We start from the raw sequence: 72,089 nt of genomic DNA, 5'->3' as shown, positions 1-72,089 counted from the left end.
TTCACCTGCTTGAATTTAACATGTGACTTTTAAGTGGTCCAGTAAAATAGACTTGACTTGCTTATAATTAGAGTGCACGATCATTGGTAGACATCTCCCTACAGAAAGCTCAACAGGGCCATGACATTTGAGACAAGACATTTCAAGAAATTGAAAAGTAAAATATTCATCAGTTGTGTTTAAGTTCCTGGGAATCTATCCATATGAAATTGCAAAGACTTGCCTTGCAGTCAAACCGGCAGCCTCTCACATTCGCTCAACCTCTTTTACTCCACATACTTGATATTGCTTTGTTCAGCACAAGCCTTTTGACTTCCTTGTAATTGCATCCACCGGCTATTTCATCATATTTTTAGCCAGAAGCCAGGAAAGCCCATGCACAGGCACGCTGAGCGATTAGGATGCCTCGAGGTGTCACCGACAGAATCACCGAAACAGCATGACCATTCTGTGAACACTTCTCCCTGAGTTGCAGCCCCTGACTGTGGTGAACAATACTGTAAATGCCTCTCAACATGAACATGACTAAAATATGTATTTAGCATGAATCAGGCAGAAAGATTGACAGGTTTTCATCAGATTGTTTTGTTACAGAGTTAATACTTCTGGGATCTCTGCTGACTATCCTCTTGATCGACGGAGTAATAAAGTATACAGACTGAATGCAGATACAACAATCATGATGCTGTTGCAGAGCATGTCCTGGCACAGAGGATTGCTGTTGAGGTTCTGGACTGCTTTGAATGGAGAGGGCAGTAAGAGATGTTGGTTGGTCACGAAGGACTGGTGGTAATATTAATGTTCTTTAAGAATGTTCATGCCTAAATGTAGCTTATAATGAAGCTTATGACTTATAATGAAGCTTATAACTTCCTACAGCAGAGCCCGTGGGGCTCTGCTGTAGGAAGTTATAAGCTTTTCTCTATTTCAGATACAATAATGGCAAACTTCGTCTACTTCATGACATTTTTTGCAATCTTTCATCATCACTACATATTGCTTTGTAATGTGTGTAACCTTGTCTTTCTGCCTGAAGCTGCTCGCCCGTTTCTGCTTCGTGGGGCACAGCAGAACTGGCCTTACCGCACTTTTGGCTCTGGACCGACAAACCATGTGTGTATTGTGTGCACGCGTTTAACCTGAACTTTCCGGTCGTGAGGTGGGCCTGATGGCTAGGGCCCCTATAAGCATCCCATCGGTTGATTTGAATGGTGCAAGGGTGTACACTTCGTGCTAGCTAGCTAAGATGTTGAAAAGTATTATTCCTTTTAGTTCTTGTAAAGTTTTTAACTCTCACAGCACTTGAAATTTTAAAAAAATATAACAAGGTGGGTGGCCAGTAATAACCACAGACAACTGACTGGATATTAAAACAGTAAACCTCCAAAGCGTCATGAATTGCCTTCTGTTAAAAAGTAGGTTCAGGACAAAGTTATTACAATTTCCAGTAGAAAGATTGTGGAGGGTTTCTTTTTCTAGATATCTTTTCTATCTTCATTTTTTTCAAAAACTGTTGAATGACAGTAGTTCTGAGGAGCTGCGTTAGCTGCAGCACCCAAAACGACTGGTCCATTCAGGTGTAGGACAGTTGTGACACTTCCTATTAGAGTGTCCAGGATTCAGGACATGAATGAAATAAGCCCTCAGATCAAATGTATTCATCCAGAAAAGGGCTGTTCAGCAGGAACCTGCCCCCATCTCCCCTCCATTTGGAGGCTCGTCTGTCTCAGGTCTACTTATCCAACCGCAGCCATGAATTCTGGTTAAGGGCTGAAGTAGTGTCTTTGTAGCTTTTGTCTCTTTCCCTCTTTCTTATCTTTCTGACACAAAACCAAACAGGATGCAGGGTAAAAATGCTGTTGTGACAGAATAAGTGCTGATACTGTAGATGTGAAAGGTCAGCAGTAAGGAGACGCAGAGGAGGGTCGATCGGAGGATTTCAAAGCTGTCTGCCTGTCAAAGTGATTTCCTTTGACATGGGATCTTGTTCTTTTGGGAGACAAAGACAGACGTATGGGCAGACATGCAAACAGAGCACAAGACAGGCAGGAAACCACCAAGACAGTATGCAGGATGATGGAAAGACAGACCAACAAAATAGAGACATACGTGTAAAAACAAAGACAGACAGCAGCAAGAGAGAAACTGATACGCAAGCAGACCATCAAATTGGCTCATTCATCAAAAAGACAGTGAAACTCTGGACAGCTTTTTGGATGACGTTGACAATATTTCCCTCTACCTGTGCCTTTGTGCAGGAGGTAACAGATTATGATGAATGGACCATTACTTTGAGGAAAGAGAAGTCTCTAATATAAAAAATCCAGAAACATAGGTCCGTACTTTCTATTGTTTTAATGCAGTGTCTAATCAATTTGAACATGTTTAATGATTGTCCTCTCCAAGGAAACAGCAGCATTGGATGTGTGTTTTAATTAGCATGTTGTTTTACTGCCATGCAAGTCCTATCTGGGTGTGACATGATGTAGCACGACTCCGGCACTGTTCCAAAGTCCACTAAAAGTGTTTTAGTTCTATTTTGTGTTTAACAAGTAAAACAAGTTTTGAAAAAAAACCCACTTTGCTTTGCTTTACTTGTTTTAATTAGTGTACACATCCTGTCTTATCTTTCCTGAATATCAGCAGGAGGAAAACCAAGTCGTTCCTTATCCTGGATCACTGACTTCAGAGAAGATTAATAAAATCAAACAAGAAAACTAGTTTTATGTAAGTACATATAGATAAAGTCAATAATTACTCATTAAATAGCAAATTCATATGCAGGTGAGTGTAATGCTTTAGAGATGCAAGCTGCTCCAGCGAAAATAGACCACGATGTACATGTAAGCCCTGATTGAGGCCCTTGCTTCACCAGCTGTGGTGGCAGTGGATCATCTTCAGCAGGTGCGAAGGAGACAAAAGTTCACACTCCATGTCCTTCCAACACTCATAGTTGTTTTCCTCAGGCTTTTCTCACACGGCGTTCACAGCTAAATCTACGTGAATAAAGATGCTGTAATTTGTAGATATCTAACGAAATCAATTCATATGTAATATACACCGCAAAACTCCCTCAGGGCGGGTGGGACGCGAGGCAGATAGGTCAAACAAAAACCGGCCTCTCGTTCGTGCCCTGTGGGAAACAAGAAGTCAATGGTGACTTTTCCTAAACCCAACGAAGTACTTTTGTTGACTAAACCTGACTCATTCGTTTCCTATGAAGAGTGGAGTTTCTTTTAAAAAGACTGTATGGTTGTTACGAATGGAAATTGCCTCGTGTTGCTGGACTTTCGTAAGAAAATGCATGAAAAACAAGGAGTTGTTTTTAGTTCTGTCATATGGGTAGTTTTGGATGCAGAGCACGTTAAAGGCGTTTCATTTACCACACAGTCACGGCAAAAGATCCCACTGTTGCTATGTCAGCCCTCCTTGCAGAGGCCCACGACGATGTCAGGATGGGAAGGATCACATGTTGCTGCCCTTAAGGTTTGCTCCCCTCCTCACCCCAGAGCCCCAGCTCTTTGTGCCTCCAACTGATAAGACTAGACTAATACCTGCTAAACCCACTGCCTGCGTGGGAAACAATAAACTCCCTTTATTCTTACCTTTACTTGGTGCAATGGAAAATGGAATCTAGCCACGAGTCCATTGTTATTCTGAAAAGAAAACCCATTGAAGGTAAGGCTGTGTAATAGCAGAGCAATACTGTAGCTGTGTGATCTATAGGTATCTGACATGGAGGGAAAGCTGCAGAATGAAAGAGCAAAATAATACACAGAACCTTGGAAGGAAACTCACTTCTGTCTGATGCATCGTTCGGCCATTCCTCATACTGTAATTACACAGATCTTTGGATTCCCAGCCGATCTGGAATCAGACCGCAGCTTGCAGGAACATGAATAATGGAAGTCCTAAAGAAGTCTCAATTATGTTTTTATATTGGGGGAAATGAATGATTCACATCTTAATATCTTCAGTGCTAAAGAGGCTTTTGGAGATCTCTGACAGATATTATGCTGTATTAGTATTCAGTTATTTCCACCCATTCAGGTGCAGCAGCTCAGCCCTCAACCAATGAGGATTCACTGTAGGAGACAAAGTCAGAGAGGCATGTTATTGTAATCCCACCACATCCATTTATGTTTCATGAGACAGCTTCATAATATACAGTGCAGGCCAATGATGGATGGGGGGATATGAAGAGCATCAATAATAAACGAGCAGACATTGATTGTCAGATACATGTGTGTGTGTGTGTGTGTGTGTGTGTGTGTGTGTGTGTGTGTGTGTGTGTGTGTGTGTGTGTGTGTGTGTGTGTGTGTGTGTGTGTGTGTGTGTGTGTGTGTGTGGTCTCTAGCCACCCCAGGCAAACCTGGTTCTTGCGATCAGCTTTGCATGATGATTACATCCTCTACAGTGATTTACGTGCCGCTCACCATCGTGTCCTGCTCTTAACCCAGTGGGAAATGCCAATAGCCAGATGTGTTGAATGTGTTGACATGCAGGTAAGTCCACCAGGTGGGTTCATTATGGAGACAAGCACGGAACAGACAGGCGTTAAGTTATTGCCAGCTGTGGCTTACCTTCAAACATCACAGCGCTTCCTCCTCATGTCAACAGGGCTGCTTTTAGATGTACAGTGCAGCGTAGATGTTGGAGAGGGCTTTTTGTTGTTGTTGTTGTTGTTGTTAGCTACTGTCTACTGTAAGTCAGGCCAACAAGCCGAGTCTGGGTGTGTATGGTAATGAAAAGGTGCATATTGAAGGCTAAACAAGTTACAATAAAGTTAGTCTCAATCCAGATTGAACCATTAGGTATGCTTACATGCTCAAAAGAAACAGATTATGCAGGAAATTGGATGACAAGGCACTGCTGTATGCACAGGTTGTATTTTTGAGTGTCTTAATTTGACCAACAGTGAAAATGTATAAACTACTTATAAACTGACTTATTTAGACATCTAGAGGTATTTTTGAGGTTTTTCAGTTGTGTTCGGACTTCGAATTAAAATAAATAAAACACAACTGAGCATACATGAAAACTTTGCTTTCATCTTGCCAAACATTTTCAGTCTGAAGAGAAAACTATAAATCTGGTTTGTCTACTCTCTCAGACCGATTATGGGAACTGGGTCTCTTACAGTACATGACATCACATTACTAGAAACCACTCATGGATTTTTCGTAGGCTCAGAATAATACAAGGTAACATTTATAACGAATTATTCTACGGATTACTCTGAATACCTGTATGTTTTGTGTTTTATTATATTAAGTGTTCAGAATGTTGCTATTTGCTTTGCATTAAAAGTTGAATCACAGAATTGAGAGTGTATTCAAGCACAAGCGGAGATCTCTATTAAGATACTGCAGTTTGGAGTCACTGCAGCTCATAATGCTGAGCTACCGATCTCTGATGATTATGGGAACCATTTAAAACAGCCAGAAACAACGATGAGCACCGCATATTAATAAACCTCCAAAGGAAATTTAAAAAAATGCTCAGAGTGCTGTTTTGTGATCTAAAGAATTTGTACAATCAGACAACTGGATTAAACACGAGTTTGACTTGTTCATGTACTCTGCTTCCAACTGTGATTTTCATTACCCTAAATGCAGCTCTAAATATCTGTTGAGTATTGCTGTGCTGCATCTGATCTATGCTACTGCACAGGGCGTTTAACTCTAAATCCAAACATGAATGTTGTAAACATGTTAAAATCAGCTGCACCATTATGTAAAAACTGCATTTTACATAATATGTGACAGGATCTGTTTGTTCTAACCATCGTTTGATTGACTCAATTTGTAGATGTGAATCAAATCAAACTGAATAAACTGCAGAAGGATCAGACTCTGAGGTAGTCTGGATTTTAAAACATAAACTCTGCTCGCTGTTTACCGAATTCAGCAAGATCGATACAAATTGTCACTGCGGAGTGGCCACACAAATCTGTATGTTTTCAACTTGCTGGGCCACTGTTCTGTGGAAAAAACTGTTTGCTTTAATGTAACCAATGCTGAAGCAAACTGCTTTATACAATCAAGATGGATGAAGTGGAGAAACTTGACGCTTTCTAACTTTTCTGCTTTATGTTCCTCTCATTTTTAAACCCTTTCTTTGGATATAAAGAATGTGTTGAAGTAGCGAATGTTTTTCATGCACTTTGAAACTGCCTCATACATGAAGTGTGAATAATGTGGGTATAATACACATCAAATAAAATACAATTCATATTTGTTTACATTTTTCAGACACACTAGCATTATATCACCACTGGTGTGAGACAGAGGAGTGATGTGATGTGATCTGATGTGGTGTGAGACTGGTGTGACACTATCTTCACAACGTTTTTTTTTTTTTAGAGTAATTATGCCTGGATATCACCATCAATTTGACAGGGATCTTTTGATCCTGAAAATGCTAGAACTGCCTCCAATTAAAGAAGATGATCTGCTTAAAAAACAATCACCACTTATGCTGTGTTTTTTAAATGAAGAAAGTGTTCAGCCTCGGGGATTGAGCATGCACGGCGACGGGAACAAGGAGTGAATGTTAAACTCCTGCTCCACCTTTGTGTCTGGTCTATGAATGTTTGATCACACCATTTAAATTCTCTCTGCATCGGGACGGGGCAAAGGTGCCAATTTTCTCTGATATTCCGGCATGGTGAGTGACAGCGAATGGGTGTCTCACTGAGTTAATGAGAGCGATCCAGAAAGTCCATTTTACTGATCGACAATGAAACTACTGACATGTTTTCACATTCGGCTCGAACATTGACAGCTAAAAACAGTGAGACGCTGGCATTAACGTCAGCACTTGATATGTTACCACAATTTCTTCACGAGCTATGCTTCGTGTGCATGTGCGTGTGCAACCAATTCACACTCCCAACTCGTCAAATAGCAGTTGGTCAGTGCCCATTGCCGTCTGAAACAGACACACCGTGCTTTCAACTAACTCCAATGTAAACCCACCCCCGTCATGATTAGATGGGCAGAGCAACTCACTTAGTATGAAGAGCAAGAGAGTCCACAAACACAGGACTTTCATCTAGGAGACCCATGTTTGTGTCCTGTATGAAACTAAAAGTAAACATTGACATTTTGTCACTTTGTCGTTAGTCACGCAACTAATTTGTCACGTGACTCACGAGAGTCATTAGTCATTTTGGCAGGTCCCATTTTTGTTCTCTAAGACAAAAAAAGATGAAAAGCATATACAGAGATTTGTAGATTAAATTAACTTCTCTATTAATCACCACAATCCTCTAGTATAGATTTTCTTGAGTCAAGGACAACCCAAAAAAGCGACAATAGCTTTTTAATCAAAGAAGAGCCTTGAGGGATGAACCAAGGACACAAGGAGAAGGCTGTGATTTCCAAAGGAGTGCTTTCTTTCAGGCTTTTAAACCACAAATCATCGCGGAAAGTTACAGAGTTTCAAGTTGTTTTCGGGAAATACAAGCCTGTTGTCATATGTAATGTTTACAGGGTTCAACACTGTAGTTCAAACGTGACAAGCGATGGTTTCAGCATAAATGGTCTGTGTCTTCGTTGGAGTTCGGTGAGGACTATTTAATCCGAAATAAAAGTAGGTCAATTCAATCACAAGATTTAGTTGTTTTTTGCTTCTGATAAACCTTTGAATTTACCTTCAGAAGGCTTGAAAGCTTCAGCAGAGTGAAGCAACCGTAGTACGGTAAGTATTTCTCTGTATTGTGTCTCACCACCACCTCAGCTGCAAAATGATTTAAATGTCAAATTAATTAATTAATAAAAAAGACAAGGTGATAAATGAAAACAACCATTTAGTATCAAATATCTCTGCTTGGCTGCTCTATTTGGGCTAAAAAACTATTTTAAAACAGATTCACCAACCTGATGTAGAGACGAAATATCTTCTTAAAACCCACAAAGACTGACATTCACCAACGTTTCTTATTTGGGATTTGATCTTCGGTGACAACAGAATCAGCGCACACTTGCGTACATTTGAGTGCTGACACGTTTGTGCAAAATGTTGCACTTTCTATAATTCTGCACTTAAATAAGATATAAATTGCAATCATATTTTCATCAGTTATAATATTTGTAGACTTTATTTACATCTTTGGTGGTGGAGTACAGTCAACATGTGGTTAATGGAAACCTCTCGGAGTATCTAGCTCATGGTGGTGATGGGGAGGTCCAATAGTAACAGAATCTAAATGATATTCAAAGAGGGGCATGTGTGGGAAAGTTGCATTACATGTCACCATTCACCCATTTGCAGGCATTCATACACTGATGACAGGGGATACCCTGCAAGATGCCACCTGCCCATCAGAAGTAACTAACATTAATACCCACACAGAGCAATTTGGGGATAAGTGTCTTGCCCAAGGACACATTGACATGGACTAGCGGAGCCGGGGATCGAACCACCGATCCTCTGATTGAAGGACGTCCCTGCTCTGCCACTGAGCCACGTTTTAGCTTGAGAACTAACACTGCAGGGACTCTCTGACAAATTGAGGCTGATATAATGTCTTCATTAGGTGGTTAAATTAGGTGGTTGAGGGTCAGTGTGTTACTCGCAGACACACGGATGTTGATGGACATGCAATCTATGGGTGAAATCAGTTATGAGGCAGTTTTTCTATCCGACGGGCCGCTCTCCCACCCACACAGTCTGTACCTCGAGTCTGACCAAATCAGCTCTATAGACATTTCCTCAGTTCAATGTTCTTTCAATCCTTTTTAATCACTGGATTAAATAGTTTCCATTCAGTTTGATCAGGCTTAGTGCGGAGGACAGAAATGATTTATGACTTTGTGACTAAGCAGCTCACAACAATGAGTTTATACTTTTAAGGTGGGCTGAAAGGTTATCTGAAACAAAGGGGCCGTTCCTTGAGAAACTGTCCGATTCTGATGGGGAGTAGAGTGGATATAAGGTGATGCTTATGCCAAGCACAGCCTATATTAAAAATGGCCTATTAAACATGCACTTAGTCAAAATTGATGGCTGCTAATGAAGCCGGTGCATTTAAAATTGGCTGAACAATATACAACATGTAGCCTTTTAGAGGAAAGACGAAAGACAGACGGAACATCTGACAGCAGTAGATGTTGATGTCCTCCGGGGAGTTTTAATCTGCTGCTGCTGAATGTTGCTGAACAACTTGAGTCTTAAGAAGCAAAGTCCCCAGATTCCCCAGTATATTGTTTCAGAGTTTGACAGCGACAAACAAACCCAAGGTCACTCAATCACACAGGTGTTTTTCTCAGTTTTTCTGTTACCAGGAGAGTTGACTACAGGCAATAGAAGCTTCAGAGCTTATAGATGTCCTTGTGCTAAACTCCACTCGAACGGTCTTATTTTAGACAAGATGACCAGCTGGCACTTAAAAAAGAAGAAAGGGAAAAAACAAGCTTTAGAATTCCAGCTGGATTTAAAATTCCCCCGACTGTCACTTTTCCTTGAGTGTTTTGGGTAACAACACGATTGAATTCTAACAGGGAGACCGCTTCAATCAATATTTGGAGCACTTTTAAGATGTCGTCTCATGGTAATGACATGGCACTAACTATTGTAAAAGTAAAACTCATCTCTCCACTGTATGTGCAGATATTTGTTGCTATTAGTTTTGCTCTTGTCTTTATCTATAAGGAAATCTTTTAATTACACTGGTTTGAATACATCTGCACTAATCTGCTTCACAGTCATGGTGTGTGGCTAACAGAGAGAGGAATTACTCTCATATATGACCTGTAATCATCTTTCAGTTATCAAAGCACTCTGTGTGAACAGAAATGTAGAAAGTATGTGGACATTTGAGCAAGGTAAGTCCCAAACATTACATCAATAGGTGATTAGGATCCTAAAAATAATAACTAATAATAACTAATTTGAACCAGGAAATACATCTTGAAAGAAACATAATGCCTATTTTATTACATTTTGGCAACTAAGGCATGATTCATGTTTGAATGAAGCTTAGCAGGAGTTCAGTCAGGGAGACTCTGAGTCATTCACAAATCTCTCTGTCTCTCACTCTCCGGTTTCTTTTCTGTCTGCTGAATATCGGCTCTAGTTAAATCAACCAGATGTTCCTGAAGCCAATCATATCATTGCCGTAAAACTTTAGATAAAAGACTGTTCTCTTCTCTGCTGTCAGTTGTCATTGAAGTGCGAACGGACGCAACCCTCCTCCACCTCGTTCACCAACAGTCTTCATCACGTCAGGAGCCAAAGTTCCTTCCACTGAGCTCATCAGAAGTCCTGCTCCACGTCCCATCATCCAGATGTTCAGTTAACTCTCCTTACCTCTTCATCACCAAATGGGTATTGAACAAACTCAAAGTTGCTTATAGTTAGGCCATGTGTTCTGTGCTTTTTTAACTCTCAACAAATACCTCCGACAACAACTGTGCAGAGCTCATCCTCCTGCTGCTGCTGCTATGGTGTATGGATTGACTCGTGGACTTCCCAAACTTATACCTGGCCGATACTATTTATTTTGCTGACAGGTGGCTGTTTGGTGTTTTTCAACAAAGCAAGGCAGTAATGTGTTGTGTTTCACAGGGTTTATATATTCAGCGTGAGAGCCACGGGGATCACATATGCTGTCCCCTGACACCCGACCTGCTCTGTTTCCATAGAAACAAGTGCATGAATATGTTTCCTCCAGCCTGGCCGGAGGAAACAGCATCTTTTATTCTTCCGTGGTGCAAAATGGCAAGAACAATTTTGTTTTTTGGGTAGGTTTTGTTTGAAGCAGGAAGGCTATTCAGAAGTGAATCATCGTCATGATTGTCACCAGCATCACGATGGGTTTCTCACTTGGTCTCTGACACTGAAACTGTAAAATTTGGGGGTGTTTTGTTTGAAGTTTTGAAGTTTAGTAGTGCACCTATACTGCGCATACTGTAATATGTTGGTGATTTATCTTCTCCATCTTCTGATTTTAACTTGTTTATGTTTTTTACTATTTTAACTTCAAAGATTCTTAAAATTTAAGAGGTTTACAATTTTATATATTTCTCTATAACACACATATTCAACACTATATCAGCAAAAGACGGGTGCTCCCAGAACAGCAGAACAGAGCCATACTGCCAGATGTACTGAACATGGAAATAAAGTGATCCTGACTGAACTCTGATTGGTGCACAGAAATTTGGAATTCACGCTGGTCTCCATGCTCCTTTTAACACCTCTGCAGTTATCAAATCATTAATTAAGCTGATGTCGAATCTGCCCAGAGAGCCTGGTGTGGGAGAGAGATACGACTGCAGGCACCACCGGCCATCTGCTTCCAACACGCTGATGTCGCAGGGTATCAGTCCTAATACACACCCAAGTAGTTGTTTCAGCAGCACTTGAACAGGGCTTCTTCAGGTCCTTATACCGGCAGGCTGCATCAGAAATCATCCCACTATAAAAGACCTTCTAGCGACACCTCCATGAAATGTAACTACACACACAAAAACAGAAGCACAGATGACATGCACTTGCACAGATGTACCATAGCATAATGAGCCCTCATGGAAGCTGATTGCATACATTTAATCCACAATAAAGGTAAAAGCTTCTCATAGTTTATGATGCTGTTTGTACTGATTAAGCCTGAACTAAAGGTCGTAACTCGGGTTGAATGCATTGGTTTAAGCACATTACAGTGCCCACATCCCGCTTTCCCATTGAGAGCTAGTCAGCTTCACTTATTGGCTGCTTGAAGCTGCACTTTTATAATACGATCTAATATGTGTGGAACAACTCAAGGGGGTCATGTGTGAAGATTGGAGCAGTACCTATATTTTGCCAATCAAACGGATCACTGATGAATTGATCACATGGATATATGTTTTGTATATTAGGTGGCCCTGAGAGCTCAGTGCACAGCTGCCTCCAAGAAAAAAATATCCAAATAAACCAAACACAAGTAAATTAAGAAAGAAAACATAGATAACATAATAAAGTATGGTAAATGTAGAAAACAACAACAATGAGAATACAGAAACCTTAAAAGGTCAATTTGGGAACCGCTGCTAAAGGTACAATCCAGAACTGACTAAATGTTTGTATATTGTTGAAGTAAAATGGGAGTTACAAATGTAACGATGGTTCAATGAATTCTGGATGACCCTCGAGTCGTCACGCATTCTGTTCCTTCAGAATCTTCTTGCCCAGATTCTGAGTGACAGACAACTCTGGCGGTCAACCAGAATTCATGGACCCATAGTTACATTCAGAACTCTTGTTCTATTTAATTCTTCCTAAAACAAATGCACTGGATGACTGATACCACTAGTGTGATGGGAGAACAATTTCGGGTTTAACCAGCACTTCTGGAGCTCTTTAATACAGGGCTTAGAAGGAGGGACTGAGAAGGCATAAGGCTGTGGCGTCTGCCTGAAAGAAGCACTCAAAGGAGCCGCTCCTACAGGAGCTTCATCCAGCCCCAGCCATGCTAAAGCCATCCTAATAGCTGGCTTCCTTGTGGCATGGCCAGCCTCTGATCCATATAAAGACCCACCATCAGACCCCTGAGAAAAAGCATCAGATGCCCTGTATCTCAATTATCGCTCTGCCCATCATCACACAAACTGCAGGAGGCTGCAGTTGACAGTACATCATCCTCTAAACAAGGCGAGTCCCTTGTGGCGGAGTCACTAAGAGGAGCTGGCCTCCCTATTATAAGGCTGGAGATTGAGGAGGAGCTCTTTAATCTGAGCAAACTCTGATGAAAGATTACCAACATTGAGAGCCAAAGCTTCAACCTTTCTTACTTTTTTTGGTGGACCATGTGAGACCGCCTTGAGCCTCTTTGATGTTGTTGGGTCTGCAGACACACGAGCAGGCAGCAGCCCAAAATCCTCACCTATCTCTGCAAGTCTTGCCATTTTTACTGACAGTGGCATGAAACTACAGTTCATACAAGGGTCGTCAGATACGCCCGGCCTGAGGTTACATGAGTTATAGACATGCAAGTTCAACATGTCCTGAAGTGGGTCAGTCCCAAAAAATAAACACTGACTAGATGAGTGAAACAAATACATTACACAGCCAATACTAAGCAGTTACTTTTAAGAAACTACGTTCGGAACACAAATTCACAAATGTCTACACATGTCTTTACACATCCGGCCCCAGATACAGGATAACTGTAACATCTTGTTTACTTTGCTTTCTAAATGTTTTTTGACATTTCAAGGTCCACTTTCTTTCATGAACACTTGCACATGAACTCCCTGTCCTCTCTACCAGCAGTGTTGACAATCTTGACATGCGATTAGAGGGGTGAAGGAAGCCATGGATTTTTCCTATTTTGTGATTTGTTATTTATTTTTCCTGTGAGCCCGAGCAAGACCAACTCTGGCTTGAATATGGTGTTCCTGAGTTATTGTACAGTTAATTGAAAATCGGATCTTTATGTAACTTGACTGCTTAAATTGTTTGTCTTTTCTCACCCGCCTAAAGTTAGTTTGCATCAGGTATTTAAAGCTGCCTTTAGATTCATGCACCTGTTTTGCCTGTAGGACAGTGCAGTCTGTGTGTTTGTGAACATATGTTACCATTGCTACCGTAAAGAGGTTAAACCTGTTTTATTTGGGTAACAACATTTGTCTGAAAGTCACAGCCTCGCATGTTGCTATAGCATTACTTTCATACTTATTATTTTGTTCTTTTCAAATCTGAATTGCAGCTTTAAATTGTCTCCTTCAGCAGGCTTAAACAGCAACATATTATGGCTCGGGTAAAGTCACCATAGCTGAGTGAGAGCGAGTATCAGGCAAAGTTTTACCAGCTGAATATGACAGAACTGTTTGGCACATCATTGAGATGCAGTACAGGTTTAGATCAGAGCTGGCATTATTGGCCACATTTCATGGTCTGAATCTTTTAAATTCCATTTCCTAGTCAGCTAATGGAGCACTGCAGGTGGCTGCTAAGACACTGATCTGCTCTCAGTTCAGTGAGTGTGTGAGCGTCTACGTGTTTGGTATGTGTGTGTGTTTGGTGATGATAGCTGATCCTCACAATATCAGATCCCTTTGAACAATGAAAAAGGGGAAAAGTCAGAATAAAGTGGCTCCTCACAAGCCTATCAAACTGCATATTTATTTGAATATATTTGAGGCTTTTATCTGAGTCTGGGACATGCTAAAATGATTCATAGCATCTTCTATTTTGGGATTAACTTCCAGGATTCTAAACTGCCTTGTCGAGCACTTTCATTGTGACACTAGACTCCAGGAATCATAGACACCGCTCACAGGATTTGCAGGACACGTGGCACACAGATGTGTATGAGAGATTGGAGCCATTCAATTTCTCATCAGTACTTGCGGACTAACTGCTCCTAATGGATCCCCTCTCAAAGGTTCCTCTGTGGGACACTGACAAGGTCAAAGGCTTATAGTTGCATCATCTTGAAAAGTCAGAGGTGGATCCAAATTTCCTAGTTCGCAGTGACATCAGCTGGATGAAAAGAGGAACTGTCAGTTGCTTTTCTAAATTGCTTCCTTAGTTTCATCTAAACATATTGGTCAAGTCAAGCCGAGCATGTGTTACTCCTGCATCCCTCCAGTGCACTTAAAGTGTTATTGTGTATAATGTTTGTAGAAAGTCAGATGATCACACTGCATCAAAAAGACATAGCCCAGCAGTTACAGACAGACACATGCATCAGCGACATCTGAGCTGCTTCACACTGGTCTGTAGCTGTAGAGATGCAGCCTTGCAGGTCGTAGACTGCTGATGTTGCTAAATATGCATTAAAGTGATATTACTGCAATCCACTGGTGGATCAGACTGAACCCTTGCTTGTGTCAAAGTATGAACAACTTGATATCCTGATTGCAGGTTTCCGGTGGCTTTCATGTACATGCTTGTGAAACCTAACCGTACATCATTAGGCTAACATTTGTTTCAGTCCTAAGTTTTCTCTTTTACCCCTCCAAGCATGAGACCTCTAGAGAACATGTACTGCATGCTTTTTCAGTAAATGTTGTTCAGCCTACTAGGGGTTTTGAGTTATAATGTTGGAATGAAAGAAAATCTAAATTTTTTATTTTTACAAATACTATTTTGATGCTATTATTACAAAGAATCCCACGACAACATAACTAGCCTATTAAATAGGCCGTATTTGCTGGGTTGCCAATCACCCTAATAATGAACAGCGTCAGTTACTCCCATCTTAAATTCATTAGGGAAAGTTGGAAAGACTATTCAGGTATTTAGGGAATAACCTACAACATAATATTAAAACATAAAAATGTTTTTTTAAGTGCTCTGAAAGACATAAAGCTGAGCAGTTTGTGTGTGAGTGTATGAACACAATGATTGGTTGCGATGCAATGGGCACCAGCTAAAATCATGCGCAAGGCAACACTACATCCCTACCTCACAGTAATCACTCAAAAGGTTATTCCAAAGGATACATGTTTCCCCTGCTGATGTGTTATGTGAGTTACATCGCTGAAGACAACAATGTTCACTTGTGTTACAAATGATTTTAGTTTCCGCACACAGTGCAACTCTACGGCTACAGTGCCCCCTGCTGCCCGACTGCTGTCATTACATGCCACACATAACAGTTATATAGAACTGTTCATTCATTTTACATTTTTCTTTATTTTTTTCAGTATTCTTACAGGCTTCAGTGTCATTTGGGAAAATATCAAAGCAGATAGACAATTTTAAAAATGCACATTTTATTATTTATGAATTGTGATGTCTATTCTGAGATGTAATTATCTGCACAAGTAACCGTTCACATTAAGATGAGTTTATGAAGAGCGTTTAATGAATTGGGTCCTGAAATAAAATGTCAGCTCATCTCGGCTGTCTTCTATCCTTTTTTCTCAACTGTTCAGCCAAAGATTCCCTTCTTCTTTGCTGTTGACGAGAAACAAACATGTCACTCTTTGCACAGCATACTCATTATCTCGCATTTCTCCAAGCCTGAATTCATGTCCCTGCCCAATTAGTGTTCTTACCTTTCTCAGTAACAGTATACATCGCCTCCATGCCACCTTTAATGTGGTCAATGACGTGACAGTGGAGCAGCCAGGAACCAGGATACTCAGGACGCATCTTTACAGTCTGAACAGGGAGAGGATGGAAACGTCAAGTGAGTCACAAGTTTCATTTTTATTCATGTTTGACAACACTGAACCTACAGAATCCAGTTTTCCTGCAACTAACTGATGCAAAATGTTCTAACATTTTAAGTTCTATATATATATATATATATATATATATATATATATATATATATATATATATATATATATATATATATATATATTTGCTGTTAAAGATGGTAGGATTGGCAAAGGAACACTTATATCATATATGCAGCAGCACAATTAAAACAATACTTTTACCTGATTTCCTTTTTTAAAAGTGAGCAAAAAATATTTTAAGTTAATCTGTATTCCTTATTTGGTGTGTCTATATGAATTTTGTAACCTGTTTTAAGAGAAGATATTTTAATATATTTTACAATCCAATGGATGATGAACAATAACCTTTTACGACACTGATCCCTTGAAGTTGTGCATATAATAAGACAAATTAAATCAGTTGATGCCACGTCAGGATGTTTTGAGGTTTTACCTGAAAGGTTGCTGGAAACAGCTCATACACATCCGTACGATGAGGACCTCCACCCAGCTGGAGAGAAAGAGCAAAAAATAGTTGGAATTTGTGTGTATTAGTTTGCGTAATGTGTGATTGTGTAGGCATGTCTTGCAAGTTTGTTTGTCTTGTATACCTTATATTCCACACTGTGCCCATGCCAGTGTGCGGTGTGTATGTCCACATCATTGCCCATTCCCATCAGGTACCAGTACACCTTATCACCCACCTCCATGTTTAGACCATTCAGATTTCCATACATATAACCATTGATGGCTGCATATACAGAAAAGCACACAAACAAACATATTGGAAAGACATGAAGAATATTTCGATCGACATCGAAAGTAAAAAAAAATACCATCGGTCAAAATGATGCCGTTTATTTTGATAAAGATTATCTTTATCTCACCATGCATCTTGTTGCTCTCTATAAAGGTTTCATCATCCTTCAAGTTTGTGCGAGGGTTCCTGATGTAGGTCCTGATATTTTCATCCAGATACCTGGAATAATAATAATAATAATAATAATAATAATAATAATAATAATAATAATAATAATAAAAGGATATGAGGTGGGACCCGATAAAATTGCATATAAACTTCACTGTTGAACCATCTACTGATGAAATTCTCTAAACGGAAAATGTTGACATTATTAAAGTGTGTGGATTATCCTGATTATCTGTGAGAGGGTTTACAGAAAGTAAGTATTTCAAATTGACAGTGTTAATTACCATAATTAAAATTCCAATCAATTCCATTGTATGGTGGTGGCGGCATACATTTCAGACAATTTCAAAACCTCAGAATACAAAACCAAAAGAACATTTTTTTAGATACCATGAAGTAAAGGGACAAAATCTGTTTTGCATTGAAATTAGACACCTTAACTACTAAAGGTCTAAACAGTTCATAGTTAGTTTTAAGGTTAGACTCCACTTACCAACTTTCATTCTCATCAAAAACCAGGAAAAGCAGCGCGAACTCTTCCACTTGCTTTTTCATACCAAGACTCCTGAAAGAAACACAGTTTATAAAGCTGTAAATTAGCACTCTATAAAATACTTTATAATATTGTTTTGTGATACAGAACAAAAATTCATTCCTGCCTCATCATACCTTGAAAACACACACGCACACAGTACATGCTGCATGAAATGATGCAGAGACACTCACCTGCCCCAGCTACGGCGACAGATCACCAACGGACCAATCAGACCGCTGTACAGGTCCTGTTAGGCAGGGAGACGAGGTAAGTGTGTGTGTGTGTGTGTGTGTGTGTGTGTGTGTGTGTGTGTGTGTGTGTGTGTGTGTGTGTGTGTGTGTGTGTGTGTGTGCGCGTGTGTGCGTGTGTGTGGCGTACCTTGGTAACATCAGCAGTGGAGTAGTATGCTGACACAAAGCACTCCTCCTGCTCTGTGGTTGGTCCTGTATTCTTTGTAACGTACCACTGGTAGGAGTAAGTCTCACCTAGTGTTGTGAAAATAAAGCTATCTTTCACACTTAGAGCAGGTTTAAGAATGAAACAGAAGCTCTCAGAGGCGTATAGTAATATCAAAGCAATAGATTTATTTATCAACAGAGTTATTCAGCCAACACAATTAAACATGCATGGGCTCTAATGATTTCCCTCTCAGAGGTCCACCATAAGACACGCTTCAACATAGCAGCGTAATCATTTATATAGGGTCCCTCCTCTAGAGGCCCATTGGTTCAAGTCAAAGTTGCAGGCTGAGCATGTTTTTACATGTATTCAACCTGGTTGGGACCTGAGCATATCCGCCCACACTGGCCCGTCCCAGAAGGTGTAGTCATCTGTCAGTGTGTATGAGATGTTGTCGGCTGTGGGGGCAAGGAGAATGGGCACTGCTAGGGCGCTGTCTCTTTCCTGTCTCACTCCTCTATTATTCTACCTTATCTAAAAATGGCAGCCTATCCCTTTGTGACGCAGTTAAAGTTATCAATCTCCCACTGGCTTCTCCCTTGCCCTAGCGTGTACTGTGTGTATTGCGTGAGTGATTATTAAATCTGCATAAACTAATGATTATTAAATCTGCATAAACTAATGATTATTAAATCTGCATAACCTAATGATTATTAAATCTGCATAACCTAGTGGCTATTTAAACTGCAAATAAGCTAATTTTCTCAACAAATCCCTCTCTTGACGTCTGAAAGACGTCACTTTCTTTACCTTCCTACCCTGTTACACGCCTGTGTCTGGCTCTGCCTCATCTGACCCTAACAGGCTGGTCTGCTCCTCCCATACTGGGTAAGCTCCATAAGGAGGGGGTGGTGGGGGTTCCTTGGAGAGGGCAGTTGTGATGAGACGGCTAACCTAAGAACGAATACAGGGTATTATACAACATCCACATGACACCAGTATTGCAATGAACACTCCCGCTGACACTGCTATTGACAAGATCAGGTTCTTCCATTTTCCAAACATGTTTTCCATCCAATCGCCAAATGGATTGTTTACACCTGATGCTTCCTGCATTTCTTTTGACAGTGCCCTCAGACTATTCAGTGCTTTTATGACTGAACCGTCCGGCGCAGTGTTGTTGGGGATGACAGTGCAACACAGATCTCCAAACATTGAGCAAACACCCCCTTTTTCAGCAAGCAACATGTCTACAGCATTCTGTTCTGCATAGAAATCAAAGAAGTTGGGGCCAGCTGCTCAGCCAGGCCCTCTATTGCATCCCTAGTATGATTAGCCAAGCGAAGAACATTGTAATGCACATTATTAATACGATCAACATTTTTATTTACTGTTATCCATGGAATGATACATACGATACTCTCAAAACCTGCTGGTCTACCAATTTGTATTCATTAGGCACTCCTCTGGGCACTCCGATTTCATCCATGTAGGTTGGACCTTTGTCCAGACTGAACTCAGTTCCAGCTGCTCTTTTTGCTAAGATATGTCTGCGTCTGCATTGGGTCAGGCTTTGTAAGCTTTGAAATATCCTACTGCAGTTGCGTTATCAATTGGTGGAAATATGGATGCCAGAGTTGTGCAATTTGGTGGAGTAGCTATTTTAGTCATATTTGTCATGCACGCGTATCCTGTTGGGTCAGATTCAGGATATAGTGGTGCTGGTTCAGTGAACATAGCTGCTCTTGCTGCAGCACAAGCTACACAGCCACCCATTTTGTTTATAGCATTATCAACTATCCAATTTAACCAAACATTGTTGCTTCCATGTCCTGTAGCTAATTGGATCACCTGTTGGGGAGTCCATTTAGAAAAGTCTTCTGACAAGACAATTGGTGGGTCCGGTGGTGGTGGTGGTCTGTACAGAATTATGTTTATCTGAATTCCTACTCTCGGGTCTTTGCCGGGGACGTCCACTAATAGGGCGAACCATATTATGTTTTTCCCTGTGCTGCTTTTGGTGACGTTGTTTAGAGACAGAGATAAGGGATTGGTTGTTGGCGAAAAGTCTCGTTGGAATTCTATTTTGTCCCATAAGGTCTTTCTCGTCTGTGGCTTCCACCGCCCTGTGTATTTTGTTACCGCGCCCCAGGAATAACAAAACGCCTTGGACGCGACGTTCACGTAATTCTCACATCTCTTGACTACGGAATGGTCAGCACACAAATACACAGCATAACCTCTCCATGCTTTTGGTCTTCCTCCACAGTTAATCACATCACACAAATCAAAAGTAAAAACGGTCTTGCTCCCCTTGGTGTAGTTTAAGGTCAGATATGCACGACACGCTTTTGGTGGTCGCTTGTATGCCGGTTCTGAGGCATCTCTTTTTTGCCTACTCTTCCCTCTCTCGAGGTTGTTTTGAGTTTTGTTCACATCCTTGCCGCTTGTTGTCAGATTGCAGCTTGGATGACTCTCAAACCCTGTCAGATTTTGCACTGCTTCTGGCAGACAGCCATAGTTTCCGCTGGTTGGTTTGTTTACTTTTTCGTACCTCACCTCCAATCCCCAAGTCAAAAGTATCACAAATGCCACACCCACACCCATTAGGATCCATCTGGTTCTTTTACCTATACCCATATCTTTCCAGGTAACTGAGGGATGAATCCCCAGTGACTGGATGTCCGTTCTTCCCAACAAATTACAATTACACTCCATTTTGCGCCAGATCACCTCTGACCTCTGCTAAGGGTCTGGAACGCTCAGGTGCTGGGGCACAATGTGACAGGTGGTGCCAAGGTGCTCCTGATTTACCTATGACCTGGACCGAGTGTGAAGTAACCTCCTTCACTTCGTACGGCCCTATCCACCTGGGGTCAGTCCACTTTCTCTTATGAACTTTGACCCTGACCCAGTCACCCACTCGGATGAGATTTTTTACCTCTTCCTGGTCAGCTGCACTGGTTCGCTGGACCTGTTTGGAGAGAGCCTCCGTGAGAATGATTAATGCAGTCATATACACCTTCATGTCTACCTGCTGCACCTCTAGGGCAGGAATATGACTATTAACTCATGTGGTGAAAGACGCGTCTCATTTCCTTGTGCCACTGAAAATTGCCATTAGAGCTAGTGGTAAAGCTTCAACCCCTGTCAGCTTTGATGCTGCACATGTTTTTGCTATTTTTCGATTTTAGCGTCTGATTTGCCCTCTCTACCAGTCCTTGTGACTGTGGATGATACACTGATCCATACCTATGTCTGATTCCTAGTCTGGCTTCCACTTCCTGCAAATCATGATATCATTCAACATATTGTAAAAAAGGCTGAACCACTTGGTAAGTGTAAATCAACCAGATTGTTTCACAAGGCTTTGTGAAATACACCAGGGCTTTTGGGTGGCAAAAGTCTGTCCTCTCTGGGGATTAATAAAGTTGTCCTAATCTAATCTAATCTAAATAACCCTAAGGACACCTGGGTCCATTATTATATAGCCTTCAATAAAAACTCAAAAACAGGTGTAATACTTTCAATAGCCTCTCATTTGAGACAGCTCAGCCATGTTGACGGATGTGTGTGTGTGTTTTATCAAACATAAGTTGAATGACTCTTTTTACTGATACAATTGATTTGTGTAAGTCACCTGTTGTGGAATATTTCTATGAAAAGTCGGGAGAAGAGTGTCAAAGTGTTATCAAATCAATGTCAAATGAAACAGAGTCTGGATGAACGATCAAGGTTGTAATAGTCAATTTATTTGCTTGCAAGCAAAGAGAACACTGTCCCACAGACACATCACGTCATCTGCAGGAGGTGCTCTGAATAACACAGTCAGATGCATGTCTTGCAAGCAAAGAGAGCACAGTCTCACAGACACATCGCCGTCATCTGTTAGAGGTGCTCTGAATAACACAGTCAGATGCATGTCTTGCAAGCAAAGAGAGCACAGTCTCACAGACACATCGCCGTCATCTGTTAGAGGTGCTCTGACAACATAGTCAGATACATGGACCTTTATACTGCTTCCTTTGATTGGGTCACTGTGACCCAATCAAAGAGTTCAGTCACAAGAAATACAGAGTCTGAATAAGCCTGTTTTACCATCACATATCACATATACATACAGAGGGTCATGCTCTTCAGCTGATGCTCATCAGGAAGTACCGTAATCTAAACCTCTGTGTGTCGCTGTCTTTGAAGACAGAAACAATGCACAGGAGAACAGATAACAAGATAACAGATAACAAAACACCTGGATGCAAAACTGATAGAATCATCTACTCAAATAGGTTTTGTGCCTGCACTTTTAAAGACTTACATTCTTCAATCCTAAAGCATAAGACCATGACATATTTTCCCATAACATTCCACTCTTTGATTACATAGTAATCACACAATATAGTAAAAATATGTTATAAGGACATTTCAATAACAACAGAAGTATTACCCAAAAGTATGATTTGAAAATACATCACTTGAAATATCTGAAGAAAAACAGTTCTTGTGAGATAAAAGATCCCATAAATGTAGCAGGCAATATAATTCAATTAACACAAAAGAATAAAAAGACAGAAATCTGTCTTTTAGACCTGCACATCAAAATCATCAAAGGAATCAGTGTCGCTGTCAAAGTCGTCCGCATAGTCAGTAATAGGAAACAGGTCAAGTTGTTGGTCGTTAGTTGCCACATGACAATACATAGTCAGCTGTTTGGTGAATAGCTGAGAGATCATGTTTCAAGTTTTTTTTTTTTTTTTTTTTTTTTTTTTTTTTTTTTTTTTTTTTTTTTTGCGGTGCGTCTGGTACAGTTATGCGTCGTTGAGTTGTCATTGTCTGAGTCAAAAGTCGTGTTGTTGCGCTGGTCGTGGTTGCTCTTCATCTTTGTTGTGCGTTCTCCTTTTCTTGTGTTTGTTGGCATAAACACGTGTCGAGAGGGGCTCTTCATCTTTGTTACTGTACATTACCAGGATCCTCTATATTGCTGAAGTCAGTGAATTGAGTCTGACTTGCTGCCAGTCAGACATGTCCTTCACACCATTCCTGGGCTTGTACTTTGTTTCTGTACATTACCAGGATCCTCTATATTGCTGAAGTCAGTGAATTGAGTCTGACTTGCTGCCAGTCAGACATGTCCTTCACACCAGTCCTGGGCTTGTACCATGTGGAAACATGTGGAAACATGTGGAATCCTCCCCCTTTACAAACTCAGATTGTGTGGGACACAGAGAAACAGACAGCAGCAGTACTTTTTTGTCCAACAAACTGTTATTATACCATTATATAATTTCCACCTCTCTAAATCATACTTCCTCTAACCTTGCATCTCGTTCACGTAACCCATGTGCTGTGCAGTGAAGTGAATCAGCCTGCATGTGACAGTCTAAACATTTTCTCTTTTTAGTTAACGTGACTTGCTGTGACTTTCTAAATCCTTCAATCTCATTCGAATACATATGTGGGTGTGAGTGGTGTTTGTCTAGTTCCTAATGTGTGTATTAAATATACAAGTTTGTCATCTAAAGAATCTGAAGTTAACTCACCCTCGGTGTTGTATTTGTGTGCGCGTCGTTGGTCCAGCTCTGGTCTCACTCCGGTCCCTGCTGCACCCCCCTTTGATGGCTGATTGTCGAGCCCTCCCACCACTCCTTGTTCATGGAGCGTGAGCATCTGTTCCTCAATGTTCAAGCTGCCACATGTATGGCACACAAAGTCTTCAGTTGGTGTGTGTCAAAGTCTCAAAGTGTCTTTCAGCTTCCTCTCATGCCCTGATACATTATCAGCTGGGCATGCTTGCATCTGTGCTGACGAAACTTCTCTGTTGTCCGTTGTTGAACTGATCCTCATGTTCAGCATGCTGCATGTCACACAACTCTCTTGTGTGATGTTCTCCAGGCTTATGGATGGCAGAAAGCCTTCTTACAAAGTTCAGTCAGGGCTGTCACCGCATGTTTATACGGCCAGTTTTCACCATTGTCGTATGCAACTCACTGCAGGTTTGAATGCCGCAGATATTTTCTGTAGCATTGACATGGTACCTGTAGATTTTGACGAGTCTCATTCGTCTTCTTCATCCTCAACGTGTTGAGTGGTGGGTGTCGTTCAAGTTGTTTGTGGCTGGGGAGCATACAGCAGGAAGCGGAATCCCCAGATCAGGACCAAGGACTAAAAATCAACAAAACAAACAAAACAAAACAGCTGCCAAAAGTTCAGCAGCAAATGTTAGACATGTAGAGATACAATTCTTAGATCCCTGTGTTTCTGTGTGTGCGTGCCTCTGTGTGTGTGTGTGTGTGTGTGTGTGTGTGTCTCACCCCTGCATTCCTCTCTCTCTCTCTGCTCACATGCCTCTCTGTCTATTTTAAACAGTTACACCTATTTTCGTTTCCTCTTGGACATCAACTTATTTGTATCTGCTTCACCCTTTTCTCTGCTCCCAGCACGTTCTGAGTTAATCAAATTTTAATCATAGGCTAAAACTGCCTCTTTCAGGGAATCCCAATTTTGTTTACTTTTTACTTTTACTTCACTACATTTTGCAAAGAAAACTGATACTTTTACTCCGATACATTTCCCCTGAAACCTTCGTTACTCGCTACAAAATCAAATCTATCTTTAGAAACAAAATGAATCATGAGACCAGCGTCGGGGACTGTGGTGGAACACAGACTGCCAGCTTATCTCCAACCTTGGCCTTGCTATGTTTTCGCTCCTAACTTTGTTTAGTCTCCCAGTAAACTGAAGTATTAACCCTTAGCACACATACCAAATTAAAACCATTAAAACCATTAAAACCAACCCCTCTGAAATATGCACAAATCACGTATCGATCTATTCTAATGTTTTATGTTTGTGTTTGATAGCAACGGGTGTGTCTCATATGCGTTTCCACTGTCCCTCAAACTTTGAAAGTCACACACACACATTTGCAGCAGCCGCAGCCCTCAGCTTTTTCTCTCATATGCACGCTCCAAACACTCCTTTAAACAAAATTGAAACCAAGCACACTGCCGTCTTTGGAATGCGCACAAATCACAAATACGGTAAAGGAATATCTTTACAAATACAGTCAAACAAATAAACAAAAGTTAAAACGCAAATAGTCACACGCATTCATACCAAATAATCAAAATCACACACGCTCCCGTCTCTGAACACTCGGATTAACTGAACAGTTAATCCACTTTCTCACCCTCAGCAAACCGACTGTGTATCGATGACCTCTTGATCACGATACAAATGACAAACTGCTTTTTCAGCAAACAAATACAGTCAAATCATAAAAATTCTTTCCCTAACCAACACACAAAACAAACAACGTTACTTTAATGCATCACAGCGGCCGCTGCGTATCATATACACAAGTATAATATCTGCTTTGGCTGGGGTTCGAACACGGCCCTACCGTCGGACTTCTGTATGAGTTCGTTACCTTACAACGTAACGTAATCTGGAGCCGTTAACGGTTCATATCGGTTAATTCATGTCCGACTTTGATGCGTTTTTGTGACCAAAAGTATCACAAGTTAACACGAACGTGCATTCAAATAAAATGAGTTCGCGTTTACTACGCATGTCAGTGAACATAGAGGCTGAGCAGCGGCCGGTTGAGGTTGTGGTGAACGTAAGATATACTCTGTTACTTTACGGACACGGAACAAAAGAACAACAAGCTGTGACCGGACCCGGTGGTTCATGTGAATCACGTTAACGTTAAATAAACATGCACGGCTCTGTTGTATCACGTCACGTATCGTCATTAATGCATGTAGTTCATAGTTATGTACATTAACTGCTCCACGTGTGTTTGACAGCATTAGTTACTAACGTTAGTTACTTGGCAGATTCAGGATATCAGACAAAATATACTCAACTAATAAATTATGTGTTATTACAGATTAAACTACCAGCAGTATATAAAGTCATTAAAGTGATGAACACATGCTTTTTTGTACTTTTACTTAAGTCAGACTTTGAGTAAGTAAGATTTGAATGCAGGACTTTCACTTAAAGAGTATTTACACCATGTGGTGGTATTAATACATATTTTTTTACTGAAGTACAAGATGTGTAGACTTTCTCCATCACTGTTAAAATAATGTTTATGTACAAGAAGTGCAAGAAGATATTAATTTGATGAAGTTCTAATTCTCGTCTGTTTGCATCTCAGTGATGGATGAAGATGAAGAGCTGGAGAGAGGGATGCTGAGTATCTCCTTCAAAGCAACATGTGCAGAGCTGAGAGTAAACATTTGATGTCTTTCATTTCTACCACCTGAAGATTTAAAATCAGTTACAGTTCAGCCGGTTTGCTGACCGGTTAATCGTGTGTTCTATTCAGTGTATATGATATGTTTTTTGTTTGTTTACCAGCTGTTTCTGCATCATCAAACAGCCAGACAACAACAGGCTCCGGGAACAGAAAGAGGTTTTTCACCAAAAACGTTCTGCCGTCAACAGACAAGCCTGGGACCATGACTTCTTATCCCACATGAAGCATTGAACCGTTCTGTCTCATGTTGTGGTGTTCTGCTTGTTGTCCTTGTGACTATGAATTGATACCAGTCATGATGAGGGTACGTATCACTCTTTGTTTTCTTATATGGATAAAAAGAAACAATATGCATGTCTGAAACTGCTGTGTTACTAACACCTGAATGCATGTGTTTGAAGTGTGCCATGTTGCTTCACCTGCCTAGGTTACGTCACAATGACACACACTGAATATTAACCCATTGAAAGACAAACACACGTGTATGAATGAAGTATATTCTTTATATATTAATGTGAGAAACAGTCTGTCATTGGATACGGCTGAGAAAGGTGACGTAACGATACGAACAGTTGTGTTTCTTTGTCAAAATATAAATTACTGACAAGGTGTTTTCCATTGTAGAACCATCTGCTACACTGGCTGCACCAACTCATCTGAAGGGTTCACAAGTAGATGGTAAATACATCCAACATGTAAACACATCTGTCATATTCACTGTGCTCATATCTGTTATAAACCATTGATTGTGTTTTGTGATCCTTCTCTCCTTACAGCCGCAGCTGTAACTGTAAGGAGACCAGTGCCTGTTCCTCAGGAGCTCACGTGTCTGCTGCCAGAAGGAGCGGGTCGTCCAGCAACAGAGGCGACTGTCACAGTCCCTGGTGTGTGTTATTTGACCTGTATTTGCATCTTAAAAATATACTTCATGTAGTGTCCATCAAAACTGTTGTTAATTCTATACAGTTACTGCTGCACTGTATTGAGACAATAGGTAGGCAGCACTCCAGTGTCCAGCTTGCTGAGTTTCACAGACTACAGTGTAGATGTCATGTTACATCCTTGCTTCATCTTACTGTCAATAATAATGACAACATGTTTAATATTCTCTGTAGTGTCAGAGGCCCCCCTGATTTCTCCTGAGACGCTCAACTGTCACCAGCACAGAGAGATAAAAGTTAGTATTAGAAGGTTTTTCATGTCAAAAGATTAAATCAAGACGCAACCAGAATCGTACTCATTTGCTCCGTTTATTCTTGTCTGACTAGGTGAGCCATCACCCAGGACGTTAGCTGTCCCCACCCGTCCTCCTCCACAGCTCCCTGGCTACGAGCATGAAGTCAGCCAGTGGACCTGTTCACAGCAGCAGAGGATCTGGATGAAGACGGAGCTGGAATCCACGGCTCTCTGGCCAGGCTGCTTTCCTGTGCGCAACCTCATGAAGATGGTGTCATTGTGACGTCTCCCTCCCCAGCCAGAATGAATCCACAGCATCTCTGATCTTCCTCCTCCAAAGTTCTTTCAGCTGGAACTGGATGCTACAAGGAAAAGGGTGGAGGGCAGAAGACAGCCGAAGAGGAAGAGGACTGAATCCCAGCCCACAGGTCGCAAGTGTCGATTCTGTCAGATGGATCTGAAGCAGGATCCAAACAGTCCTCACATCCACACGGGGTTCCCTGGACTAACAGGGAAGTACATTTACGGCCCTGGTAAAGTCTTTTCCTTTTACAAAGACCAGGGCATGAGAAGCAGACGACCTGCTTTTTATGAGACAGAAAAAAAGAGATGGGAGGTTGAAAAGGGAAAGTAAGAGAAAAGGGGAGTGTTTTGTCATTATTATATTTGTTTAACATATTTGTGTTGTGTATTTGTGACCTTGCATTATTGGCTCTGTGTTCAATAGTCACTGTCCCTGTTGTGTTTAATAAATATATTTCATTCACTAATGTTCACATGTCTCATTAATACGTGAATCATTATAGTCAACAGTAAAAACTGCAATATAATAGGTTTATAGCCAAAAATAAGTCAAGTACTTGATAATCTATCTGCCACTACAATCTAGTGATAATCAGTAAAAGGTAAAGCTGGATAAACATTTCTTGATTTATGAATAGCTCTTTGTCATTGATGAGTGGCTTTGCCCCAGTGAGACTCGAACCTGCGTCCAGGAGCTGAAACCAGCGATATGAAATGCTGCAATTTCATTGGCTGTCAGCGTATGCCAACTATACACGGCTTGCCTCCGCGTGGAAGGCCGCAATGCTAACCCCTATGCTACTGGCCCTGTATATCCACAACACAATTTAGCACACTTAAATAGCCAAGGCCTCTGCTCTGGCCTGTCTCCTGGCGACTTTTCTTTTAAACTCCGACCGTTATCAACGATTCACCGGTTAACTCAAGATTTGCGCTCTCGCCCAGAAACTCCGTCGAGGATACTCTAAGCAGAGATATCATGTTTTTCCACTAAACGCTACGCACAATCCTGGTGTCCTGAGACTTGATGTCTTGATAAGGTAATTTTCTCTTCGTCCGCTATCAATCAGTTAATTTAAAACCTGTGCTCCCGTGCAGAAACTATCTGAAGGTTACTCTACGCAGAGTTAACTTGGTTTTACACCACACGTAACACACTTGATACGGTAATATTTCACGGTCCATTCACTGTCAGTTTACAGTTTATCAATGACCTTTAACACACATATATCCCCGTCATGTTATACAGTTTCTTCGTAGTCCAAAACGTCTTATAATTACGTTAAAGATTACGCTTTATTTGTGGCAGGAATTTGAGTGCGAGGCGCGAGGCGCGTGACAGCGACAGAGAAGGCGCGTGGCACGGCTCACATTCCTTCACTCTACGCTGCCACAAAAACATCATTTTTCGCCTTTTATCTAACGTCTTCTGCTGGACTCATTCATTCCTGTGCACAGACCCCCCAAATGGCTGTATAACAACTCTGTTGCTGTGTGTTTATTCTTTACAATACTTTATAACTATTCCTTACCCACAGTTCGGTCAGTCTGATATCAAATTTAGAATTAAAGCTATGAATACAATATGCAGGATTCAGTTAAATAGGACCTGCTCACCTGTTTGTTATGCCGGCAATATCAGACCTCCCGAAACTGCTGGCACGGACCCAGTGGCAGATACTGGGGCTCCCAGCCTCGGGGAGGATTCGCCAATTATTTCTGAAATCACAGATAGAGAGGTCTGTTAACATTCCAACCCGATATGCTCTGTATCAAGTCTTGCCCGCATCCTCCACCAATTTGTTGTGAAAATAAAGCTATCTTTCACACTTAGAGCAGGTTTAAGAATGAAACAGAAGCTCTCAGAGGCGTATAGTAATATCAAAGCAATAGATTTATTTATCAACAGAGTTATTCAGCCAACACAATTAAACATGCATGGGCTCTAATGATTTCCCTCTCAGAGGTCCACCATAAGACACGCTTCAACATAGCAGCGTAATCATTTATATAGGGTCCCTCCTCTAGAGGCCCATTGGTTCAAGTCAAAGTTGCAGGCTGAGCATGTTTTTACATGTATTCAACCTGGTTGGGACCTGAGCATATCCGCCCACACTGGCCCGTCCCAGAAGGTGTAGTCATCTGTCAGTGCGTATGAGATGTTGTCGGCTGTGGGGGCAAGGAGAATGGGCACTGCTAGGGCGCTGTCTCTTTCCTGTCTCACTCCTCTATTATTCTACCTTATCTAAAAATGGCAGCCTATCCCTTTGTGACGCAGTTAAAGTTATCAATCTCCCACTGGCTTCTCCCTTGCCCTAGCGTGTACTGTGTGTATTGCGTGAGTGATTATTAAATCTGCATAAACTAATGATTATTAAATCTGCATAAACTAATGATTATTAAATCTGCATAACCTAATGATTATTAAATCTGCATAACCTAGTGGCTATTTAAACTGCAAATAAGCTAATTTTCTCAACACTAGGAAAGACATGTTTCTAGGTATTGAATCCCATACTATGTGAAAAAAGTATATTAGAGCTAAGTGAAGGACCTTTGCAGAGTCCTTTTGGTATTCTCAGAAAATTGTAACTTTGTTACACAATAATAATGAAGTAAATCTACAATTAAAATGTTGCATTCTGGGATTAATTCCAATATTTCTTGATGGTCTGCAAGCAGGTAGACACACTACCTGGTTGGGTGAGATGAACTGCCGGGATTTCTGTCTTGACTCCATGGGCGTGGATGGAATAAGGCCTGGACGCCATGTTTTTAAAAACCACCGTCACCTTGTCTCCCACATCAGCGTGAATCATTGGACCTGGAAGACGGGAAAGTGTTTTGATTACAAGACCAATCCAGCTGGAACATAAATCCAAGATGTTTTATACATAGTATTTGTGGCTTTTATATTACAATCACAGTTTGTGCATTCCTGCTGCCCTGGCTGAGAGCCTACCCATGATGCCGAGGTGTTCTATATCAGCTGCTCTTTCCACTTGCTTGGTGAATTTGTTATTGGTGAACTGGCGGTAGACCACCTTCTTGTAACGGGAGCCGATAAACCCACCCTGCTGGTCCAGGAAGACAGAAGCAGGGCTGCGGAGGGAGAGAGACGGGCTTATTTTGCAAAGGATTAAATGTTGTGTGTGTTTATGGTACAATCACCTCATGCGGATGTGTTTAAGCATTCACTTCCATTTGCATGTAAATGTGTTTCTGCATGAATCTGTGTTTTGCTGTTTGGTTATCAAAAGATACAAAACACTAAAGACAACAAAAAACATTAGGTGCAATATTATTTCATCTTGACATAAATAACTGAGCAGAGTTAAATGAAATAGCAAGGAGAGAAGTTTTATAAAAGTGCAAAGTTAGATTTAAAGGATAAGACTGGTGGTATTCTACTGTACATTTTTCTTATTGTTAAAAAATCCCATGAAAACACCAAAACCAACAATGTGTTAGTCCATCTCTCAGCCCCTCTGGTTCCTTCGCAAGACCTTTAATAAACACGTCTCCAATAAATAATCTCATTTTCAAAAGGCTCCATTTTCTAAAACAGCTGGGAATTTTAAGAAAACTTTACTCAAACAGGAGTACACAGAGAACTTGTTGGGCATCATTTTTATACGGATTACTCCATGTCTGGTGCTCAGCTGCATGCCGGTGTGTGGGATTGACTCAAAAATAATGTGTGTTTGTACTGAAGTAACATCTCACCAACAGCAACAATATGGCTCATTGATGGGTTTTTTAATAGTTTTGGGGCAAAACTTGAGGTCTAAGATGCATCAAGCTTAAAAGGCAATACCTCTTAGTCAGATCAATTGCATTGCTGGTTTTGGTCTTTTTCTGACATTTGTGGACAGTAAGAAATATTCAGGGAATCAACATTTATCTTATCCTTCAAGTTGTATACAATGTTTGTATAATAAAATAAACTGCATGCATGTTAAGGTAGTGCATGGTTTCCGCTGTCATCAATCTTTGGAGGCCAATTTTGCCGCCAACTGTCCGCAGAAGTCCAGATATTTGTAAGCAACTGTTTTCATGCTGTACATGTGCAGGGGACGATATTTTTTTCCGACGATGGCGAAGGCATGACCCGCCCTACTCTGCCTCTGATTGGCTTACCCTGATATTACCCTAACCCCAACCAAGCTATCTCCTCATACACAGGCAGAGTAGGTCGGGTCATGACTTTGACATCTTAGGGGAAAAAAGAAAATTGGTGTGTGCAGGTGGTACTGTACTTCTCATGACCGCGGAACATCTCAGCCTCCCAGGTACGGTTTGGAGAGTAGTCCCAGTCCATCTCCATGGCAGCGATGTAGTAGGTTTTTGAGCGCAACATAGTCTCACCCTGACGCTGAAATATGCTGCACTTCGCTACCGTGTAGTTGGCTCTCATCCCACCACGGTAATGGTTCACTGTGGCTGACACCACTTCAAACTGACCTGAAACAAACACAATCATCATATGTACAGAAATACACAATGTACACGTTCGGCTCAATAATTATCCCAGACACCCAATGTTTGAAATCATTCGGTCTCTCACACACACACACACACACACACACACACACACACACACACACACACACACACACACACACACACACACACACACACACACACACATGTTATATTCTCATTCTGTTTGAATTGTGAGATCAAAACAAAGTTGTAACAATGTCACTGAAGGTTCTCACAAGTAATAAGTACAATCATGTGTGCGTGAGAGAGAGACAGAGAGAGAGAGAGACAGAGAGAGACAGAGAGAGAGAGAGAGAGAGAGAGACAGAGAGCAAGAGAGAGAGAGAGACAGAGAGAGACAGAGAGATGTATACCCATGCTGTCTGGCTCCATAGTGACAGTGTGTGAGATGTGAGGGAAGACGCTGATGGTGTCTCGTCTGTTCTGGCGGTAGATGAAGCGGTTTCCCTGGAAGTAAAGGCTGATGATGTCCGTCTCTGAACCCAGTCCTGACACGTGCCATGTTACCGTATCCCCCTTACACATGGTCAGGCCTGGGAGGTTCCTATACACAAAGCCATTGATTGCTAAAACAGAAAGACACAGAAACAAAACATACAGTGATTAGCTCAAAAATGATAAAATCATGAAGGGAAAAAGCTAAGCTGAGCTGAGCTGCCAGTGATCAGTGTGTGAGTGTGCGTCGCCTACACACCGTGCATCTTGTTGCTTTCGATAAAGCCATCGTCCTCCTTGTTAAAAGGAGGCTCTATGGGAGCAGTGGTTAGGGACATAATGTTCTCATCCAGATACCAGCTCAGGTTCTCGTCAAACACAGTGGCCATGAGGTGGAACTCTTTTTTATAGTTTTTCTACATGAGGAGAAGAGAGAAGGATCAGGAGGAAAGGTGTCTAATTGTGATTTCATCAATACATTTCAGTTTTCTGTGTCCCTCTATGGCAGACCTCTATTGAAGCTGTTCTCCAGCCTTCTTGCCACAAGCCAGATATGTATCAGATTTAGGTCCACATATACTGCAAATATCCCCCAAATCATAACTGGAAACACCAGATTTAATGGGATGTGACCTGATCAAACATAAGTTTAGTGATGCCCTCTTCTTACTTGTATTCCTTTTTTCAGTGATCCAGGACGACAGATAAGGAGCGGTCCAACCAGTCCAGAGTGGGTGTCTTTAACAGGGTCCACTCCAGAGTAGTACAGATAGGTCAGACAGTCGGCCTCCCCTTGGACTGGACCAGCACCCAATGGCACCGTCCATTCATAGCTGTGCAACGTTCCAGGTCTGACTAGAGCAGCTGGGGGAGGGGTCACCACTCCTAAATGTATTAAAAGAAAGAGGAATATTATAATGATGTTAATGCATGCTAACTTAGACTGGCACTGTAATATTCCAGCTTTTAGCTCACTTGGTTCCCTCTTCAACTCCCGCAGTTTCTTTGCTGTATGGGACTCTGAGGAGGAGAAGAAGTGTAGGGCAGGAAAGACGGAGACATAAAACAAGATAAGAAAGTGTCTAAAGTATAATCTAGTACATTGATAACAGTGTGAGTGCATGTGCTTGTATTAACCTTCCAGTTCATTGTGATAGAGCGTCCCATCCTGTTCTATACTGTACTGAACACCATGAGGCTGTATACTGTAAGGCCGGCTGGCTTTGTTCTTAAACACCACCTTGATAGTGTCCTTCTCTTCAGCTCGCAGCACAGGACCTGGAGACATGGATGGACACAAATGGACACACAAGCACACATTTAGGACAAAGGACCATTAGATGACACTATGTTGGGAGATATCTCATCATGTTAACAAAATCCTGCCGACATATTTCAAACATTAGTGTTGGAACTGGCAAACTGTTGTTGAAGTGATCTGACGAAGTCTGTCCAAAATATGAACAAAGACCTCCTTCAACAATAACAAAGCTATAGAAGGTCAGAAGAATTTTTTTTTAAAGCTGTTTTTAGTTGTAACCCAAATATCTTTGGTTGTTTGGGACAGTTGGTTGGACTAAACAAGCTATTTGAAAATGTTTGGGAAGTTGTGATGAATAAAAAATGAAAAAGTAATCTGCAGATTAGTCAATGATGAAACAGTCCAATGTTGTATGGAAAGTTTTAACCAGAAAGGGGAGCAAGACATATAATATATTTCGTTACATACCATACTATCGATATATAGCATTTTTCATTGAGTAATAAGCATGTTTGGCTGTACTAATTTGAGTTTATTTGTGCCTCCAGAGCATCGCTGACTCTGGAAAAAAAAGTGCAACCAACCCCTGCCCAGCCTGGATTACCCAGAATTCCAAGGTGTAGCTCCGCTGGGCTGCGTAGCATCTTTGTTGTGAAGGTAATGTCCGTGTATTCCACATAGCGAACCTTCTTATAGCGGCTTCCAATACGGTTTTGACTTCTAGTTACAAACATATCTGCTTCACTACACAAACACACACACACACAAACACACAATACAAATTATTAGCAGGTCTCTTACAGAATCATGAAGATTAGCCTGGACAATTTCTGTGAGAGAGTGTGTGTGTGTGTGTGTGTGTGTGTGTGTGTGTGTGTGTGTGTGTGTGTGTGTGTGTGTGTGTGTGTGTGTGTGTGTGTGTGTAGGTGTGTGTGTGTGTGTGTGTGTGTGTGTGCGTGCGTGCGTGCGTGCGTGTGTGTGTGCAGTAACCAACCCATCAGTAGGCGGCGTAGGAGCGTAGTCCCAGACTTCCTCTTCAGCAGCGATGAAGAACGGTCTGAGCTCACCGTGTGGCCGGGCCTTGTGGACGATGGGGAAACACTTCTTGATCTCAAACAGAGCCTGCATTCCAGCTGGACAAAACCACAAAACAAAAACTCACAAAGAAATACTAAACAAATTTGTTCATTATCCAACTGGGTGACAAAAGGACTTGCTTGAATCAAATTAAGAATTAAGGAAGTCGGCTCACCCATCAAATGGTCATTGACAGTGCACGTCAGCAGCCAGTGTCCAGGGTTGTCAGCTACCATTTCAGCTGTAGTGCTGGAGCCGGGGAAAAGACTGATTATGTCTGTGTGGTGGTTCTGAGTGGTCAGGATCTGGCCATGGAAATGAACTGAATGCATGTCCACCTGTTGCAGATAAAATACATTTAAACTGGGTTAAGACCAGGTGCTTGCTGCTAACACCAAGACATGATGTGGGCTATTGTGAGTCCAGTTTAGCAGCCCTGCAAAAAAGTAACACATGTTCACAAATTTAGTTTTTTCAACAAACTGTCAACAGAGGCCAGATGCAATTGTAAATGTGACGGTTACTGTTCAGACTTTCACCAACAAAATGAGAACTAGAACTGCATGCACTCAGACAATAAATGTGAGTCCTATTACAGGTACTTGGTATTGTTAGTATACGTTAACATATTGTCAATATAGGCCCAGTCAGACAAAGCTTGAGCTTCTTCTAAATGTGCTCAAAAAGACAAATCAGACAATAACTACAAAAGGTTCACTCAGTAGAAAGCAGATCTCGGCAAGACGGGTCTGCTACGACCACTGCTGTATTGTGTGATTGAATGAAAACACCCCAAAATGGTTGAGAGCAGTGAGTGACGAGCCAGCAGGCAGCCAATGGCCGTATAAAATAGTTGTGAAAGTTGTTTGTAGACAGTGTGAGTCATCACAACCACGAGAGGCTCTTGAGCATGCAGCCATGGGCACCCAAAAATATCATTATGTTTGCTGCAGCAGAATGCAAGATTAGCCGAGGGGAGACACAGAGGCGCACACTCACTCACTCACTCACACACTCACTCACTCACTCACTCACTCACAGACTCACTCACTCACTCACACACTCACTCACTCACAGACTCACTCACTCACTCACTCACAGACTCACTCACTCACTCACTCACAGACTCACTCACTCACACACTCACTCACTCACTCACACACTCACAGACTCACTCACTCACTCACACACTCACTCACACACTCACTCACTCACTCACTCACACACTCACTCACTCACTCACTCACTCACTCACACACTCACTCACAGACTCACTCACTCACTCACTCACACACTCACTCACTCACTCACTCACTCACACACTCACTCACTCACTCACTCACTCACACACTCACTCACTCACTCACTCACACACTCACTCACTCACTCACTCACTCACACACTCACTCACTCACTCACTCACTCACTCACTCACACACTCACTCACACACTCACTCTCTCACACACTCACTCACACACTCACTCTCTCACTCACTCACTCACTCACTTAAGGGTGTACACACATGCGCACACACACGCGACCGATCGCATGATCTTCGTGGAAAATATGAAAATGAAAAATTAAAGGATTAAAGGGCTAGTTGCATATTTTGAACTTTGGTTGGTTATGTGCCTCAATTAAGACTTTTTTTTAAAATATGACACATGCAACTAGAACAATATTCTGATTCGTGGGAGTAATAATAATAATAATAATAATAACAATACCATTAATAATAGTAATAGTACAATAATACTATACAATAATAATACAACTATTAACAACAGTAATAATAATGATGATGATGATGATGATATTAAAAATACAATATTTACCTCATTGCCTAAGCCAATCATATGCCAGTGGATCTTCTTGCCTTGGCACATGCTCAGTCCAGGCAGGTTACCATACAGAAAACCATTTATACCTGCAATTAAATCAGAGTTAAAGGTATTTGTATGTGTATGCATATGAGTATGCGTATGTGTACCTGGATACTACCACTCACCGTGCATTTTGTTGCTCTCAATGAAATCTTCATCCTCCTTCAGGCCACTGGCAGGATTTGTAATGTGCGTCCTGATGTTGTCGTCCAGGTACCAGCTGAAGTTCTCATCTGACACCATGAAGAGCAGAGCGTAAAGATAGTCTCCTGAGCTGTCTCCATGCAGGTCCAGGGTTCCTACAGAGGAGTGGAGAGAGGACATTTTAGGATAACATGCATTAATGTACTGAAGGGGAAACCTACAGTAAGTAGTGCCCCTACACAACTATTTTCTCAATTAACTTCTTACTATTTTGGATGCTGATTTTTGGTATTGCCACAGCTGATCTCACAGATTTGACAAGAATCCAGCAATATTTTTGATAGTTTAATTTGTGGTGAAACGATTGGCTCAAAAATTGATAAGTTGATAGTAAGAAGTTAAATGAGGGAAACGTTGTTTGGGCCTTAAAGTAGGTTTCCCCTTCAGAATAAACCACAGAAAGTACAGAAAGTACAACATTTCCCTCTGAAATGGAATGGAGTGGAAGTAGCCGATATAGAAGCAGAAAATTAAAACTAAAGCAGAAGTACCTGAAAATATTACATCAGTTAAATAAATGTACTTAAGTTCCGTCACCAGATAAGTTAAAAAAGGTTCCAGTACCTCTCTTACAGACAATGAGGGGTCCCATCAGTCCTGAGTTGATGTCTTTTGGTGGGTTAACGTGGGAGTGGTAGAATCTGGTCAGGCAGTTGCTGTCCTCTAATGTTGGGCTGTGGCTCTCTGGGAGGTTCCACTCATATGTCACTGTTGTACCAGGAGCCACTGAGTCATCACGCTTCAGCTCTGGACCAGTACCGTCTGGGTAAAGGGCTCCTGAAGATACAAGCACACAGAGTCACACATATATCAGCCTGTTAAGGCTGCCCATCGATTCATTAATGCCTCACCCTCATTGCCCTTGCTGTAGTTCAGTCCATGTGAGTGGATGCTGTAAGGTCTGTTTGCCGTGTTATTCAGGTGGACGGTCACTGTGTCTCCCTCCTCGGCCATCAACAGGGGTCCCAGGTAGCCCAGCCACTCCGCCTTCACCACCTCTGTCCTGTAGGTGGCGTCGCTGTACTGCTTATACACAGCCTTCTTGTAGACGGAGCCAATGCGCTGGGGGCCTTTCTTTAAAAAGACGGAGGCTTCTCTACAGAGACAGAGAACGAGGATTATTATGGGTTGCAGTTAAAATATTACAAAAACCTGTGATTGGCTAAAAATTTTAGGGCCTTTTCACATCAGACATTTTGATTTGTGATTTTAGGGAAAGCAGAGGTGTAACTCATAACATTAACGATGGCTCTGATCTAATCAAGTTTCCCAGTAAGTCGTGACAGTATGACAGTGAGTGAGCATGTACAATATACCTTTTTTACCCACAAACACTGCTCATGATCGGACATGATTTTAACCACAAACGGTCTTATTATTTAGATTATTTCGATAAATGTATTAATTGTGGAACACAATTCATTACTGCGGTTTCTTCTTCTTCTTCTTCTTTTTTTTTAAAGCATGCTGAGCAGAGAGGTTAAAAATTACAAAATAAATAGTTCACATGAAACATAAGTAATTGGTTAAATGGGTAAAAGTAAACATGTAAAATGCATTTTGCACAGAAAGCACATCAAATATAAAGAATCACTCTCCAAAGGAAACTCTGCACTACACGTGGTGACACTGAATTTTTCTTTGATGAAGAGATGGAATAAGTGTTAAAGTAAGGCTATTTGTCATGTCTTTAAAAGTTGCCTTCTTTCGAGATACAAGGTTTTCACACAACAGTGAAGATTGTCGTAATAATATTGCAATACTTGACATTGAAGGTTAAATTGTTGAGCAGTGTGGGTCAAAAAATGACAATGCTCAAACATCCATGCATCTTAATTGAGATCATGGTATGGGGGTGAAGTGGCTATTGGAAAGACAACATAATCTTTCCAACGTAATCAAGACAATGTACTAAGTTTGTACTCACTCATCCTCTTGCAGTGTGCGGTTTTGAATGATGTTCATCCCACTTGGGGCATAGTTCCAAGACACTTCCTCTATCTTGAGGAAGTACTCTCTCCTCATCCCAGACGCACATACTGCTGCACAACACAGCAACAACACTCCCCTTAACCCCAGTCGCTGCATTTTGAAGATATAGCGCTGGCACTACCACTGATAACCTGCCCAAGGAGGACGATGACTCTTTAATTCTGTTGAGCGATCCAGAGGATGATAATGATGAAGACAAGCAGTGCAGACACCTGACAGCTGTAAGTCAGTCTGTCTGAGAGGCTTTAGACCCTCTGTGTGTCTTTATACTACCTAAGCTGACTGGTGGGAACAGCCAAGCAGGGCAGAGGGGTCACTGACCAACAGACAGGGTTTGAGCCAACCCATCACAGAGATAAGGGAGGGCGTTCCCTGACAGACTTTTTGATCAAAAGGTTACATTTGCATAAGAACAGAACATGCTATTCTTTGCAATGTCCACATTTGATGGCACAACCACGAAGAGATCAGATTTAACTTACATTTACATCAGACATTATGCAGAATATCTCATATTTGTCAGAATATAGAAAGCCAGATCTGTACCACAGTCAGTTATATTTTCCGTGCTTGTGGAAATGCAGCCAAAAATCTTGCTTAGTCATGTACACATGACTAAGCAAGATTTTTGCCAGTGATGAAAACACAGACTTTTGATCCAGTCACTACTGCTGTCCAATATTAACTGCAAGGTTGAAAATGATACAGAAAAATCTGATTCCGTTGTTTCGATTTGCGTTTGTCCTAATCCACAAAATCAGTCTAACCAAGCTAAGTAATTGAATTAAAACTAATTTGAAGTACTTTCACCTACCCCTAAAGACAATTAAGGTCAATGAATTCTGCTACCAAAACTGGTTTGTCATTGTTTTAAGGTTTAAAGCGCAGTAGTTTTTTCACAATGTGACATGGACATAAAAAGTAAAAAATACTCTCCCCACAGCCACCGTGTGATAAAGAATTGAAAAATGTCTTGTGATGGACTTGACTGCAGGGTCTGAGGCCACATTTACTCAGTCTGTGTCCTGACATCGATCAATAACGGGCAACTCTGGAAACTCCAGGACACTTTAAACACACACACACACACACACACACACACACTGTTAAATGTAAGCTAATATTGCATTTGTGCAAGGCCCCTTCTCCAGATAAGTTAATGGAAACATTTTGTTTCCAGTAACAGTTTGGAGGAGGTGCAGCAGGGGAGTCAAGCATGCATACACATATACACACACAGGATATATATATATATATATGCCAATTATGAAAAGAGAACCTGTTTTTGTGGACAAAGATCAGCCTCAACTTAATGACTCACTGGATACTTAAAATGGAAATAGACATTTTTTTATTAAAGGCGGCACAAACAAACAAACATTATAAAAAATATGTCACTAAAACATATATAAAATGTCTGTTTACACTGATCTAGCTTCTGAAAGACGTAAAGAAAACAATTTACAACAAAATGCTCTGAAAATTAAAACAAATGTACAAACATAAAAATCTGCTCGTAATCCTTAAGTGATCCAACAGTGTATAAATGTTGGAACAACAACAACCACTTCCTGGTGCATCCAGATAATCATGTCAGCCAAGATGCGGATAAACAACCAAATAATGGAAATGTGCTTCTCTCCTTGCAACACCAATGACACAAGAGCTTATCTCATATGTGGCTGCCATCTTAAGTACACTAGTTTAATATCATTGGTTTGAAGTGTAATATCATCTGTTTAAGCAATAAAAACGTTAATGTAGTTATTGGGTTTCTGAAGGTACAGAAAGTATACCGCCAATAATGATAACAAAGAAAGTGAGCAACCTTGAAATTAAGAATGTAAATTTCATGAAGTGAACAGTTGTCACTCAAGTTTGAGAACAGTTGTTTTTGTATCTTCTTCTTTAAAAAAGCAAATGAAAGTTTCACACACTGCTACTTACTTCAGTGAAACCTATCCCATGTAGGATAGGACAACATACTAAATAATATTATTGATATTATTGTCGTTATCATTGTCTACTTTGTCTTTATTATTTAAGTTTACTGTATTTTCTATGGAGTATTCAGGACACACGCTCACACACATATCTACATTATTATGTACTAATAACCTGTTGCCTTTGAAATGTTGAGACTTCTGCACCAGAAAAGCTCATCATCATAATCATAATCAATGACTGCCTCGTGATTTTTGCCACTCTAAAAGGGCAAATCAAAAGCTTGAAAATATAGTGATTACACTGACGTGGCCGTCAGAAGTCCATGATACTGTAGGTGTGTCTAAGTAAGGTTGAATTGTACTCGCACACATGGTGCAGTGTGTGCAGACTTCCGCTTCCATGTGTGTCCATTAACGTCCTGTATCTGTGCATACATATTGCGTGTGTGATTTGTTTATGGGTGCACAGGCACTTGTGTCTCAGCAGGTGAGTCTACATACACGTGTGTGTTGATCTACGCGTTCAGACTATACTCCTGCTTGTAGCAACAGGGCCGGCAGATGGCGTTGACTAAACCATTTCCCAGCTGTAACAGACAGATGATGAACTCAAGCACAGCCAGGCCCAGCAACACACACAGCAGAGTCACGTTCCACTCCACGATGTGAACCGGCTGAAGACACCGTGACCACGTCTCTGGTTGTAAGAGATACCTGGGACACAGAGAGAGAAAGATCAATCACGGACAGCATTTACTACATTTATATTTTATATATTTTTTGCATTGGTTACAACTCATTGTGAGTGCTGCACCACATTCTTAAAATACTGAAATACTAAGGGGGAGAGTTGTCTCTAAGTATACATTGATGACATAAGTCGACACATGACAAGGTGTCCTCATTTACGAAATTAACAAAAAAAGTGGAGGCAAAGTCCATTGTTTTCCAGATTAGGGCACCTAGTCACATTTACCACAAAAGGCAACGGGTAAAACTGTACATTTTTACAGTTGTTTGTAGTCAGTTCATTCTGTTTACCAGTGAAATATAAAGTTAAGGACATGTATACACACATTCTTCTCTGTTTATAAACCCCCCATGCCCCAACACCCACGCACACACACAGCATCTCTCTACCTGCCCCCCTGGTCTGCAAATGGGTACGTCCATCCATAAGGAGTGAAGCACTGGGGACCCTGCACCAAGGCAAGTCCTGATATGACGAAACAGTAACCAGACCCCACCAGGCCGACCACAGCTGCCAACACTGACCCGCACTTCTGGAGAGCAACACAGACACACAAAGTGATTATATAGAAGAACATGAACGTGTTGGCATGCCTTTGTGACTGTATGTGTGAATGCCTGTCTGTATAAATGTTAACGGTTTCATTTATGTGTTTAATAGATCAGATACAGAGACTGCTATAGACACACACACACACATAACAGCAGCTGTGCATGTGGCTTGAATGGTGTGAGCCAAGCTTACTTTGTTGAGATTTGAGTAACAATGGGACCCTTGTAGAATTATTATAGTTGATTAGCATTAACATTCCACCTCATAAGGACACAGTGTTGTCTGGCTTAATGACAACTGTTCAGTATTATTCTCCAAGTGGTGAGAAAGAAACAACAAAATGGCAGTAAAATGGGGACACTAAGAGTTACAATTCGTGAAAGATGTGATTTTGATCTGTGTGCAGCAAACAGAAATGTATAAGTATTTTTATATGTTTAGAGAGCAGCATGGGAAATGAGGATGCTGCTAAGCATCAGCTGAGCATCAGTGTCATTACTCCTGGAGTGTTTGATGCAGACTTAGCTTAGCATATACCTCCTGTGGATTTTGAGTGTGATGGTTTAATAAGTCCCTTACCATTAAGCTCTCATTCCAACAACAGTTACATTTCCCCAGAGTGATGAAGACCACAGCTGGAACCAGCATCTGGAAACACAGAGTTACATTTCTGAACAGCAGCATTTTTTTTTCATCATTTGAAATGGCAGGAAGTGATACACATTAAATCGTTATAGTAGTAGGCCTATATATACAGTATATATAGATGCTAAAGCTACGTAAGCTAGGCTAATAATCATATTCTACTACAAGAAAAGATTATTGATCCTGCTTCTCTTTGCTAGCAGCTAGCATATCATTATCACCACCCATACTGTATTATTGTTTTATACAGCACATACATACAGTAAACATACAGCACCTTGGCCTCGACACATGTTTTGTCCCACCTGTCAATCACCATCCTTGTTGAAAGCAGTATTGTACATATGGACGTCACCTAAAAGACAAATCGCCTGGGACGTAAACAAATGTGCAACATGAGGCTGTGTTGCTTATTTCACACTAATCGAATGTTTGCAGGCCATTTAAGACTCAGTCGGGTTCAACTTGTCAGAATTTGGCTCAACTCTCAACGGTCTTAAGACAGGGGTCTCAAACTCCCGGCCCTAATCATTTTATGTGGCCCGCGAATCCGCCAGCAAAAAAAAAGTTTAAAAAAAAAATCATTTTTTATTTCTTTTAATTTTTTAATTTTTAAGTTAGACTAATAATAATAAAAATATCCCCATAGTCGAAATTATGAGATATAAAGTCGAAGTTATTAGATAGAAAGTCATAACTATGATAGAAAGTCATAATTCTGAGATAGAAAGTCAAAATTATGAGATTGACAGTCAAAATGATGAAATAGAAAGTCAAAATTATGAGACACTTAAACAGTTAGAATCAGCTCTTTGACTGGTTACTGTACATTTGACATGGATATGTATTGTGAGCACATTGAAGACTACTTTAAACTGTGAATGCAGACAGTTATTTAACAATATGTTACGAGTAGTTACATTTACAACCGGCCCTTTGCGGGCGAGTTTGAGAATCCTGCTTTAGACACTGACCGCTCCACTTTCTGTCCGTTATTTGGTGCCGAGCAGGCAGCGCTCAGTGGATTTGTATTGGTGTGTCAGCTCAAAACAGCTGCTTGTTGACGAGAGTGGGGACACCGAACCAAACCGTGAATGTGTCCTAAACCAAAACAATGAGCTTAAAGAGGCTTAAACGTTCTGCAGAGCTGCAAAGTAAAGTGATGAATCTTTGTATCTGCCTCTCTGGAGGCTTAATTCTCACTATGAGGAACAAACATCTGTAGTCCTCTCATTCAATATAAATATAAAAGAAACATTCCTACACTACAATTTCTCTGTTAAATAACAGTAAAGTGCTGCCAGCAATGTCCTGTAATTCTACAGTATTCATACCGTGAAATGACTTAACAGCATATTACTGTAAAGTTATAATGCAGTGTATTTCTGTATTTTTTTAAATTTCTGTATTTTCATCTGTATTTTTTACGTCATTTTGAGACATAAATAACCTTATTATGAAATGACCACATGGTCAAGTATATTTTTGTATACTCCTGTGACTTCAATAAATGAAAAGTACTGAGTGTTTTCTCTTTTTTTGTTCAGAACTTAAAAGCAAAATGAATACAACAGTCTCAAGTGAACTTATAGAAAGGAAAAAGTATATGGTTCTGGCCAATGGGACAGCAGAACGTAATAAAAATCAAAAACAGCTGATAGATGCATTTTACAGGACAGGTGGCAACATTAAGGCCCATCATGATGATTTAGTCTGAATCTACTGCATGTTAATCATATGGCCGACATAACCTCACTGATAATTGAATCATTGTTTATAGTAACTGAGGTTAGCTTTAGTTTAGAGCAGTGGTCCCCAACCACCGGTACCGGCCGCACAGGAAGAATAAATATTATATTATTTCCGTTTTATTGATTATCAGAGTCTGAAGGAAGTTTTATTTTGAAAGATGACCGAATTCTCTCGCAATTTCATCCACCTGTGCCTCTTGACATGTCAAGACGCTTTGTCTCGGTCACAACTCTGCTGGTGTTTTGGATTAAACTCGAGGCTGAATATCCTGAGATCGCCACTAGAGCACTGAAAACCCTGCTTTCATTTCCAACCTCCTCTTTGTGAAGCGGGATGTTCTGCAGTGACAGCAATCAAAACAAAATGGCGGAGTCGAGTGGACATCAGGAACAGACTTCGGGTGTCATTGTCAGAACACAGGATGCAACATATTAGCGTTTGAATATGAATTTGCAAACAGAGACAGCTTAACAATGTTAAAAGGATCATTTGTGGAGTTACTTGCAACAGCTTAAACTTTTGTTGTGACTTGTTGCATGCAGTGGTGTATAAAGTACCCAAAAGCCATACTTGAGTAAAAGTAAAGATACCTTACTGGAAAACGACTCCAGTAAAAGTAAAAAGTCACCTATTAGAATACTACTTGAGTAAAAGTCTTAAAGTATCTGATATTTATTGTACTTAAGTACAAAAGTACTTAAGTACAAAAGTAATTTTCTGATATTAAATGTACATCATAACCTGAACATTAAATGAACATCATAACCTGTTCATTGAAAGTAAAAGTACAAGTAAATGCTGTTAATAAAAAAGCAAAGGGTCAGAATTTTGAGAATTATCAAGTTTATTCTTTTAAGCGCTGTGGCACCATGACCAAGGACATGGAGCTGTGTTGAACATAATTGGGTTGGCTGTGATCCATTCAGGAGCAACAATGTTCAACATAATATATTGTACATAAGTATACTTTTGCATCTACTATGAACTTATCATCATAATTCTCTGAAAAGCAATATGACACTATGAAGGAGTTGTAACAGTGCGTTTATAAGTCTGCTCATTAGACTAGAGGATGTAGAGGACAAATGCATAATATTATGTTCAGCAAAACATATCCACTTGATGCATCAGGTCAGTGTTTAGAGAAAGGACACCTGCCTTGTAAACTCCTATGGGTCTGATTTGAATACAAAGGTTTTGCTCAAGCTGAATCTGCAATTGGGCGACTGCTACCATCATAACTCCATCTGATCATCCACAACATGACTCAAATATCAAAACATGATCAATACTAAAGCAGCAACACAGTCATTACTTGAAACTGAAAAATGTCCTGTTCATCTTCAAAAGAAGTTGGTTTTTAAAATTGCGAGAATTCAGTCTCGCTCTTCTTGGGCTGAAGACTAGTCCTGCTATGCTAAATAGTCTTTCACAGGCCGCTGAGGCAGGTAGAGGTGTGTTCAGCGTCACAGACAGCTTGCGCACAGCTGCGAAGGATTTCCCTAATGCTAACGCTAATGCTAATGCTAACGCTAATGCTAACGCTGCGCTCTCTCGGCTCCCGTCACAACTGTCAACACTTCCTCAGCTCACTAACTCGCTAGCGATCCACTGATGTTGGTCTTCGTCACCACCGTAGTTTGTTGCGGGAGTAGCAGGTGCTTCCATTTCTGCTTCCATCATGAAATCAGTCATCGTAGAGTGGAATTATACTCATGTAGTCGCCCGCTAGCTTATAGCATGTAGCATCCTGGCATCACTGGGAATCAAAACGCCGCAGCTTTGAGAGCACTTGTTTGCAATTGTGCATTAACGTGATTAACCAATGATTTAACTTGCTGCTAGGACCACTGATTCACCAAACCTGCTTGCTTGCAGTCTGTGTTCCACCACAGTCCCCGACGCTGCTCTCATCATTCATTTTGTTTCTAAAGATAGATTTGATTTTGTAGCGAGTAACGAAGGTTTCAGGGGAAATGTATCGGAGTAAAAGTATCAGTTTTCTTTGCAAAATGTAGTGAAGTAAAAGTAAAAGTCAACATAAATATAAGTAGTAAAGTAAAGTACAGATACCCAAAAAAACTACTTAAGTACAGTAACTAAGTATTTCTACTTCGTTACTATACACCACTGGTTGCATGTATGATTTAAAATATCTGCAAAGCAATAGACTAAATTATTTTTTTTAATATACAGTGTTGTATCATTACTGCTAATGGGTCATAATGTGTGGAGTTTTGTGAAAACATGCTGAACACTGGACCAGCAAATAGTGAATTCATAGAATAGAACAGAATGGAGTGGTCTCGTGTGACGTCACAGTTTAGCTGTCGGCCATGTTGGAGTACACACAAAGCCACTGGCATGCACGGCTGAGTCGCATAACCTATCGATCATGGTGAACTTTTGTGCTGTCTTTGGTTGTGGCAGCAGAGCTGATAGACAAGAAATCATTCTTTCGTTTGCCAGCGGTCATTACACATCAAGGAAATGACACGAAGGAGCTATCCAAGCGACGTCGCGAGAAATGGCTGTCACGCATCTCTCGAGATATAAAGGAATGGAATTTGGCGTACACTAGAGTATGTGCGGATCACTTTATAAGTGGTCAGTGATTTTATTTACAAATTCGTTTGTGAACAGTATTTAATAAAGGAAATATAAATTAAACTTGGACATGAGAAGGTTACCGAAGCTTCATCGGCCCGTGACAGCAGTCGGTGCCAGAGACGTGTCGAGCGTGTACAACAGGCGAAACACAGAGATGCAGCCTCAGCATTGCTTGATATGAGTTTAACGTCAGATCATATATATATATATATATATGTGTGGGGGGGGGGGGATGAAGTTAGGAGTTAGTTGAAAGTGAATTCCTACACACACGCACACAATGACATGCACGTACAATGTAAACAAACACACGTGTCTGTTTGCGCTGAGTAAACATTGAATATTGCTAAATATCTGACCAGATCTGTATATATTTATTCTTCCAATGACGAGATGAGAATTGTCGATGACCGTTGCTTTGACGTCTCGGACCCGTCCACTGACAAACTGATTATAAGCGTCGAGCCCTTTGTAGCACTCCAGCTCATCTTTTGTGTAAGGACTGGGGGTGTTCACGAGATATGCGTAGATGTTGGCGTAGTTTACCGATGGAGATAAGTAGGATCGGCACTGAAATGATCTGCACTCATCGTATAGGGATCCAAGTTACCAATAACCTTCAATTTGGCCAGGTAGCGAACCTTTGATGCACTATCCAGTGATTCAAAGTATGGTATTTTCGCCGCACTTCCTTGTTTACGCGCCGCCATGTAGGATCTGTATGTACTCCAACATGGCCGACCGACCTCGTAACCAGGGGCGGACTGGGGGAAAAAAGTGGCCCGGGAGTTTACTGTCAGACCGGCCCACTCAATGCATCGCACGTATCGATGTCAGTGGCCTACTTGGAAAAATACCCATACACTTAACATTATTTTCGATGATTACAAAGAAATTACATCATATATGTTTTTTTTATAATAATACTCCAAGGTAGTAGTTTGCTCGATGAATATGCTGAACTTTGGGCTAGTATCAGATGGTTATACGTATAACTACAGAGCCTTAAGGAATGAATGTCAGCAGAGAAAGACCACACAATAAAGAAACTGGAATCAGAGGGTAGAATTAGTTTGAACTATATTGAAATGAACAGAACATACGATGGGGTGTGAACATCAGTGGTATCAGTAGTGTTGCATGCTGGGTGTGTGATTGTGTGTGTGTGTGTGTGTGTAGGGGTGTTGAAGGTGCATAACAAAACAATAAGTCAAGTAACAGAACCTAAACTAACTCTGCCAGCCCAGGTGCATTATAGTCACATAGTAATAAAAAACAATATCAGTATACTCATGTGTTATTATTACCTCACTACACGAGTAGCAGCTCACTCTTTTCTGCAACACCGTCTATGATTTTCTCACTGTCCAGCATCTGCAAAACATCTGTCTGAGTAGCCATCAACATAAAAGCCTCCAGGTGCTGTTGAGAGCTGGTTAACTTAAACATTATTTGACATAAATTATTAGAAATGATAAGATTGCCCTCTTTACAACTACCACCATGGATAGCTTGCTCATCGATTGTAAGCAAGTAACTACGGCTAACATGTTAAATTAAATAATCTCGATGATGCGAACAGCGCCAGCTTGCTTATTTGACCAGATCATAACGGTCTCAATTTTGGACATTTATCATTTATCTAGCTAACGTTAGCTAGGCTAGCTTGTAGCCGAACACCTCATCTGTGAAAAGCAAGCTAACATTGGCCAAGTCAATGCCACAACTTACCATCATAACACTGTCACCAGTCGGTGGTTTCCCAAATAAGTCAGAGATTTTTAAATATTTTGATGCACCTTCCTCCAGATATCTCTTCTTTTTCTCCCTGAGCTTTTCAGCTCCACCTTTAAAGGATTTACGTTTTGGTACCGGTGCCATGCTGCTAGCTCGCACTCAAAACGGCTTGTCTCTGAGCGAGTGACGCAAGCTGCAGATACATGAATCCGTGACGGGACGCTACGTCAATAACTGACAACGCATGGTCAAATCAACGTAATTAACACAATGACAGCCACAAAGTCATAAGAACCAGTCACATATATTCATATGACAACAAAGCACATCAATCCAGCAGACCTGCAGCGGATCCACGCATTCCACCACACACAAGAGCACGAGCCATCAAATATTATTCATAAAAACGTTACTGCAGATGTAAAAAAACAAACGCAGTTTGTCACTTACCAAATTCTTTGTTGACAAAGAATTTAATCCCAGTACATCGTTTCAGTTCCAGTAAGAAGTCCTTCTCGATTCATGGACGCCGTGACAGTCGAGCCGCCCCTGTATTTCGCCGGTCTACAGCGGCCATTCGCACCTCCGCGGCCCCGCCCCGACCGTCGCCCGGCACGAGCGCACGGCGCAGACCGCGGTTATGGAGAAAAGTTTTTAAAAGCACCGTAGTGTCCAGCCGTGCTATGGCGTCTCAGATCGCGAGGAGTAGTATAATGTCAGTCTATACTGTTGATACAGTTTTCACTGATTATTGACTTTCGGTATTAGAGTCAATTGAACGTGTTCTGTGAAGCATATAATATAGTCGGGGCCGGCGATGTCAGAGACCGGCCCAAACCCCGTCGGCCTACCGGGGATTCCCCCGGTATCCCCGATGGCCAGTCCGCCCCTGCCCCGCCCCTTAGTTACGAGTCGTAACTAAGGGGCGGGGCAGGGGCGGACTGGCGGGAGTCGTAACTAAGGAGATCGTGACGTCGGTGAGAGAATGCTGGATGAAACTGGAACACAGCAGAGAATGTTGAGGTGTCATCTTGTGAAGGTCTGTCATCTGACAAATTGGCAGTTGAACTTGCAAGCTTTTCAACCTCACTTCAGGCTTCCGGTGTCCGATGTCGGCTGCTGTGGTAATATACTCTCACCAAACTCCTGTTGTGTGAACCAGCAGCATATCTGACCTGTAACTTTGGATTCAGAATAGACTTTGACTGCTACCACTTTTCAAAATTTGGCTCACGATGTTTGGTGCCACTAGGAGGGATATATTGAAATATAGTATTTACAATCATACAGTTGTAAAATAATGAACTAACTGTGTAAAATGTTGGGATTTCCTCTAACCTCCTACATTAGGACAGAGTCTTTATGCTATCATTCACGCGCAGGTTTGTTTGGATCATATCTATTATCTGGCACCGGATTGCTGGACCTGCCGCTGTTGTGGCACATGTGCTAGTCAGCGTGAGTGTTCTCCCCGTGTCCGATGTAGTGTGATGGGGTAATATACCCTCACCAAACTCCTGTCGTGTGAACCAGTAGCATGTCTGACCTGTCACTTTGGATTCAGAATAGATTTTGTCCGTTTGCACTTTTCGTAATTTAGCTTGGTATGTTTGGTGCCACCATAATAATTTAAGGATTACCAAATCCCTCCTTGAATATCAAATTGTTAGCATTGATTCTTCACTGAGAGTTAAGTACAGTACAACGTAGAGAGCTTTGCTTATAGGAGGGATATATTGAAATATAGTATTTACAATCATACAGTTGTAAAATAATGAACTAACTGTGTAAAATGTTGGGATTTCCTCTAACCTCCTACATTAGGACAGAGTCTTTATGCTATCATTCACGCGCAGGTTTGTTTGGATCATATCTATTATCTGGCACCGGATTGCTGGACCTGCCGCTGTTGTGGCACATGTGCTAGTCAGCGTGAGTGTTCTCCCCGTGTCCGATGTAGTGTGATGGGGTAATATACCCTCACCAAACTCCTGTCGTGTGAACCAGTAGCATGTCTGACCTGTCACTTTGGATTCAGAATAGATTTTGTCCGTTTGCACTTTTCGTAATTTAGCTTGGTATGTTTGGTGCCACCATAATAATTTATGGATTACCAAATCCCTCCTTGAATATCAAATTGTTAGCATTGATTCTTCACTGAGAGTTAAGTACAGTACAACGTAGAGAGCTTTGCTTATAGGAGGGATATATTGAAATATAGTATTTACAATCATACAGTTGTAAAATAATGAACTAACTGTGTAAAATGTTGGGATTTCCTCTCACCTCCTACATTAGGACAGAGTCTTTATGCTATCATTCACGCGCAGGTTTGTTTGGATCATATCTATTATCTGGCACCGGATTGCTGGACCTGCCGCTGTTGTGGCACATGTGCTAGTCAGCGTGAGTGTTCTCCCCGTGTCCGATGTAGTGTGATGGGGTAATATACCCTCACCAAACTCCTGTCGTGTGAACCAGTAGCATGTCTGACCTGTCACTTTGGATTCAGAATAGATTTTGTCCGTTTGCACTTTTCGTAATTTAGCTTGGTATGTTTGGTGCCACCATAATAATTTATGGATTACCAAATCCCTCCTTGAATATCAAATTGTTAGCATTGATTCTTCACTGAGAGTTAAGTACAGTACAACGTAGAGAGCTTTGCTTATAGGAGGGATATATTGAAATATAGTATTTACAATCATACAGTTGTAAAATAATGAACTAACTGTGTAAAATGTTGGGATTTCCTCTCACCTCCTACATTAGGACAGAGTCTTTATGCTATCATTCACGCGCAGGTTTGTTTGGATCATATCTATTATCTGGCACCGGATTGCTGGACCTGCCGCTGTTGTGGCACATGTGCTAGTCAGCGTGAGTGTTCTCCCCGTGTCCGATGTAGTGTGATGGGGTAATATACCCTCACCAAACTCCTGTCGTGTGAACCAGTAGCATGTCTGACCTGTCACTTTGGATTCAGAATAGATTTTGTCCGTTTGCACTTTTCGTAATTTAGCTTGGTATGTTTGGTGCCACCATAATAATTTAAGGATTACCAAATCCCTCCTTGAATATCAAATTGTTAGCATTGATTCTTCACTGAGAGTTAAGTACAGTACAACGTAGAGAGCTTTGCTTATAATTGAAGGATTACAAAATCCCTCCTTGAATATCAAATTGATAGCATTGATTATTTACTGAGCGTAAAGTACAGTAAAACTTAGAGAGCTTTGCTTAGAGGAGTGATATTTTGAAATATAGTATTTATAATCATACAGTTGTAAAATAATGAACTAACTGTGTAAAATGTTGGGATTTACTCTAACCTCCTACATTAGGACAGTGTTTTCATGCTGTCATTCACTCACTCTCTGTGCTTTCTCTCCTCACACGTTTCTATGGATCATTGTTATATCTGGACACTGGTCTTGCCTCTAACGTAGTTGTGACACATGCAAGAGTAACTTCCCTGGTTGCCCTGATCGTGACAGTGAGCGTGTACTGTCGGGGAGAGGCAGTCACGTATCTCCTGAGTGAGAGTCCTGAACGGTGACATGTCACTGTGTTGGGCTGCTGTTTCAGTAGTATCAAACAAGGGGATGGCCAGTCTTCAAATCATGTGCCAACATGCGTTTGGGTACTTCCGGTGTCCGATGTACGATGATGGGGTAATATACTCTCACCAAACTCCTGTCGTGTGAACCAGCAGCATATCTGACCTGTAACTTTGGATTCAGAATAGATTTTGTCCATTCGCACTTTTCTTAATTTGGCTTAGTATGTTTGGTGCCACTATAATAATTTAAGGATTACCAAATCCCTCCTTGAATATCAAATTGTTAGCATTGATTATTTACTGAGGGTCAAGTACAGTAAAACTTAGAGCTTTGCTCAGAGGAGTGATATTTTGAAAGAATTAATTTACAACTGTATGATTATAAATACTATCACTACCGGTATGTAAAGTTTGAGGATTTACTCTAACTTCCTACATTAGGACAGTCTTGTTATGCTCTCATTCACTCACTCATCTCTCTGGCTCTCGCTCTCTGGCTCCTACTCTATCAGCTGACAGTGGGCGATTTCGCCACGGCCTCCCTCAGCCAATCATATATTTCCTGTCAAACTTTAAAGACCTGTTCTCTTCTGTGCAGTCAGCTGTCATTTCAGTAGAAACCGATGTGACCCTCCTCCCCATTCATCATCACATCGGTGCTCAAGGTTTCTTCCACTGAGGGCAGTCCCACTCCACATGCCATCATCTCGATCTTCAGCCTGCCCCTACTGTCTTCAACAACTCCACAGAAGACACCTGGAAAGCTCTGAGGCAGGCCGCGGAAAAACCACTGGTCATAGCATCTGCACAGTCAGCATGCTGCGTCCGACGACAAAGCATGGCGCTGATGATAAGACAGGGGTACTCGAGGCCCGCGGGCTCCGGCCCGTGGGCTTTGAGTTTGACACCCCTGTCTTAAGAACTGCATTCTGGGAAGACTACGGAGTTACCCAGGTAGTAGCCCTGGCTTCTCGGAGCCAATGCTGACGGTGGGCGTTTGGACTATGGGGAAGACTCAGTCGTGCTCTTAAGCCCTGCATGGTGATAGGTGTCTCTTTGTGGGGCAAGCCAGCGCGGCCCGGAGGACTTGTTCCTCTGGAGCTTGAGTGGCTGCCGTCAGCAGAGTGTAAAGATGGTCGGCCAGTCTTCAATGCTACCAGGGGGCAGGAAGCCTGTGTGCCAGTCTGCCTCAGAGCTCACTTCAGGCTTCCGGTGTGTCCGATGTCGGCTGCTGTGGTAATATACTCTCACCAAACTCCTGTTGTGTGAACCAGCAGCATATCTGACCTGTAACTTTGGATTCAGAATAGATTTTGTCCGTTAGCACTTTTCGGAATTTGGCTTAGTATGTTTGATGCCACTATAATAATTTAAGGATTACCAAATCCCTCCTTGAATATCAAATTGTTAGCATTGATTATTTACTGAGGGTCAAGTACAGTAAAACTTAGAGAGCTTTGCATAGAGGAGGGATATTTTGAAATATAGTATTTATAATCATACAGTTGTAAAATAATTCACAAACTGTGTAAAATGTTGCTCACAAGTTTCTATGGATCATTGTTATATCTGGACACTGGTCTTGCCTCTAACGTAGTTGTGACACATGCAAGAGTAACTTCCCTGGTTGCCCTGATCGTGACAGTGAGCGTGTACTGTCGGGGAGAGGCAGTCACGTATCTCCTGAGTGAGAGTCCTGAACGGTGACATGTCACTGTGTTGGGCTGCTGTTTCAGTAGTATCAAACAAGGGGATGGCCAGTCTTCAAATCATGTGCCAACATGCGTTTGGGTACTTCCGGTGTCCGATGTACGATGATGGGGTAATATACTCTCACCAAACTCCTGTCGTGTGAACCAGCAGCATATCTGACCTGTAACTTTGGATTCAGAATAGATTTTGTCCATTCGCACTTTTCTTAATTTGGCTTAGTATGTTTGGTGCCACTATAATCATTTAAGGATTACCAAATCCCTCCTTGAATATCAAATTGTTAGCATTGATTTTTTACTGAGGGTCAAGTACAGTAAAACTTAGAGCTTTGCTCAGAGGAGTGATATTTTGAAAGAATTAATTTACAACTGTATGATTATAAATACTATCACTACCGGTATGTAAAGTTTGAGGATTTACTCTAACTTCCTACATTAGGACAGTCTTGTTATGCTCTCATTCACTCACTCATCTCTCTGGCTCTCGCTCTCTGGCTCCTACTCTATCAGCTGACAGTGGGCGATTTCGCCACGGCCTCCCTCAGCCAATCATATATTTCCTGTCAAACTTTAAAGACCTGTTCTCTTCTGTGCAGTCAGCTGTCATTTCAGTAGAAACCGATGTGACCCTCCTCCCCATTCATCATCACATCGGTGCTCAAGGTTTCTTCCACTGAGGGCAGTCCCACTCCACATGCCATCATCTCGATCTTCAGCCTGCCCCTACTGTCTTCAACAACTCCACAGAAGACACCTGGAAAGCTCTGAGGCAGGCCGCGGAAAAACCACTGGTCATAGCATCTGCACAGTCAGCATGCTGCGTCCGACGACAAAGCATGGCGCTGATGATAAGACAGGGGTACTCGAGGCCCGCGGGCTCCGGCCCGTGGGCTTTGAGTTTGACACCCCTGTCTTAAGAACTGCATTCTGGGAAGACTACGGAGTTACCCAGGTAGTAGCCCTGGCTTCTCGGAGCCAATGCTGACGGTGGGCGTTTGGACTATGGGGAAGACTCAGTCGTGCTCTTAAGCCCTGCATGGTGATAGGTGTCTCTTTGTGGGGCAAGCCAGCGCGGCCCGGAGGACTTGTTCCTCTGGAGCTTGAGTGGCTGGCGTCAGCAGAGTGTAAAGATGGTCGGCCAGTCTTCAATGCTACCAGGGGGCAGGAAGCCTGTGTGCCAGTCTGCCTCAGAGCTCACTTCAGGCTTCCGGTGTGTCCGATGTCGGCTGCTGTGGTAATATACTCTCACCAAACTCCTGTTGTGTGAACCAGCAGCATATCTGACCTGTAACTTTGGATTCAGAATAGATTTTGTCCGTTAGCACTTTTCGGAATTTGGCTTAGTATGTTTGATGCCACTATAATAATTTAAGGATTACCAAATCCCTCCTTGAATATCAAATTGTTAGCATTGATTATTTACTGAGGGTCAAGTACAGTAAAACTTAGAGAGCTTTGCATAGAGGAGGGATATTTTGAAATATAGTATTTATAATCATACAGTTGTAAAATAATTCACAAACTGTGTAAAATGTTGCTCACAAGTTTCTATGGATCATTGTTATATCTGGACACTGGTCTTGCCTCTAACGTAGTTGTGACACATGCAAGAGTAACTTCCCTGGTTGCCCTGATCGTGACAGTGAGCGTGTACTGTCGGGGAGAGGCAGTCACGTATCTCCTGAGTGAGAGTCCTGAACGGTGACATGTCACTGTGTTGGGCTGCTGTTTCAGTAGTATCAAACAAGGGGATGGCCAGTCTTCAAATCATGTGCCAACATGCGTTTGGGTACTTCCGGTGTCCGATGTACGATGATGGGGTAATATACTCTCACCAAACTCCTGTCGTGTGAACCAGCAGCATATCTGACCTGTAACTTTGGATTCAGAATAGATTTTGTCCATTCGCACTTTTCTTAATTTGGCTTAGTATGTTTGGTGCCACTATAATCATTTAAGGATTACCAAATCCCTCCTTGAATATCAAATTGTTAGCATTGATTTTTTACTGAGGGTCAAGTACAGTAAAACTTAGAGCTTTGCTCAGAGGAGTGATATTTTGAAAGAATTAATTTACAACTGTATGATTATAAATACTATCACTACCGGTATGTAAAGTTTGAGGATTTACTCTAACTTCCTACATTAGGACAGTCTTGTTATGCTCTCATTCACTCACTCATCTCTCTGGCTCTCGCTCTCTGGCTCCTACTCTATCAGCTGACAGTGGGCGATTTCGCCACGGCCTCCCTCAGCCAATCATATATTTCCTGTCAAACTTTAAAGACCTGTTCTCTTCTGTGCAGTCAGCTGTCATTTCAGTAGAAACCGATGTGACCCTCCTCCCCATTCATCATCACATCGGTGCTCAAGGTTTCTTCCACTGAGGGCAGTCCCACTCCACATGCCATCATCTCGATCTTCAGCCTGCCCCTACTGTCTTCAACAACTCCACAGAAGACACCTGGAAAGCTCTGAGGCAGGCCGCGGAAAAACCACTGGTCATAGCATCTGCACAGTCAGCATGCTGCGTCCGACGACAAAGCATGGCGCTGATGATAAGACAGGGGTACTCGAGGCCCGCGGGCTCCGGCCCGTGGGCTTTGAGTTTGACACCCCTGTCTTAAGAACTGCATTCTGGGAAGACTACGGAGTTACCCAGGTAGTAGCCCTGGCTTCTCGGAGCCAATGCTGACGGTGGGCGTTTGGACTATGGGGAAGACTCAGTCGTGCTCTTAAGCCCTGCATGGTGATAGGTGTCTCTTTGTGGGGCAAGCCAGCGCGGCCCGGAGGACTTGTTCCTCTGGAGCTTGAGTGGCTGGCGTCAGCAGAGTGTAAAGATGGTCGGCCAGTCTTCAATGCTACCAGGGGGCAGGAAGCCTGTGTGCCAGTCTGCCTCAGAGCTCACTTCAGGCTTCCGGTGTGTCCGATGTCGGCTGCTGTGGTAATATACTCTCACCAAACTCCTGTTGTGTGAACCAGCAGCATATCTGACCTGTAACTTTGGATTCAGAATAGATTTTGTCCGTTAGCACTTTTCGGAATTTGGCTTAGTATGTTTGATGCCACTATAATAATTTAAGGATTACCAAATCCCTCCTTGAATATCAAATTGTTAGCATTGATTATTTACTGAGGGTCAAGTACAGTAAAACTTAGAGAGCTTTGCATAGAGGAGGGATATTTTGAAATATAGTATTTATAATCATACAGTTGTAAAATAATTCACAAACTGTGTAAAATGTTGCTCACAAGTTTCTATGGATCATTGTTATATCTGGACACTGGTCTTGCCTCTAACGTAGTTGTGACACATGCAAGAGTAACTTCCCTGGTTGCCCTGATCGTGACAGTGAGCGTGTACTGTCGGGGAGAGGCAGTCACGTATCTCCTGAGTGAGAGTCCTGAACGGTGACATGTCACTGTGTTGGGCTGCTGTTTCAGTAGTATCAAACAAGGGGATGGCCAGTCTTCAAATCATGTGCCAACATGCGTTTGGGTACTTCCGGTGTCCGATGTACGATGATGGGGTAATATACTCTCACCAAACTCCTGTCGTGTGAACCAGCAGCATATCTGACCTGTAACTTTGGATTCAGAATAGATTTTGTCCATTCGCACTTTTCTTAATTTGGCTTAGTATGTTTGGTGCCACTATAATCATTTAAGGATTACCAAATCCCTCCTTGAATATCAAATTGTTAGCATTGATTTTTTACTGAGGGTCAAGTACAGTAAAACTTAGAGCTTTGCTCAGAGGAGTGATATTTTGAAAGAATTAATTTACAACTGTATGATTATAAATACTATCACTACCGGTATGTAAAGTTTGAGGATTTACTCTAACTTCCTACATTAGGACAGTCTTGTTATGCTCTCATTCACTCACTCATCTCTCTGGCTCTCGCTCTCTGGCTCCTACTCTATCAGCTGACAGTGGGCGATTTCGCCACGGCCTCCCTCAGCCAATCATATATTTCCTGTCAAACTTTAAAGACCTGTTCTCTTCTGTGCAGTCAGCTGTCATTTCAGTAGAAACCGATGTGACCCTCCTCCCCATTCATCATCACATCGGTGCTCAAGGTTTCTTCCACTGAGGGCAGTCCCACTCCACATGCCATCATCTCGATCTTCAGCCTGCCCCTACTGTCTTCAACAACTCCACAGAAGACACCTGGAAAGCTCTGAGGCAGGCCGCGGAAAAACCACTGGTCATAGCATCTGCACAGTCAGCATGCTGCGTCCGACGACAAAGCATGGCGCTGATGATAAGACAGGGGTACTCGAGGCCCGCGGGCTCCGGCCCGTGGGCTTTGAGTTTGACACCCCTGTCTTAAGAACTGCATTCTGGGAAGACTACGGAGTTACCCAGGTAGTAGCCCTGGCTTCTCGGAGCCAATGCTGACGGTGGGCGTTTGGACTATGGGGAAGACTCAGTCGTGCTCTTAAGCCCTGCATGGTGATAGGTGTCTCTTTGTGGGGCAAGCCAGCGCGGCCCGGAGGACTTGTTCCTCTGGAGCTTGAGTGGCTGGCGTCAGCAGAGTGTAAAGATGGTCGGCCAGTCTTCAATGCTACCAGGGGGCAGGAAGCCTGTGTGCCAGTCTGCCTCAGAGCTCACTTCAGGCTTCCGGTGTGTCCGATGTCGGCTGCTGTGGTAATATACTCTCACCAAACTCCTGTTGTGTGAACCAGCAGCATATCTGACCTGTAACTTTGGATTCAGAATAGATTTTGTCCGTTAGCACTTTTCGGAATTTGGCTTAGTATGTTTGATGCCACTATAATAATTTAAGGATTACCAAATCCCTCCTTGAATATCAAATTGTTAGCATTGATTATTTACTGAGGGTCAAGTACAGTAAAACTTAGAGAGCTTTGCATAGAGGAGGGATATTTTGAAATATAGTATTTATAATCATACAGTTGTAAAATAATTCACAAACTGTGTAAAATGTTGCTCACAAGTTTCTATGGATCATTGTTATATCTGGACACTGGTCTTGCCTCTAACGTAGTTGTGACACATGCAAGAGTAACTTCCCTGGTTGCCCTGATCGTGACAGTGAGCGTGTACTGTCGGGGAGAGGCAGTCACGTATCTCCTGAGTGAGAGTCCTGAACGGTGACATGTCACTGTGTTGGGCTGCTGTTTCAGTAGTATCAAACAAGGGGATGGCCAGTCTTCAAATCATGTGCCAACATGCGTTTGGGTACTTCCGGTGTCCGATGTACGATGATGGGGTAATATACTCTCACCAAACTCCTGTCGTGTGAACCAGCAGAATATCTGACCTGTAACTTTGGATTCAGAATAGATTTTGTCCATTCGCACTTTTCTTAATTTGGCTTAGTATGTTTGGTGCCACTATAATCATTTAAGGATTACCAAATCCCTCCTTGAATATCAAATTGTTAGCATTGATTTTTTACTGAGGGTCAAGTACAGTAAAACTTAGAGCTTTGCTCAGAGGAGTGATATTTTGAAAGAATTAATTTACAACTGTATGATTATAAATACTATCACTACCGGTATGTAAAGTTTGAGGATTTACTCTAACTTCCTACATTAGGACAGTCTTGTTATGCTCTCATTCACTCACTCATCTCTCTGGCTCTCGCTCTCTGGCTCCTACTCTATCAGCTGACAGTGGGCGATTTCGCCACGGCCTCCCTCAGCCAATCATATATTTCCTGTCAAACTTTAAAGACCTGTTCTCTTCTGTGCAGTCAGCTGTCATTTCAGTAGAAACCGATGTGACCCTCCTCCCCATTCATCATCACATCGGTGCTCAAGGTTTCTTCCACTGAGGGCAGTCCCACTCCACATGCCATCATCTCGATCTTCAGCCTGCCCCTACTGTCTTCAACAACTCCACAGAAGACACCTGGAAAGCTCTGAGGCAGGCCGCGGAAAAACCACTGGTCATAGCATCTGCACAGTCAGCATGCTGCGTCCGACGACAAAGCATGGCGCTGATGATAAGACAGGGGTACTCGAGGCCCGCGGGCTCCGGCCCGTGGGCTTTGAGTTTGACACCCCTGTCTTAAGAACTGCATTCTGGGAAGACTACGGAGTTACCCAGGTAGTAGCCCTGGCTTCTCGGAGCCAATGCTGACGGTGGGCGTTTGGACTATGGGGAAGACTCAGTCGTGCTCTTAAGCCCTGCATGGTGATAGGTGTCTCTTTGTGGGGCAAGCCAGCGCGGCCCGGAGGACTTGTTCCTCTGGAGCTTGAGTGGCTGCCGTCAGCAGAGTGTAAAGATGGTCGGCCAGTCTTCAATGCTACCAGGGGGCAGGAAGCCTGTGTGCCAGTCTGCCTCAGAGCTCACTTCAGGCTTCCGGTGTGTCCGATGTCGGCTGCTGTGGTAATATACTCTCACCAAACTCCTGTTGTGTGAACCAGCAGCATATCTGACCTGTAACTTTGGATTCAGAATAGATTTTGTCCGTTAGCACTTTTCGGAATTTGGCTTAGTATGTTTGATGCCACTATAATAATTTAAGGATTACCAAATCCCTCCTTGAATATCAAATTGTTAGCATTGATTATTTACTGAGGGTCAAGTACAGTAAAACTTAGAGAGCTTTGCATAGAGGAGGGATATTTTGAAATATAGTATTTATAATCATACAGTTGTAAAATAATTCACAAACTGTGTAAAATGTTGCTCACAAGTTTCTATGGATCATTGTTATATCTGGACACTGGTCTTGCCTCTAACGTAGTTGTGACACATGCAAGAGTAACTTCCCTGGTTGCCCTGATCGTGACAGTGAGCGTGTACTGTCGGGGAGAGGCAGTCACGTATCTCCTGAGTGAGAGTCCTGAACGGTGACATGTCACTGTGTTGGGCTGCTGTTTCAGTAGTATCAAACAAGGGGATGGCCAGTCTTCAAATCATGTGCCAACATGCGTTTGGGTACTTCCGGTGTCCGATGTACGATGATGGGGTAATATACTCTCACCAAACTCCTGTCGTGTGAACCAGCAGAATATCTGACCTGTAACTTTGGATTCAGAATAGATTTTGTCCATTCGCACTTTTCTTAATTTGGCTTAGTATGTTTGGTGCCACTATAATCATTTAAGGATTACCAAATCCCTCCTTGAATATCAAATTGTTAGCATTGATTTTTTTACTGAGGGTCAAGTACAGTAAAACTTAGAGCTTTGCTCAGAGGAGTGATATTTTGAAAGAATTAATTTACAACTGTATGATTATAAATACTATCACTACCGGTATGTAAAGTTTGAGGATTTACTCTAACTTCCTACATTAGGACAGTCTTGTTATGCTCTCATTCACTCACTCATCTCTCTGGCTCTCGCTCTCTGGCTCCTACTCTATCAGCTGACAGTGGGCGATTTCGCCACGGCCTCCCTCAGCCAATCATATATTTCCTGTCAAACTTTAAAGACCTGTTCTCTTCTGTGCAGTCAGCTGTCATTTCAGTAGAAACCGATGTGACCCTCCTCCCCATTCATCATCACATCGGTGCTCAAGGTTTCTTCCACTGAGGGCAGTCCCACTCCACATGCCATCATCTAGATCTTCAGCCTGCCCCTACTGTCTTCAACAACTCCACAGAAGACACCTGGAAAGCTCTGAGGCAGGCCGCGGAAAAACCACTGGTCATAGCATCTGCACAGTCAGCATGCTGCGTCCGACGACAAAGCATGGCGCTGATGATAAGACAGGGGTACTCGAGGCCCGCGGGCTCCGGCCCGTGGGCTTTGAGTTTGACACCCCTGTCTTAAGAACTGCATTCTGGGAAGACTACGGAGTTACCCAGGTAGTAGCCCTGGCTTCTCGGAGCCAATGCTGACGGTGGGCGTTTGGACTATGGGGAAGACTCAGTCGTGCTCTTAAGCCCTGCATGGTGATAGGTGTCTCTTTGTGGGGCAAGCCAGCGCGGCCCGGAGGACTTGTTCCTCTGGAGCTTGAGTGGCTGCCGTCAGCAGAGTGTAAAGATGGTCGGCCAGTCTTCAATGCTACCAGGGGGCAGGAAGCCTGTGTGCCAGTCTGCCTCAGAGCTCACTTCAGGCTTCCGGTGTGTCCGATGTCGGCTGCTGTGGTAATATACTCTCACCAAACTCCTGTTGTGTGAACCAGCAGCATATCTGACCTGTAACTTTGGATTCAGAATAGATTTTGTCCGTTAGCACTTTTCGGAATTTGGCTTAGTATGTTTGATGCCACTATAATAATTTAAGGATTACCAAATCCCTCCTTGAATATCAAATTGTTAGCATTGATTATTTACTGAGGGTCAAGTACAGTACAACTTAGAGAGCTTTGCATAGAGGAGGGATATTTTGAAATATAGTATTTATAATCATACAGTTGTAAAATAATTCACAAACTGTGTAAAATGTTGCTCACAAGTTTCTATGGATCATTGTTATATCTGGACACTGGTCTTGCCTCTAACGTAGTTGTGACACATGCAAGAGTAACTTCCCTGGTTGCCCTGATCGTGACAGTGAGCGTGTACTGTCGGGGAGAGGCAGTCACGTATCTCCTGAGTGAGAGTCCTGAACGGTGACATGTCACTGTGTTGGGCTGCTGTTTCAGTAGTATCAAACAAGGGGATGGCCAGTCTTCAAATCATGTGCCAACATGCGTTTGGGTACTTCCGGTGTCCGATGTACGATGATGGGGTAATATACTCTCACCAAACTCCTGTCGTGTGAACCAGCAGCATATCTGACCTGTAACTTTGGATTCAGAATAGATTTTGTCCATTCGCACTTTTCTTAATTTGGCTTAGTATGTTTGGTGCCACTATAATCATTTAAGGATTACCAAATCCCTCCTTGAATATCAAATTGTTAGCATTGATTTTTTACTGAGGGTCAAGTACAGTAAAACTTAGAGCTTTGCTCAGAGGAGTGATATTTTGAAAGAATTAATTTACAACTGTATGATTATAAATACTATCACTACCGGTATGTAAAGTTTGAGGATTTACTCTAACTTCCTACATTAGGACAGTCTTGTTATGCTCTCATTCACTCACTCATCTCTCTGGCTCTCGCTCTCTGGCTCCTACTCTATCAGCTGACAGTGGGCGATTTCGCCACGGCCTCCCTCAGCCAATCATATATTTCCTGTCAAACTTTAAAGACCTGTTCTCTTCTGTGCAGTCAGCTGTCATTTCAGTAGAAACCGATGTGACCCTCCTCCCCATTCATCATCACATCGGTGCTCAAGGTTTCTTCCACTGAGGGCAGTCCCACTCCACATGCCATCATCTAGATCTTCAGCCTGCCCCTACTGTCTTCAACAACTCCACAGAAGACACCTGGAAAGCTCTGAGGCAGGCCGCGGAAAAACCACTGGTCATAGCATCTGCACAGTCAGCATGCTGCGTCCGACGACAAAGCATGGCGCTGATGATAAGACAGGGGTACTCGAGGCCCGCGGGCTCCGGCCCGTGGGCTTTGAGTTTGACACCCCTGTCTTAAGAACTGCATTCTGGGAAGACTACGGAGTTACCCAGGTAGTAGCCCTGGCTTCTCGGAGCCAATGCTGACGGTGGGCGTTTGGACTATGGGGAAGACTCAGTCGTGCTCTTAAGCCCTGCATGGTGATAGGTGTCTCTTTGTGGGGCAAGCCAGCGCGGCCCGGAGGACTTGTTCCTCTGGAGCTTGAGTGGCTGCCGTCAGCAGAGTGTAAAGATGGTCGGCCAGTCTTCAATGCTACCAGGGGGCAGGAAGCCTGTGTGCCAGTCTGCCTCAGAGCTCACTTCAGGCTTCCGGTGTGTCCGATGTCGGCTGCTGTGGTAATATACTCTCACCAAACTCCTGTTGTGTGAACCAGCAGCATATCTGACCTGTAACTTTGGATTCAGAATAGATTTAGTCCGTTAGCACTTTTCGGAATTTGGCTTAGTATGTTTGATGCCACTATAATAATTTAAGGATTACCAAATCCCTCCTTGAATATCAAATTGTTAGCATTGATTATTTACTGAGGGTCAAGTACAGTAAAACTTAGAGAGCTTTGCATAGAGGAGGGATATTTTGAAATATAGTATTTATAATCATACAGTTGTAAAATAATTCACAAACTGTGTAAAATGTTGCTCACAAGTTTCTATGGATCATTGTTATATCTGGACACTGGTCTTGCCTCTAACGTAGTTGTGACACATGCAAGAGTAACTTCCCTGGTTGCCCTGATCGTGACAGTGAGCGTGTACTGTCGGGGAGAGGCAGTCACGTATCTCCTGAGTGAGAGTCCTGAACGGTGACATGTCACTGTGTTGGGCTGCTGTTTCAGTAGTATCAAACAAGGGGATGGCCAGTCTTCAAATCATGTGCCAACATGCGTTTGGGTACTTCCGGTGTCCGATGTACGATGATGGGGTAATATACTCTCACCAAACTCCTGTCGTGTGAACCAGCAGCATATCTGACCTGTAACTTTGGATTCAGAATAGATTTTGTCCATTCGCACTTTTCTTAATTTGGCTTAGTATGTTTGGTGCCACTATAATCATTTAAGGATTACCAAATCCCTCCTTGAATATCAAATTGTTAGCATTGATTTTTTACTGAGGGTCAAGTACAGTAAAACTTAGAGCTTTGCTCAGAGGAGTGATATTTTGAAAGAATTAATTTACAACTGTATGATTATAAATACTATCACTACCGGTATGTAAAGTTTGAGGATTTACTCTAACTTCCTACATTAGGACAGTCTTGTTATGCTCTCATTCACTCACTCATCTCTCTGGCTCTCGCTCTCTGGCTCCTACTCTATCAGCTGACAGTGGGCGATTTCGCCACGGCCTCCCTCAGCCAATCATATATTTCCTGTCAAACTTTAAAGACCTGTTCTCTTCTGTGCAGTCAGCTGTCATTTCAGTAGAAACCGATGTGACCCTCCTCCCCATTCATCATCACATCGGTGCTCAAGGTTTCTTCCACTGAGGGCAGTCCCACTCCACATGCCATCATCTAGATCTTCAGCCTGCCCCTACTGTCTTCAACAACTCCACAGAAGACACCTGGAAAGCTCTGAGGCAGGCCGCGGAAAAACCACTGCTCATAGCATCTGCACAGTCAGCATGCTGCGTCCGACGACAAAGCATGGCGCTGATGATAAGACAGGGGTACTCGAGGCCCGCGGGCTCCGGCCCGTGGGCTTTGAGTTTGACACCCCTGTCTTAAGAACTGCATTCTGGGAAGACTACGGAGTTACCCAGGTAGTAGCCCTGGCTTCTCGGAGCCAATGCTGACGGTGGGCGTTTGGACTATGGGGAAGACTCAGTCGTGCTCTTAAGCCCTGCATGGTGATAGGTGTCTCTTTGTGGGGCAAGCCAGCGCGGGCCGGAGGACTTGTTCCTCTGGAGCTTGAGTGGCTGCCGTCAGCAGAGTGTAAAGATGGTCGGCCAGTCTTCAATGCTACCAGGGGGCAGGAAGCCTGTGTGCCAGTCTGCCTCAGAGCTCACTTCAGGCTTCCGGTGTGTCCGATGTCGGCTGCTGTGGTAATATACTCTCACCAAACTCCTGTTGTGTGAACCAGCAGCATATCTGACCTGTAACTTTGGATTCAGAATAGATTTTGTCCGTTAGCACTTTTCGGAATTTGGCTTAGTATGTTTGATGCCACTATAATAATTTAAGGATTACCAAATCCCTCCTTGAATATCAAATTGTTAGCATTGATTATTTACTGAGGGTCAAGTACAGTAAAACTTAGAGAGCTTTGCATAGAGGAGGGATATTTTGAAATATAGTATTTATAATCATACAGTTGTAAAATAATTCACAAACTGTGTAAAATGTTGCTCACAAGTTTCTATGGATCATTGTTATATCTGGACACTGGTCTTGCCTCTAACGTAGTTGTGACACATGCAAGAGTAACTTCCCTGGTTGCCCTGATCGTGACAGTGAGCGTGTACTGTCGGGGAGAGGCAGTCACGTATCTCCTGAGTGAGAGTCCTGAATGGTGACATGTCACTGTGTTGGGCTGCTGTTTCAGTAGTATCAAACAAGGGGATGGCCAGTCTTCAAATCATGTGCCAACATGCGTTTGGGTACTTCCGGTGTCCGATGTACGATGATGGGGTAATATACTGTCTGTAGAACGTTAACATTGTAAATAACTGACTGTATTTTGATTGTTGTAAAAAACTGATTTATCGGCCTCTGCAACACAGACGCAAGCATGCTGTGTCTATCATGATGATCAAAGTATGATGTCATACTTGTGTTGATCTCCACAGATCCTAAAAAGATGGCTTGATCCAAAGCAGACCATTGAAAACCTACAGAAAGCCTGATGTTAATCAATCAGTCGGACACACAATACAAAAGGTACCTTAGGATAATACAAGACAAACAAACAAAAATACCTGCGCTTTGCCGTATTGTACACTTGACCTACAAAGTTTTCTCCTGCAATGTTTGAAGCACAAAATGATTCGAGCTTATAGCTTAGGTATTAAATATATTGACAACAGACCTGAGACATCCGACACATCCAGATACAGTAAGGGGTCTGGTCTGGTCTTGGTTACTAGGAAACAAGTGCATTGAACATAATCTGATGTAAAATGTGGGAATTTAACAATAGCAGGCTGATTGCAATCAGTACTTTATTGTCATTGTGGATTGAACATTTGGGATTATTCTCTGTCCCCCTTTCAGTCTGTACTGTGTGCAATAGAATCTTATCTTTCATAGATTTACGAAGAAAAAAGTATATTGTAAGCCACTTTTGCTCACCAACAATGACATTATAATTTCTTCAGACCTGTACTTAAAGGAACAGTGTAACATGTAGGGTGGATTTATTGGCAGAAATGGAATATAATATTCATAACTATGTTTTTATTTGTGTAGAATCACCCAAAACGTGCCCTCCTCTCTCTACCAGCAGTACCTGCAGGCAGAGTAAATCAGCAGAGGGAGGAGGACAGAGGACAGGAGGAATGACATAATGAAGGAATGATAATATCTGATGTTTTGTTCTTCATTCTTTATTAACTTCACTCACTCAACTTGTTTATTTTACTGACATTCTAGACAACAAAGAAAATGTTTTTTAAAGCAATTGCTTTTCATGAAAACGAATATTGTACCGATAAGAGTAGCTCCTAGTATTATTAAAGTCCTAAATTTCCCGACCTGAAGTCCAACATTGTTTTCCGACACACTTGGGAATGGAGGGGTGAGCGGAGTGGTATGTTGTTGGTTGCAATTTGCAACTCACCACTAAATGCAACTAAATCTTTCACACTGTTCTTTTAAGATTGTGAATGGTGGTAGTCGTATAAAGTATTTCAATCCACACACATATAAAAGCAAAACATAAGGTCCATATTACAGTGTACTGGCAAACATTAGAAAATAAATATTAGACTTTGGAGGAGTTTTTTCCCAATCGTTGCGTCATGCTGAGATTTTAGAGATCTATTTTGTTAAAGTTGTAGAGAAATGGTTTATCCAGATTGCGTCTGCAGTGTGACATACAGTACAAGTGTGACTGTTGAAAGACTGATGCATGGCAGCAAGGAGAGACAGAGATAAAAGGGAAAACTAAACCGAAGCGCGACAGTTTAAGGGCGTATGATACACGGCACACACCAGAATCTCAGCAAGAAACTCCATCAAGGTAACAAAATAACACACTATTGATTGGCATCAGCAGGTATCTGCCGTTGAATCCATTGTATGAATAGAAGTAGATTTGTAAGATTAGAAAAACATGATTACTTTTCTAATCCAGGAATTCAAAGGATATTGAAAATGATGGAGCAGAGCAGGAAACAGTTTAGAAAACAATTTCATTTTTTGGAAGATAAAGACATGTTTTGTCCGAATCATGCCTAAATGTATACAATCAATCATTCCTTTAATAGCACACCAACGTTTTCCAGACACTGTGGTTCTGTGTTAATGTCCAAAATCCTCTAAAATTACTATTTTGAATATGATGAAAGCGAAATGCATTTGTGTTACAGAGGTAAAGTGTTTTATATATATTTATTTGTTTCCCCCCCATTATTCTCACTTCACTTTCCCAGGCTCGATTCCACCATGGACATGGGAAAGTAAACATTCTGTTAAGATGTATGTTTCGTCATCTCTCAGCAAGGAGCATCACATCCATAATGATAGCAGATCACAAAGAAAAATGATATGCACAGAGCCCAGTGGGCTTTTTCCTACAAAAGAAAATTGCTGTAGTTGTCGGGCAGTTGAAAGTTTCCATCCAGAATTGAACCTGGGGCTCCAGTCCAGAGTGTCAACTAGACCAGTGACTTCCACTGGTTGATACTGATGCTGCATAATTGTTTGGAGGTGTCTAATAAGACTATTTATGTTCGACAATTGTTTTTTTGAAGAGTACAAAAATACATAATGAGGAGGGTACTGTCTTGTTAACCAGACAAACTGGCTAGTTTGCAATCAGTGCATTTCGTTATTTGTATTTTAAAGCTGTAAGCAGCAGACCAAGGGAATGTACATTTTTTCTTTTTCTATTTGCAGGTGTGGGAAATGAGAGAACCCACATGGCAGTAGAAATTCATGGAGAAGTATAGAGTACATCTAAGATATACATGTGTGACAGGCAGAAACAAGAGAATCTGTCACACCATTGGTGTGTTCTTTCCAGCACGAACATATATTTTGACTATAAGCCTCACACCTGGGGCTGTTACATTAGCAGCCATTTCACATGGAGACGAATGATACACATATTAGTGAAGATGCTGTACAGTAAGTTATACGAGGCTCTTCTCAAAAGGGATAATAATTCATGGCATGTGATAGGCCTTGACTGTAACATGGCTAACTGGCAGAGATGTGTTGGCTTGCACTGAGTGAAATCTTGGAGCACTAGGTGGCAGTTATAGGTGGCAGCTCTTGGCATGAAGCTTCTGAGACAACAGGTGGTCTTGGTCTTTACGGACGGGTCCTGTCTCCCAGAGGAAGGTTTTTGAACAGGTGGTTGCCTGGGTGGAAAAGGTTGGTGGCAGTCCTTGCTGCCCTTTTCTTTCTGCTGGTGGCTTTAGACTCATCAAAGTGGCGGCCGACAGCTCATGACCTGTGCAGACAGCACTCTGCAGCTTGGCGTCAGGGCCAGAGGTGGCCTGTTGATTGATCGGTCTGGAGGGCATCTGAGCATCGCAACTAATTATGATTAATGCCTCGGTGTCTGCTGGATCACAAACTGCAGATGCGTGAAATGAACTTTAATTACTCAGTTTGTACAGTTCAGTTGTTTTTGTTTTGCTGTGATAGACCACTGACTGAGCTACTGTGTGGATGCGCTAAATAGATCAACCATTTTAAAATGGCTCAGGGTGTGCATATAAATGTAATCTGTAAATGGTGTATAGATCCTCTGTCTATTATCTGTTTTAATTAGTGATAAAAACTGAATCCATGCATATTTAAAATGTATATTTTACTATTTTTCATCGACATCAAGATCACCCTCGACTCCAAATTATTTGTCTGCTGATTGTTACTTAACTTGGACGTTTGACCTTCACTGTGTAAAATTATATGGATGTTTACGACATCATACACATATTGTGTCCTGCAGTTAAACCTTTGAATAAGCAGAATTGTTATTTTGAGAATTTTCAAAGGTGCTATTGATGAAATTGACAACAATGTCACAACAGCTACTTAGCTAATGAGATGAACCGAGGAAAACAGCTGATTACTTGACAAGTTTGTTGCACAGCCTGCGTATTTCATGGTCGAGTGGATTGAGACACAGACAGACGCTTCATGTCAAGTGAATCTTTCTTGGTAGCATAAGGTAGCATTTTGCAACATGTAGCTATAGGCCTACATTAGCTGTAGATTTAGCTTACTTTGTGCAATAGTGTTTCAAGATTGATTCAATGTAATCTATGGTAATCGTAGGATATAGAATTTTGTAGATATTTTATTAATTTCTCCAATTTGGAACATGCAATTCCCTGTGCACTGCAGTAGTTTTAGGGATTGTTAAGCTTGTCATCAAAGCGGTGGTGTAACGTTAGTGCAGGATATATACACAGATATACAGTGTGTTACGACATCAGCTGATATGGAGCCTGGATCAGGATTCTAATTATTCAGTAATTCTAATGAATAAATTGAAGGAGAAAATAAGAAAGAAATCATATTTGAAATAGATAGATAGACAGATAGATAGAGTATTCCTGAAATTACTTATAAGGTTCATACATTCAATATACCGATACTCTTTCCATTGGTTGATTGGTTGATTGGTTGACCATTGTATTAATTTATATTCAAATGGGGCTTAAATATTTTTCCCAATATGGACTTGATAGAACGTAATTACATATATAATCTCCAAGAGCTTAGTAGATGTACACAATTACTTCAAATTAAACATGCATAACGACAGATCATCCACAATATTGGGTTGATTTTCACAGCATGTTCTCAATTTTTTAAATCTATTCATAGAATGAAAGTGCTTCAGACATAAATGTTGTCGATATATGATCCAAACAGAAGAACTTAAAAGAATGTTTGTGTTAAAGAGACCGCTAAACGTTTGATCAAACTGGACTTATTCTCGTGTTATACTTGTCCTCGGCAGGCCCTTGTGAATCAGAACACCACCATCATACAAGATAAGAAATGACCCCCGAAGAAAAACAGATAAGTTCTCACCGTGGGCTGGCAGATTAATCATTGCCTACCCCAGGAGGTTCTGATAAGCATGAAAACAGAGGGGTTTACAAAACAGTGGTCTGAGCACCCATGAACAATTCGGAGCTCACATATAAGCATAATTGGACCAACAGATCCTTTGACTTTCCAACTGTTTTTCAGAATTGATTGAATGTAGAATTTGTAAAATATGGCCAACATTTTGGTTAAAAACATTCAGAAAATTGACAAACATTATCAACTATGTGAAGAAGTAACAGTGAAGACGTCTATGTATTACGTTGCAGAAATCGACTAAAATGAGCATTCAGTCTCTTGATCATCCGGTCTGCCCTCAGTCCAACATGAGAGGACGAAAAAGTAGAGCTGCCCCGCCAGAGCTGTCTCCACTCTCTTCCAGGCAAAGTCACCTGGCTTTTGGGGTCTGATCCCGGCCGACTGCTCCAACTCCCCGTGGGCAGCACTAACAGACAGTGGTAAAGGTGAAACTGACCCCTATTTGTTTGGAGCATGTGGCAAGATCTTACACATAGCACATTTAATCCTTTATTTAATTAATCTTCGTCCCACTAAGATTTAAAAAAGCTCAATAGAAAACCTGGCTGAGACAGATTAAGTGTGTGTGATTACAATATTGATCTTTAATACTTATTCATCCCAGCATTATGCTTCTTATCCTGAGTAGATGTTGTTCTTACATATAGCCAGTCCAAGTCATAAGATACACATTAACATCCCATGACTGGAAGGGAATCAATGTTTGACTCAAGGGCAATTTTAGGAGGATGCTTGTCAAGACAAATGATTGTACTTTATATCTTTAAGACCGGTACAGTACAGAGCGAGAGGAAGATGCTCCTCATCAAGCCTGGTAAACAGGCTTTTTAAAAAACAGAGCCCACCAGCCCCGATCACCCTGTGTGGCTCCCCCATCGACGTGGTGGAGTCCTTCCGCTTCCTGGGCTCCATCATATCCCAGGACCTCAAGTGGGAGCTCAACATCAGCTCCATCACCAAGAAGGCTCAGC

The 72,089-nt window shown here is 41.9% G+C and overlaps 2 protein-coding genes across 2 annotated transcripts; both read right to left on the bottom strand.

Moving 5' to 3' along the window:
• Positions 1-15,783: 15,783 nt before the first annotated feature.
• On the bottom strand, positions 15,784-39,225 carry LOC306777005 (ceruloplasmin-like; the record flags this gene model as incomplete). The annotated part of the gene is made up of 24 exons (XM_079267929.1): positions 15,784-15,894; positions 15,996-16,101; positions 16,618-16,674; positions 16,775-16,914; positions 17,051-17,142; positions 17,585-17,656; positions 17,818-17,873; positions 18,005-18,111; positions 30,466-30,594; positions 30,733-30,872; positions 32,030-32,234; positions 32,630-32,842; positions 32,971-33,127; positions 33,382-33,596; positions 33,687-33,731; positions 33,849-33,989; positions 34,577-34,716; positions 34,967-35,105; positions 35,225-35,387; positions 36,886-36,977; positions 37,059-37,232; positions 37,702-37,914; positions 37,989-38,233; positions 39,065-39,225. The coding sequence occupies 24 exons, from the start codon at positions 39,223-39,225 to the stop codon at positions 15,869-15,871; spliced, it is 3,228 nt and encodes a 1,075-aa protein (XP_079124055.1). The 3' UTR covers positions 15,784-15,868.
• Positions 39,226-40,463: 1,238 nt separating this feature from the next.
• Positions 40,464-43,342, bottom strand: LOC306776066 (transmembrane 4 L6 family member 1-like; the record flags this gene model as incomplete). The annotated part of the gene is made up of 3 exons (XM_079266651.1): positions 40,464-41,789; positions 42,216-42,358; positions 43,301-43,342. The coding sequence occupies 3 exons, from the start codon at positions 43,340-43,342 to the stop codon at positions 41,591-41,593; spliced, it is 384 nt and encodes a 127-aa protein (XP_079122777.1). The 3' UTR covers positions 40,464-41,590.
• Positions 43,343-72,089: the final 28,747 nt, after the last annotated feature.

Source organism: Melanostigma gelatinosum (assembly GCF_949748355.1).
Source record: "Melanostigma gelatinosum genome assembly, chromosome: 4".
NCBI classification, from domain to species: Eukaryota; Metazoa; Chordata; class Actinopteri; order Perciformes; family Zoarcidae; genus Melanostigma; species Melanostigma gelatinosum.
The sequence above is the reverse complement of the archived record's forward strand: the minus strand, read 5'-3'. Positions and strand labels throughout refer to the sequence as shown.